This window comes from Melanerpes formicivorus, unplaced genomic scaffold (assembly GCF_026170545.1).
Source record: "Melanerpes formicivorus ecotype bairdi unplaced genomic scaffold, bMelFor1.0.p_v2 SCAF_8, whole genome shotgun sequence".
Lineage (NCBI taxonomy): Eukaryota > Metazoa > Chordata > Aves > Piciformes > Picidae > Melanerpes > Melanerpes formicivorus.
The window spans coordinates 9,104,043-9,176,131 of record NW_027142360.1 but is presented as its reverse complement, the minus strand read 5'-3'; the positions used below and the strand labels follow the sequence as shown (position 1 = coordinate 9,176,131).

The window sequence follows — 72,089 nt, the reverse complement described above, 5'->3', positions numbered from 1 at the left end:
AGTGAGGCTGGCCAGGGGTTACATCAGGTGTGTGCCTACAGGTGCGAGTCTGGGAATAGGAAACCAGGTTGGATGAGAATTTGGGGGTCACGGGTTGTACTGCTGGCATGGTTGTGAAGGGAAATATAAAGGAACCCTTGTTTTGATTAAGCGGTCCCCAGGTGTTGAGCCAAATAGTAGATCTGGTTAGATTAATTTCCCTTCTTTCTAATCTTACAAAAAGACTAAATAATGTTAGGGGCTGGAATGTGATACTGCAAGCACAAACCATATGAATGAAATACAGTAGTGTGGGGGACAACAATGCAGTGTTAGGAAGAGCTTTGGCTATCTGTCCTCCAGCTGGCTGCATTTGCCCTTGCTAGCATAGGTCTTCATCTCATTCACTTGTTCTGAAGTTATCTTTGAAATAATTCATGCTGTTGCTAGTATGCATGATCAGTAAAATAGAAACAGTCTAGGTGTTTCTTCCTCATTCATTTGTGTTGAGTGGAGTACTGGACTGTATCCTGCTTCTCAGGCAGTATAGCTGTAGACCAAAGAGCTAGTAAAGGAATCAAAATCAGAAATCACGCTGCTAATGTGAGAGTTTTAGTTTCGACCAGAAACATGCTTTTTGGATGAAATAGGACCTCACTTGATTAAATGTTGTTTTGGCTCACATAATCAAGGAGTTACAGAGCCATTTCACTTGGGTAAGACTGAACTAGCAACCCACCATCTATATTCTAGATGAGCATCTGGGCTATGGCATCTAGCTAAAACTTGTAATAAATTAAACCCTTTGAACTTCATATGGTGTGAGTGCCAGGTCCTCAGCACTGTTTCACCTTAAAGATGGGCCATTGACCCATTATATTACTCATATGGCCAAGGGCTCAGGTCCAGCCAACATGGATTTAGGAAGGGCAGGTCCTGCCTCTCCAACCTGATCTCCTTCTATGATCAGGTGACCCGTCTGGTGGACGTGGGGAGGCCTGTGGATGTGGTCTACCTGGACTTCAGCAAGGCCTTTGACACTGTCCCCCACAGCAAACTGCTGGCTAAGTTGTCAGCTCGTGGCTTGGACCACTACACTCTGTGCTGGGTTAGGAACTGGCTGGAAGGCCGGGCCCAGAGAGTGGTAGTGAACAGTGCTACATCCAGCTGGCGGCCAGTCACTAGTGGTGTGCCCCAGGGATCAGTGCTGGGCCCCGTTCTCTTTAACATCTTCATTGATGATCTGGATGAGGGGGTCGAGTCAGTCATCAGCAAGTTTGCAGATGACACCAAGTTAGGGGCAGATGTTAGTCAGTTAGAGGGTAGAAAGGCTCTGCAGAGGGACCTCAACCGACTGGACACATGGGCAGAGTCCAATGGGATGGCATTCAACAAGTCCAAGTGCCAGGTGCTGCACTTTGGCTACAGCAATCCCATGCAGAGCTACAGGCTGGGGTCGGAGTGGCTGGAGAGCTCCCAAACAGAGAGAGACCTGGGGGTGCTGATTGACAGCCACCTGAATATGAGCCAGCAGTGTGCCCAGGTGGCCAGGAGGGCCAATGGCATCCTGGCCTGCATTAGGAATAGTGTGGCCAGCAGGAGCAGGGAGGTCATAGTGCCCCTGTACTCTGCTTTGGTTAGGCCGCACCTTGAGTACTGTGTCCAGTTTTGGGCCCCTCAGTTTAAGAAGGACATCGAAATACTTGAACGTGTCCAGAGAAGGGCAACGAGGCTGGGGAGAGGCCTTGAGCACAAGCACTATGAGGAGAGGCTGAGGGAGCTGGGATTGTTTAGCCTGGAGAAGAGGAGGCTCAGGGGTGACCTCATTGCCCTCTACAACTACTTGAAGGGTGGTTGTAGCCAGGAAGGGGTTGGTCTCTTCTCCCAGGCACCCAGCACCAGAACAAGGGGACACAGTCTCAGGTTGCGCCAGGGGAGGTTTAGACTCAAGGTGAGGAGGAAGTTCTTCACCGAGCGAGTCATTCGTCATTGGAACAGGTTGCCCAGGGAGGTGGTGGAGTCACCGTCCCTGGAGGTGTTCAAGAGGAGATTGGACGTGGCACTTGGTGCCATGGTCTAGTTATGAGGTCTGTGTTGATAGGTTGGACTCGATGATCCTCGAGGTCCTTTCCAACCTATGTTATACTGTGTGATACTGTGATTAACATAGCCATTCCTGTGTCTTAATTTTCCTATTAGTATAAAGCTACCCAGCAGAAGATGGGACTACAAAAAAAAAAAAACATGTTCTTTGTTGCCCTTGATAGATAGAGCATTGTTTGGCTTTTGTGAATTTATGGTGTACTGCTTTATAGCCCAAGTTTTAGGGAGTGTTAAGATTGTGTTCTTGACCACAAATAAGTAAAAACAATGTTAAAGCAAACTTTGTATTCATTTTTCTATCAAAACACGTGCCTTTGCTTCTTTTGCTAGGTAAGTTGTGATTGGATGGAGAGACATGTCTTTTCAAATAAAGATAATAGAATATGCGGTCTGAAATAACAAAGAGAGAACTAGGAATCAGGAGCACAAAAGGGGAGGTTGTCAGAAAATGTTTCCAATTTGTTGGAAAACGTTTCCAAATTTTGCTTGGCTGGGGCAGCTTGTGCCATCTCAGCAATTTGACCTCACCCTTACTGCCTGTAACTAGCAAAGAGTCTTGGCATCTGTGTCACCGAAGCCCCCCGCATAGATGGTATATGCCCTGTGGACTCTTCCTTGATGCAAATAAAGTTTTGCAGGACTCCTCTGCCTCCTTTGTGAACATTGACCTCTAGCGATGCAAGTTTTCTGAACAAATTAGAATTAACCAGGTTGAAAAAGACCTTTGAGATCAAGTCCAACGTATCATCCAACACTGTATAATCAACTAAACCATGGCACCAAACGCCTCATCTAGTCTCCTCCTAAACACCTCCAATGATGGTGTCTCCACCACCTCCCTGAACAGCCCATTCCAATGGCCAATCACTCTTTCTGTGAAGAACTTCTTCCTAACATTCAGCCTAAACCTCCCCTGGTGCAGCTTGAGACTGTGTCCTCGTCTGGTGCTGGTTGCCTGGGAGAAGAGACCAACCCCCTCCTGGCTACAGCCTCCCTTCAGGTAGTTGTAGACAGCAATAAGGTCTCACCTGAGCCTTCTCTTCTCCAGGCTAAGCAATCCCAGCTCCCCCAGCCTCTCCTCATAGGCTTGTGCTCCAAGCCCCTCACCAGTTTTGTTGCCCTTCTCTAGACTCGTTCCAGTAACTCAACATCCTTCCTAAACTGAGGGGCCCAGAACTGGACACAGTACTCAAGGTGTGGCCTAAGCAGTGCTGAGTACAGGGGCAGAATGACCTCCCTGCTCCTGCTGGCCACACTGTTCCTGATACAGGCCAGGATGCCATTGGCCTTTTTGTCCACCTGGGCACACTGCTGGCTCATGTTCAGCCTACTATCAACTAGTTCTCCCAGGTCCCTTTCTGCCTGGCCACTCTCCAGCTACTCTGACTCCAGCCTGTAGCTGGCCAATGTGTAGAACTCGGCACTTAGATGTGTTAAATCTCATGCCCTTGGACACTGCCCAGCTGTCCAGCCTGTCAAGGTCACCCTGCAGAGCTCTCCTACCCTATAACAGATCAACACCTGCCCCCAGCTTGGTGTCATCTGCAAACTTACTGATGAATGCCACAGCTGGGGAACACTGTGTGGCTCCTGCAATTTTACAGCATGTCTTGTGATGTGTAGGAAATTCTTTGTTTCTGAGGACATGAATCCTTGTAAAATAAATTCTTCAATTTGGAAGAGGAATTTCCAGCCCATTGAACAAGAGATTGAAACTGCCTTGTACACTATAAGCAAAAAGACACAAGTGTAGTTCAGTTCTGTTTCTTTAAAGATGAAGAAGTCGCTCTACCAAACATGTTTGTGATGCCAAGGTCTTCCTAACCCCTTCTGTATTCTCTGAACACACCAAACAAAAATCTGGAGTTCTTTATTTTTCACAGAAGATTACACAACTTGCCTGAGTAAGTAAGGGCTTGTTAATTCAGCCAATACCTGGCTAAATGAACTACAACAGCAACAGTCTGGGACAATCCTTAAGCAACTCAAGCATTGTTCTACCAGATGCTTGCTGAAAGGGAAACATTTAAGACAACATCTAGTATGGTAAACTCTTACAGGCAGGTTCTTGTAAACCAGCAGCACTCTTAAAGACCTGTCTAATCTTCCCAGGCAATGCTCCTCAATATTTATTCTCAGACTTTTCAAAAAGATTTGTCTAGAGTTAAAATGGTGAGGATTTCCTTTTTGTGATGAAATACATATGAGTTCTTGTCTTACCCACTCAATCTAGAGAACAAATTACTCTTTTAGAAAGAGATAGAAGGGTTACTGGATTAGACTTGTAATAACTGATACATATTACTTTAGGGGATGTTTTTGTTGTTGTTTCATTTATAGCATCTGGGCCGACAGAATCCACAGGTTAATTACCTGCTTGGGGAAAAATATCTGCTTTTTATTAAGTTATAAACTGATTTTGCTTGTGTACTCCTGTGTCTTACAAGAAAGGAGGAAGAATTGTTCCCTTTACTCCTGCAAAGTTTTTAATGGATATTTTTTACAGTGTTCTTCCTGTGTTGAGGGCTCCAGGGCTGGATCCTGTACTCCAGGTGAGGCCTGTCCATCTGCTGGTCACACTCCTTTTGATGCAGCTTGGGATACCATTGGTCTTATGGGCTGCAAGTGCATATTGTTGGCTCATGTCCAGCTTCTCATCCTCCAGCACCCCCAGTCCTTTTCTGCAGGGCTGCTGTCACTTTCATCATGCCTCAGCTTGTATTGATATTGAGGATTATCCCAACCTGGGTGCAGGACCAAAGATGTGGTGGGTTGTGTCTTAAGCATGGGAGGGAATGCTTTTTGATTATGTTACATTGAATTGATGTAGGCAAAATTGAATTTAAAAGTGTTTTGGGTTTTGCTTGGTTTGGACTCTTTTTTAGAGAGTTGAAACACACCAGAGAGACTTTCTATCTGCTTCTGCTTGTTAGCGTTCACAGAACATACATACCAGCTCCATTTCTGCAGCAGTTACTGTGATAAGTGCTCTTTGAAACAGGAGTCTTTGTCAACTCCTATCAACAATGAAAACTCTGCAGTGCCAGTTTTTGGTTTCCAGAAAAATCCTCGTGATTCATTGTAAAACTACACCTCTCAAAGCTATCTGGCTGCAATCTAAAGGGCACAAAGCTAAAAATATTTCTAATGATGCTCAGAAAGGTCCTATATCCAGAGTGATATATGTATGTCCTTAGTAAAAGATCCCTGCATCCCACAAAAAACAAAAGAGCCCCAAAGCCCTAACTGTGTGTGCTATGCTGTGTGCCCGCTCCAAGGATTTAGACAGGGGCAAAATCTTGATAGCTATTTTTTTATTGCCTGTATATATTTGTTGTGGCATTGCAACCTCGAATCTCTCTCATTAGATAGAGGATATGGAGTGAAATTGTGTCTCATTAAGATTCATAGATTGTTAGAATGGTTTAGGTTGGAAGGGACCATAAAGATCACCTAGTTCCAACTTCCCCGCCGTGGGCAGGGACACCTTCCACTAGACTGTTCAAGGCCTTGTGGCCTTGAATGCCTCCATTTATCTTTTTTACAGTTCTGTAAGGGAAATAACACTGTGTGTGACTTTGTGGATTTTATGATCAATGATTGGCAATGGTGTAACTGGAAAGAAAGAAAGCAGAGAAAAGGGCTTGGCAGTTCTAGTGGATGAGAAGCTGGACATGGGCCCACAGAGTGCACCTGCAGCCCAGAAAGCCAATGGCATCCTGGGCTGCATCAAAAGCAGTGTGGCCAGCAGTTTGAGAGAGGTGATTCTGCCACTTTACTCTAGTGAGGCCTCACCTGGACTGCTGTGTCCAGCTCTGCAGCCCTCAACACAGGAAAGACATGGACCTGAGAGAGCAGGTCTGGAGGAAGGCCATGAAGGTGACCAGGGGGGTGGAGCACCTCTCCTGTGAGGACAGGATGAGGGAGCTGGGGTTGTTCAGTCTGGAGAAGAGAAGGCTCCAGGGAGACCTAACAGCAGCCTTCCCGTACCTGAAGGAGGCTGCAAGAAGGCTGCAGAGGAGCTGTTTGCAAAGGCCTGCAGTGATAGGACAAGGGGCAATGGTTTGAAATGAGAGAAGAGCAGATTTGGATTGGATGTTAGGAACAGGTTCTTTACCATGAGGGTGTTGGAACACTGCAACAGGTTGCCCAGGGAGGTAGTTGAGGCCCCATCCCTGGAGGTATTCAAGGTCAAGCTAAACAAGGCTCTGAGCAAGCTGATCTAGTGGAGGATGTCCCTGCTAACTGCAGGAGGGTTTGACCTTTGGAGGTCCCTTCCAACCCAACCATTCTATGATTCTCTGATACCAGTTCACAGATATTGCAGCAGAATCCTGTGTGCACAGGCTCTAGCAAAAATATTTAGTTACAAGCAATACAATAATACAATAAATACAATAATAATAGCAAAATACAATAATAATAGCTATTCAGAGTGAACATAATGATAGAATAGGATAGAATAAACCAGGTTGGAAGAGACCTTCAAGATCATCGCATCCAACCTGTCATCCAACACCACCTAATCAACTAACCCATGCAACCAAGCACCCTATCAAGTCTCCTCCTGAACACCTCCAGTGATGGCGATTCCACCACCTCCCCAGGCAGTCCATTCCAATGGGCAATCACTCTCTCTGTATAGAACTTCTTCCTAATATCCAACCTGAACCTCCCCTGGTGCAGCCTGAGACTGTGTCCTCTTGTTCTGGTGCTGGCTGCCTGCGAGAAGAGACCAACATCTGCCTGTCTACAACCTCCCTTCAGGTAGTTGTAGACAGCAGTAAGGTCACCCCTGAGTCTCCTCCTTTCCAGGCTAAGCAGCCCCAGCTCCCTCAGCCTCTCCTCATAGGGCTTGTGTTCTAAGCCCCTCACCAACTTCGTTGCCCTTCTCTGGACTCGTTCCAGCAAGTCAACATCCTTCCTAAACTGAGGGGCCCAGAACTGGACACTCAAGGTGTGGCCTAACCAGTGCAGTGTATAGGGGCAGAGTGACCTCCCTGCTCCTGCTGGCCACACTGTTCTTAATACAGGCCAGGATGCCATTTGCCTTTTTGTCCACCTGGGCACACTGCTGGCTTATGTTCATCCTACCATCAACCAGCAACCCCAGGTCCCTTTCTGCCTGGCTGCTCTCCAGCTAATCTGACTCCAGCCTGTAGCTCTGCATGGGGTTGTTGTGGCCAATGTGCAGTGCTTCACCCTTACAAAGCCCTAGTTAATTAGTCAACACCTAGTAAATAATTTAATTAAATGTAATTGTCAGTGGCAGGATTTATAACATTAGAAGCCAATTAGTCCTTCTGTGATGCAACATTTCTGCCCTGTCTGTTTGAAAGGGTTGAGACAAACATTTAAGTGTGATTTTAAGATGTATCAGACTCTACACAGCTACTAAAATGGTTATATTTGGTAGGGTTTTTTTAATCTGCTTATCATCACTGCTAGTTTATCTTCCTTCTTCATGTGTAAATATAATAATAGCTCATTTATTCAGGTCCTATCCCAAAACAGGAAAGTGTTAATCAATGTGTATATTTGTATATTGAAACTGCTGTTAGGATCAAGAATTATGATCCTGAAGCTATGGTGCTTGCATGTATCTTGTCAACAGCTATGGCATAGGCAGCAACATACATACATGCTGCCCAGCAGGTTGGTCTGTGTCTCTATTTTGAGTACAGCAACACTACATAAACTATCTATAGAGCAGTCTTCAAGATCCTTCACAGGGTATGCAAGTTACCTCCTGGTGCATTAAAGAAATTAAACTGGATTGCAATAAATACAATAAATCTTTGTATTCTAAAACATGGAGTGAATGCAGTCTTACTAACTGTGTGAGGCTTTTGCTTCACTTGTGACATTTGGAGTGGATGTGCTGTGACTTATTAAACATCAAAGTTTTTAATGTATAAACAATAAAAACATTCATTAAAAAAATGAGTTTTGCTTTTCAGCAGCATCTAATCCCTTATATTAAGCTTCTATCAAAAGTGAAGTGCATGCTTCTGTCTACACTGTGATCCTCATTTGTTGTCTAAGTATCTGATACAGGGGCATCCACATTGTTTATTTTAAGAGTTTAACTCTCACACCAAGCCTAAGGAGACAGAAGAGCCTCATACTCTGAATTCTGTCTCCTCCCTAAGTATATAGGCAGCAGAACTAGGCTGCTACTCAGGCTGGTAAAAATAGAAATTTAAACAATAAACCAAGTGTATCACAGAATCACAGAACGTTAGGGGATGGAAGGGACCTTCAAAGGTCATCCAGTCCAACCCCCCTGCCAGAGCAGCATCACCTAGAGTAGGTCACACGTGAACACATCTAGGTGGGTTTGGAATATCTCCAGAGAAGGAGACTCCACAACCTCTCTGGGCAGCCTGCTCCAGGGCTCTGGCACACTCACAATCAAAAAGGTTTTCCTTATGTTCACATGGAACCTCTTCTGTTCCAGCTTGCACCTATTGCCCCGTGTCCTGTCACTGGACATCACTGAGCAGAGCCTGGCTCCATCTTCCTGACACTGCCCTTCATATCTTTATCTCTCCTCTGCTCCAAGCTAAAGAGCCCCAGCTCCCTCAGGTTTTCCTCACCAGGGAGATGTTCCACTGCCTTCATCATCTTTGTGGCTCTGTGCTGGACTCTCTAAAGTGCCCTGAGTGGCCCAGAGCTGGGCATGTTATTCCAGATGTAATGTCTTTAACATTCTACTTGTTGTGAAATGTTCTACTGCTGCAGAAAATGTCAGTCAAGCTCATCTTAGTGAAGTGGTCATGGCATGTCATGTGAGTAAAGTAGGGGGAACTGTGGTTGCTATGAGATGAAGCCCTTCTCAAGCTGAATCAGAAAAACTCTCCCTCCAGGCACAGAGTGATGGGAGAAGAGGTGAACAAACAGAAGAACCTGCCCTCTTAGGCAGAACTCTCAGGGGAAGAAAGCCTGGGCAGGGAGCCCCAAGCAGAAGTCCAAAGTTCCTTTTGTGTTTTCTGCTGAGAATGTGCATTGTCTGGTATAGCAAGAGAAGGGTGCTGCTGCTGCTGCTGCTGCTGCTGCTGCAGGATTTGAGGCTCTGTAGCAAGGAGTTTTAGTAATATTATCTTCTGCTGGGTAAGAAGCCACACAGAAGACTGGAGTGAAAAAGAGCCTTATCCATGGCTGATGAGTTATTGCAGCAATCAAAATGGCTACTTCTAACAGAGGAATCATTATTTGTTTTTAGCCCTGAATGCATTCTTGAGGCCAGAAGGAAGTATCCATTCACAGGGAAATCACAGAAGTTCAAGACCTGCAAGATAACTGAAGTTCCACAAAGCACACTTCTAAAAAAATTAAAATAATACTGATTTCTATATAGCCATGGATTCATGTGACTGAATTCTGTACAGTATAAAGGAGAGAAGGTGGATGGTCTTGGCACTGGCCTGTTCTTTGCGATCCAACTGGAATTAATTCAGTTGACTCTCTTTGATTACTAACCATTGGAACAAACTCTTTATATTCACTACTTAGCACCTTAAATCTTAAGTAAAAACTCTTGTAGAGTAAAACCTGGCTAACTAAAGTGGAATCCTGTCATCTGTGCTTGTTCTTTGAGTAGTATCTTAATTCATTCCTGACAAGGTTGTGTTCAGTGCTGCATTTGACCCTGTTAGTGGCAATTTATAGGGCTTTTGAAATATGAGGACACTCACTTCAAACTGCCTTCAAAGTACAAAAATTCTCATTCATCAGGCTTGTCCTGCCTCTCTCTGCTTTTCTGTACAGGAGAATTATGATCATCACCTTGGACTGCCTTGATAACAGCTGAGGGAGGGAGTGCTTTGATTTTATTAGCAAGTATTATTCTGAACAGCACAACTTGAGAAATACATGCTAATTACATTGCTTAATTATACACAATAATTCTGTAAAATGACTGAGCATCTTCCAGTGCATGAAAGTTAAATACAGACTTTCATTAGGCAAGGTAGGGGCAATGACATCACCCACCAGAATGCCATCCCACAGCACCCAAACAAGAGGTGAGGGAGTGTGGTGATGGTAAGAGTTCAGTTAACAGACCAGTAAGTAGCAATAAGATCCATAGCAAAGAGGCAGGGTAAAAGTCAAAACAAGGCAGCAAGGTGAGGGCTGTGCTCTGAAAGACTGAGTGCAGCCAGCCCATCAGAACTTGCAGGTGAGCACTAAGGAAGGAGCAAGGGCAGGGACTTGAGCCTATAGGAAATGACCTGAAATTGTGCCAGAAGAGGATTAGATTAGATATTAGGAAAAATCTCTTTATGGAAAGAGTGATCAGGCCTTGGAATAAGTTGCCCAGGGAGGTGGTGGAGTTAGGGTCCCTGGAGGTGTTTAAGAAATGTGTGGACATGACACTTCAGGACATGGCTTAATAGCCATGGTGGTGTTAGATCAATGGTTGGACTCGATCTTAAAGGGCTTTTCCAACCAAAACAATTCTATGATTCTATACCCAGTTCCTTGCCTGGGGTAGGGGCAGAAGCTGCTGAGGCCACTGAGGAGATTTTTTCCCCCATTTATCTGTTTGCACAAAAGCTGTGTTTATCTTGAACACTGACAGCTAAAGGCTGAGGAGAGAGGTGGGATGGAATGCAAAGGAGAATTATGGAGAAAGGAGGGTACAGATTGTTGAGAGCAATTGGACTTGGTCTAACAGTGTTGGTGTGTTCAGTGCTCTGAGGAAGCAACACTGTTAAAGTCAGAAGTTAAAGTAAGCAGGCTGCTAGCTAGCACCAAAGCATCTAGCAGCTGGGGGTAAAGAAAAACTATGAACATTAAAAATAAATTCATGTTTAAAAGAAAATAAGCAGGCACACTACTGTGAGTTTAAGGAACAACAAAGAATTCCTCTCCACAGCAACCCAGAAGAGGAAAGAGTAAAGGAAGCGCTGTATAATCCCATAAGAGCTGTATAATAAGAGCAAGAACACTGGAGGTGTTTAAGACCAGGCTGGACGAGGCTCTGGCCTCTGTGAGGTATCCCTGCCCATGGCAGGGGGGTTGGAACTAGATGATCCTTGTGGTCCCTTCCAACCCTGACTAAGAAGGATCTCTGTTGTCTTGACATTACTAAATGTAAGGGTTAAGAATAGGCCTCCTTTGGCTAATTTTAACAGTCTGAAAGAGGCGAGGAGAAATATGAATATTCCAGTACATCCATCCTTATTTATAGGCCTGTTCACTAATTTTGTGTTGTCATTTTACCCCCACATTCTTGAGATGCTTCACAAATGACTTTCAATAGTATGGAAACCTGCAGGCTTTCCTGATTTTATTGCTGTGACTCCCAAAAACTGCACCAAAGACAGACCAGTAAGATTGAAATAATCAAGAACAAGCAGTTGAAATCATCAAGAACAAGGAGGTGGTGGAGTCGCCGTCATTGGAGGTGTTCAGGAGGAGACTTGATGGGGTACTTTGTGCCATGGGTTAGTTGTTTGGGTGAGTTGGATTGGTTGATGGGTTGGATGCGATGATCTTGAAGGTCTCTTCCAACCTGGTTTGGTTTATTCTAAATAAAGAAATCGGCAAGAACGAGCCTCCAGGGAATTTTTGCAAAGGTCAACCAATTCAAAAATTCCTTGCAAAGCATAGCTGTGATCCATCTGTATGAAGCCAAACCCTTGAATTTTTGAAGGACTAGTTCTCACACAGCTTCTGAATGCAAAGAGTTAACTGCCAGCACCTGCAGTATCATATTTTATCCATGGCCTTCCTTTCCAGTGATTTTCCATTTGTGCCAGAGATTATCTCAATGCACTTCAGTACTTTAAGAAAACAGATTAATCACTCATCAGCCTTCATCTCATCTGGGAGGATTGTTTTGAAATGAGGATGGACCTAATGTTGTTTTAACCTTGTTGTTGTTTGCATGTGTTGGAGGCAGCCTGATCGCATTGATCTTCAAGTCCCCAAAAGCACAGGCTGTCTCAGATAACATTTTAAACATTCTTCCTGTGATACCAGCCATGTAAGATCTTGCATTATAAAACCATGCATGTAGCATTTGGGTTGGATTTTTAGGTGTCACTCAGACAAGAAAACACCTGTCTTACCACAACAGATGAGTTACTCAATGGAGTAAGTGGAGTTCCTCAGGGGTCTGTCCTGGGTCCAGTGCTATTTAATGTCTTTGTCAGTGACTTGGATAGTGGCACTGAGTGCAGCCTCAGCAAGTTTGCTGATAATACCAAGCTGTGTGGTGCACTGGACTCACTTGAGGGAAAGGATGGCATCCCAAAGGATCTTGACAGGCTTCAGAAGTGGGCCAGTGCAAACTGCATGAGGTCCAACAAATCAAAGTGCAAGGTCCTGCACCTAGGGTGGGCAAGCCCCAGGCACAAATCCAGGACAGGTGCAGAGTAGGTTGAAGAAAAAGTCTTGGGGGTGTTGGCTGATGAGAGGCTCAACATGAGCTGTCAGTGTAGTCATGCATCTTAGAAGGGAACTGTGTCCTGGGCTGCATCAAGAGTGTGGCTAGCAGGTTATGGGAGATAATTCTTCCCCTTTGCTCTTGTGAGACCTTGCCTCGAATACTGCATCCAGTTCTGGCATCCCCATCATAAGAAGGACATAGAACTGTTGGAGTGAGTCCAGAGGAGAACCACAAGGATGATGCAAGGGCTGGAACACCTCTGCTGTGAGTATAGGCTGAGGGAGTTGGGGTTGTTCAGCCTGGAGAAGACTGGAGCACCTTATAGCTGCCTTCCAGTATCTGAAGGAACCCTACAGGAAATCTGGAGAGGGACTTTTCAACAGGACAAGGGGAAATGGTTTTAAGCTGAGGGAGAGTAGGTTTAGACTGTGTCTTAGGAAGAAGTTCTTCAGTATGAGGTAGTGAGACTCTGGAGTAGGTTGCCCAGAGTAGTTGTGGATGCCCCCTCCCTGGAGGTGTTTAAGGCCAGACTGGATGAGGCCTTGGGCAATTGAGTCAGGTTGAGAGGCATCCCTGTCCATGGCAGGGGGCTTGAAGTAGATGATCTCCAGGTCTCTTCCAACCTAAGCCACTCTGTGATTCCATGATACTCTGCAGATCTCCTATTCCAATTAATCTGTAGACCCTGATAAGGGGAGTGGTAGGCTACTCGCATTCCAAAACCAGAGGCAGTGGTCTATGGGGAAGCTCTGCTAGAAATGCACTGCATATTCTCCAGGGGCAGTAACTGTAATGCACATTGAGTGTTTGAGGTGCACGGGTATGACCTGTTTCTGTGTCTGATATGCCTCTGGACCAGGAATTCTTAGCTTGATGCCTTAGACAGACCAAAGCATGAGTGGGAACTAAAAGGGGGAGGCAAAATCTCTTCAGGAGTGATGCTACCAAGGCTAGGAGAACCAAGAGAAAAGTGTAGAGAGGATGATGACTCCCCCTGTAATTTTTAGTATTTGCCTGTCCTTTGTAGTTCACAGTGGTTTTGCTCATCAGTGGTTGTTAGATAAGCAGACAAAACTGTGACCATGGACACTTTTGTTATCTGCATGCAGCAAAGAAGTAACAGCTTGGTCTTTCAGATGCAGCCTTTGCAGTGGTGATCTTTTTCAGTCTCAGACTGAGGCTTTGTTATCAGAGCACACTGTTACAGAAGTTGTATTTCTAATCTATTTGTGATATTGAATTGCTCCCAGAGGAAACAGAACCTTCTGCTCGTAAACCAGATCTGTGTGATGGTTTCATTTTCTGTTCTTGAGGGCTGTATGCATTTTTTCCACACAGTTACTGAGAAGTACTTTGGTACATGGTAAAATGCAGTCCACACTCAGCTTTGTGAACTGATAATCCCCAAATTCTGGTGAACAAAATCAGGTAGTTGAAGTTGATGCAGCTGAAAACTAATCTGGAGAAAGAATAATTCTTCCCTCTCTGATGTGAATGAACACATGGGTATTTCTTAGAAATAATACACTGCCCAGCATTCAGAAGCCCATTACTTTGGGCTCAATATCCAAGAAGACAGAATCACTGAGTTTCCTGTGATTTAACTATGCTTCTTGATTTGGGGTTTTCTTACTTAAAATACATTACCTGTCCCCATTACTTATATTTGAAGGCTGTTTCACAACCTTCATGCATGATTACAAACTTCAAACTAGAACTGCAGTATCAGTTAATGCCCATTTTGTGCACACCAGTGCTGGCTCTTGGGCTAAATGGATCTCTTTCCCTTTAACATAGATCTGTCCAGGAACTTCAGTGATGGATATCCACACAGCTTTTCTTGTACTGGATGGAACTAGCTGAGCTCCACACTTCTCTTACAAGAGAATGAAGGCTTCCATTTACCTGATCATGTTAACATTCTTTATCCTTACTTGTTTCATTTTTTTTAACATATGGAAACAGCAATAGTTTGAAACTGGAGGTTGGACATCAGGAAGAAGGTCTTTACCATGAGGGTGGTGAAATACTGGAACAGGCTGCCCAGGGATGGGTTGCCCTGACCCTGGAGACATTCAAGATCAGACTCAGTGTGGCCCTGAGCAGCCTGACCTAGTTGGAGGCGTCAGGGGATTGGACAAGATGACCTTTGAGGATCCCTTCCAACCCACTGCAATCTCTGAATCTGTGAATATGTGATAGTACTTCAGATGAAGCCTCAAGAGTGCTTTGCACTATAATCCTCCTACTTCTGTGTCTCATGTAGTTCTGTATTTGTAGGTGGGATCTGCTGGGACTATCTTGCCTGATACATCCTAGATTTCCTTCAACATGGTTTTTGTAAGCATATAATTTTTATGTGACAGGCAAGTTCATGAAAACAGAGTAATGCCCTATTAGGGTACAGTTACAAACACAGAGGTATAAAACCAAAAAGCTAATCTATGTATGTGCTACACATGCAGCACCAGTCAATATGCAGCTGGACTTTTATATGAAAAAATGAGAGTTATGCAGAGCCCTCTGAGGACCTGGATTTCTTCAGCAGTCCGTGAAGGGCTGGGGAGCTCATTAAGGAGCAGAAAGGCTCAGTGGCAGAACTCCCTCTCTCTCTCAGATCTCCACGCTGACATGCAGCAGCATGTGTTCTGAATACTCAACGCAGAAAGAGGTTCTAATTGTTATGGAGCACCAAGCTGAGAAATGAGAAACGTACCACAGATGGCTGCATGCATGTTTTAATATAGTTTTGAATATATACACAATACAATGCATTGTCCTGGCTATGAATTTCTGCTTGTGTATTTGCAGCCCTTGCGGATTTCTTTTGAGAACACCAAAAATAAGCTGATGCCAGATGATATCAGCAATCCATTCTTTTAATATCAGCAGTATCCAAGAACCAGAGGCTTCCAAAAATAGGTGAAGATACTCTGATATTCCCTTAAAATATACAGAGTGCAGTAATAAATAAAGTTTGGAAGGAAAAAAAACATCCTTCCTGACTTTTGCCAATTTAGCTCATACCTCACAAGAATAAGATTTAATGACCCTTATCTTAATTATCCTTAGCTTGGTATGTGCAGTAACAGCAGGTATTATTATCAGCCATAAAATTATTCAGCCACAAAATTTACCTAAACTGCCCAAAGCACTGCTTTCCATACACCTATCTCAGTTAAAAATGCTTTTCTTTAATCTACTCTGAGTTCATTGGAAATACATTTTATTGTAGTGAATTCCATGTTTTGCTGATAAGGGACATAAAAGTAGTGATTAATTGTTGGAAAAGGTTACCATAGGCTATGTCTATGGAAGTAGCTTATCTTGTTATTTAAATACCTGTACTGCTTTCACTTACTTTGTGTCCACATGGAAGCATCTTTTGCTCACATAAAACTGGAATTAACTTTGGGGTTTTGCAAAGACATCAGAAGTGCATCTCCACAGATACTTCTGTGTCTGTTTCTGCTTTTTGAACTTCAAGCCCAGCCTACTCTACCATGCACTTTTCCTATTTCTTTTAATTCCCCTAAAATTAAGATTTCCTGATGCAATATTCAAAAAAATCAAATCCTGTACTAGATGCATTTCATTTTCTAACCTTTTTCTGATTTTGTTTACACATTCAGCAACTGCATCAAAAGTGTGCTTTGTTCTTGCATGTGTTCTGCCCTGTGATCTGTCCCATGTGAAATTCAGATTTTGCCAGACTCTGTTGGCCAGGTGAAACCTCTCATTTGTGATATTTTCTTTCTAAGAGAAGCCTCACTTTTAAAATTAACATATCTAGTGATTTGTGAGGATCAAATCTGAACAGCTAGCTGAAGCAAGAATGCTGGAAAGCCCCGCAAAAACTAAAAAGAGGAAAGTTGAAGTACACCAGAGAAGAGCAGAAACCCGGCATATTTCCATAAACAAATGCTTTATAAAAGAGTAAGCAAGGGAGGTGATGTTGTAGGATGAAGTATTTTCTGCTAGTGATTTGGTTTCTGGCATCAACATTCATGTATTCACATGGTTAAGGAGAACTTTTTTTGATGGAGAGGGAACTGTAAAATTATATTTTTGCTTGCCTTTATTTTAGAGGGTTCAGAAGGTTGAGGCATTAGGGTATATTTGAGGCTGAGGGAGCTGGGATTGAGGCTGAGGGAGCTGGGATTGTTTAGTCTGGAGAAGAGGAGGCTCAGGGAAGACCTTATTGCTCTCTACAACTACCTGTGCCAGGGGAAGTTTAGACTCGAGGTGAGGAGGAAGTTCTTCACCGAGCGAGTCATTCATCATTGGAACGGGTTGCCCAGGGAGGTGGTTGAGTCATCGTCCCTGGAGGCGTTCAGGAGGAGATTGGACGTGGCACTTGGTGCCATGGTCTAGTCATGGGGTCTGTGTTGATAGGTTGGACTCGATGATCCTCAAGGTCCTTTCCAACCTAAGTTATACTGTGATACTGTGATACTGAAGGGAGGTTGTAGCCAGGTGAGGGTGGGTCTGTTCTCCCAGGCAACCAGCACCAGAACAAGAGGACACAGTCTCAAACTGCACCAGGGGAAGTTTAGGCTGGAGGTGAGGAAAAGGATCTTCACAGAGAGAGTTGTTAGCCATTGGAATGTGCTGCCCAGGGAGGTGGTGGAGTCGCCATCCCTGGAGGTGTTCAAAAAGGGATTGGACGTGGCACTTGGTGCCATGGTTTAGTAGTCATGAGGTCTTCGGTGACAGGTTGGACTTGATGATCTTTGAGGTCTTTTCCAACCTCATTGATTCTATGAATCTATTTTTTCTTCATCCCAGGTCCATGTGTGGTACTAGCTTGTAAAATAGGAACTGATTGAGGCTTGGGACACTTTAGGCATCGCATAGAAATTGCCCTTGAGCCAATGGCTTTATACAACTTAGCAAAGTAAGGCAATGATTTATTGAAGCACAAGCAACCGTCACAGAAGAATTATCTCATGAGTTCCACTTGTCTACCACTAAGAATCTATAAATGGTATCACATATGCTTTTATAAATGCATAATGGTTGGGAATTCATCCATGCACTGTAGGATTGGTCAATCTAGCTTTCAAACATTCCTTCAGTATTTCTGCTTTTGTGTACTTGGGTTTTTTTCTACCACTTAAAGCTTGCCAAAGGGGCTGAGACACAAATATTTGTAAAGATAAGTAGGGAGTTCAGTGGTCAATTAACAAAGTTTTGGAAACATTTTTGTCTTTTACTCACTATAAAAAGTCCAGTGGCCAGCTTTCATCATGGCTCTTAGCAGTGCATTTGATTACATGATCAACAATTGCATAGTAATGGCTTCCCACTGTCATTCCACTCATAGAATCATAGAATGGTTTGGGTTAGAAGGGACATCCAAAGGTCCAACCCCCCTGCAGTCAGCAGGGACATCCTCCACAAGGTCAACTTGCTCAGAGCCTTGTCCAGCCTGACTTGAATATCTCCAGGGACAGGGTCTCAACTACCTCTCCAGGCAACCTGTTGCAGTAAAGAACTTGTTCCTAATATTCAGTGTAAACCTCCTTTCATTTCAAACCATTGCCCCTTTTCCTATCACTGCAGACCTTGGTAGATAGTCGCTCTGCAGCCTTCTTGTAGGCCCTCTTCAGATACTGGAAGGCTATTAAGGTCTCCCAAGAGCTTTCTTTTCATCAAGCTCAGTAACCCCAGCTGCCCCAGCCTGTCCTCACAGGAGAGGTGTTCCGGCCCCCTGATCATTTTTCTGGCCCTCTCCTGTAGATATTTGCTGGTGGTGCCAGAAAGGTTATTTCTGGTTAAAAAAAGGATGAAATTTGATTACCAGGAAAACCTATGAGAATATAAAACACTTCAAAAGAAACTTAAGAAATCTATCAAGTTCCCTACTACTTCTTTTATTTATTTTTTTCCCATGACAACATTCTTTGTAACAGACACTGAGAAAAGTTGCTGACTGGCTGCTTTGCTTTGAGCATTCCTTTATGTTGTCACAAACCATGATTTTTCCAACTATTATTTCAGAAGAGGGAGTTGGAGTAGAAATAGTCATTGCTTTGGGAAGTAACTCCTCCAAAATAATCATGCAATACAAAAACCCAAAAACCCCAAAAACAAAACCAAAAACAACCCCAAAACCAACCCAACCAAACCCCCAGATGAACAAACAAACAAACAAACTCCAAAATACACACACACACTCCAAAACCCCCCAGATGATTGATAACAATGTTTTTCAGTCCAGGCTAGATGTGGCTCTGGACCACCGGATCTAGTGGAGGGTGTCTCTGCCCATGGCAGGGGGGTTGGAACTAGATAGTCCTTGGGGTCCCTTCCAGCCCTGACAATTCTGTGATTCAGTGCTAATTAACAGAGCTAGTTAACATGCTGTCCTTTAAAAGTAAAAAATGTACATCAGTTGGAGCCGGGGTATCAAGTATCAGTAGAGAGAACAGCAGGAAACTTTTTCCACTGGATGAAAGGGATAAAAAGAAGAAAAACAAGTCTCGGCTGCACTAACAGCTGACTAAGCTCCTGACATACTCGAAGTGCAGCCAATTGTAATGAATACCAGGGAAGACTGTATCTTCTAAATAAAAAATGCTGCTTACTTAGAAGCTTAAAGTCAAGATAAAATAGTACATTTCAGAATAACATTGAGTCAGGTGATACACAGATCACAGTGAAACAAAATGTCGCAGTTACAGCCTGCTTGCAAAAGGTTTTTCCCCTGTACCCTGGGAGAACCTCAGATTGCTGGTAGGGAGGCCCAGCTGACATAGAAATGCAAAATTCCAGTGGTTGAGAAAGAACCAGAGGCATTACTCTGGTGCTTTGGAGAGAAGGGAATGAAGCCGGATTGAATATTCTTTCTTTTTCACATGTTAAAAGCTTTGCATATTCAAACAAAACTAGAAACCCTGTGGCATCTCCAAATGTAAAGGCTGCAGAGCTGACTCTGCTGCACAAATCAAAATTCTTTCAAGAGAATAAAGAAACTGAATTTAGGAAAGCTGGTAATGATTAAGAATATGTGTTTGCTTACGCTGCGGTGAGGCTTCCAGTTCTCTTTCAAAGTGTTTTGATGAAACTTGAACTCTGAATTCCACTTGCACTTGGGATCAAGCATAGTAAGACACTATGTTCTTGTAGTAGCAACTCTTGCTACCTTTCTCCTTGATTACCCTCCTGTTTGCTTACTGCCTGTTATCCAAGCTGGCAGCAGCTGGGGAAGCGATTCTCCTTCCCCAAAGTCTTCTGTGCGTCAGTGGTTGTTATGGAAGGAAAGACAGAAACTCAAGTTTAGCCCTTTATCCTTGGTATATATATTTGCTGTCACTTTATTACATTGTATTTTTTTAATTGTATTATCACTTTACTTTTCCAGCAGTAATATATAGCTTTATTATCCCTAAACTTGAACTGTAATTTAATTACTGTTCCAAGCTCTCCCTTAACAAAAATGCAAATGAAGCTGACTAATTCAGTAATTTCCTATGCTTAGCAACAGTTGCAAACAGAGAAGTCTGTAAAAGATATTTACAGCCTATGATTAAATATCAGGCTGTTCTGAGTCGGTTTTCTCTTATGCCCACTGTACTTCTTTGGCAAGCACCCTAAAATTCAGTGCCCCAGGAGTAAATAATATCTGTAGGATAAATAATGAAATAAACAACACTGAGAACAATAAAATATGTAGGACTTGAAAAAGCAGCCTGAGATGGTGACCTACTGCTTGCAGATTCCAGGTGGAAAAATGAGACCGCCCCTCTGAAAGTCAGATTTCCTTCTCCCCTGCCCCTCTTGACCTCAGGTTGTTTTGCTCCGAGTGGAACCAGAGCCGGGAGCTGCCAGACCCCGGGACACTCATGGGCTCGCATGGCTCTGCCCAGCCTCCCCAGGACATCGTTTCAGTCCTTTTTACCCAGCTCCTTGGCTGGGATGCTGGGATAAGCCCTGCCCCCGCAGGGGAGCCCTCATAACTCGCGGCCCCCAGGGCACTGCTGGGTGCTGCACCCCATGACACAGGTGGAATTCACAGCATCACAGGGTGCGGGATGACGACAGCAAGGGACAGCAGGGCTGTGCTCTGAACTTTAATCCAAGCTCACACAGAGCCTGTTTCACTTCATTCGGTTCCTAATGAAGTCACTTGGTGACGGCAATGGAAACTGAACAGGCTGCTCAAAGGTCTGCTCCCCTGGCATAACTGATATTAACCAGGCTGGTACACCACAAAACAAGCTAACAAGGACACATGAATCAGCTAAAACCAAAACAGACAAACCCCACCAAAACAAAGCAAAATACCAAAGCCCAACAACCAACCAAAAACAATGCTAAAAGATTCATGTCTATTATGGGACAAAAAGAAGAGCTCTGGAGAAGGAAAATTACTGCAGAGCAGTGGACTAATTTGGGGTACCATTGCTTGTTCCTTGGATGCACTGTAAGTCCTTCATTAAGGAGCTACATACTTAGGAGTTACATACTCTACCAGAATAAGACCAAAGAAGGAGAACCAGCAGCATGAAGGAGGTGAGACCCCACCTGCAGTATTGTGTCCAGTTCTGGTGCCTCCAGCATGAAAGGGACATGAAGCTTCTGGAGCTGGTCCAGAGAAGGGCCACAAAGATGGTCAGAGGGCTGGAGCACCTCCTCAAATGGGACAGGCTGTGAGAGCTGGGGCTGTGCAGCCTGGAGGAGAGGAACGCTCCAGGGAGACTTTATAGTGGCCTTCCAGTACCTGAAGGGGGCCTACAAGAAAGCCAGGAAGAGGTTTTCTGCAAGGTCTTGTAGTGATAGGATGAGAGGGAATAGATTGAAGCTTTAGGAAGGCAGATTGAGACTGGAGATTAGGAAGAAATTCTTGACAGTGAGGGTGGTGAGACACTGGAACAGGTTGCTCAGGGAGGTCATGGATGACCCTCCCTGTGAGTGTTTAAGGCCAGGTTGGATGAGGCCTTGAGCAACCTGGTCTAGTGGAAGGTGTCCCTGGCCATGGCAAGGGGGTGGGAACTGGATGATCTTTTAGGTGCCTTCCAACCTAAACCATTCTATGATTCCTAATCTGTGAATACTACATGAGAAACAAGGCAGAGGGATCAAAAGAAATAAAAAAAGAGGCAGTCTGAGCATGGGATATTAAACTAGGTTATACTAGTCAGTTTTAATCCAGATAAAGTAGGATTAAACACCTTTCAAAACTGAAGGGACCTCTCAGCTCTACACAGCTTAAAACTGGCAAATATAGAGACGAAAGCCAAGCAAATTAATTCAGCAGCAGCAAGAGAATAGAGAAAAGCTTAGCTTGATGATCCTTTCAGTGAGAAATAACAGCAAGTCTTTCCACCTGCTCAGGAATTCCCAGTTACAGGACTTTAAACTATCTTCAGGATTTAAAATCTCAGTGAAATTCTGAAGTCTCTCCTGAAGTTATTAAAGGAGAACAGACCACAAACTCAGGTCACATTAACCTTAATTCTGTAGGGAATAAACCATAAACAGGGATGGAAGTAAGGCTTAGAGAAAAGATGAACACAGGAGCACCAAAAGAGCATCCAGCTCTGAAGCCTACTGGGCACAACAGGCCTCAGCTCACAAGCTCAAATCCTTAGGAAAAGGATGCAGTGGTGTTGCTCCAGAGCCCTCCTGGTTATGTGTAAATGTGATGTAAAGAAAATGGATATAAGCATGAGAAGGAAGCATGATTTCTGCATGATTTTCATGGTTTTCCCAGCCCTTGACTTCTTGAAACAGTTAAGAAAGTTGCTGGGAAAGTTTAGTTGGTTGGTTGGGCTTTTTTGTAAGGAAGACACTTAAGCCACTTTAGTGATTTCATAGATTGACAGCATGGTTTAGGTTGGAAATGACCTCAAAGATCATCTAGGTGATGACACTGAGCTGCTGACCAGAAGTCTCTGAATGTGACCATCCAGGTAATTCCTCATCCAGTGGGTGGTCCAACTCTCAAGTCCATGCTTTTCTGATTTGGTGACCAGGATTTCATGTGGGACAATGTCAAACATTTCTTTTTTGTCTTCCCTCACTGACACAGAATCACAACAATTTCCTGATCTTTCCCCTTTTCCTTCTCCCTCTCATCTCCCCTCTTTACCACCCATTTTGCCTTTCTTTCTTCTTTGTTATTGATTCAGGTGAAATGTGAATTTGGAGTCATTTCCATGTGATAACCATACTGTCAGTCTCTCAAGATAAATCTCTATGAATTTTTTAATTGTTTTAATTTAGTTCAGCTAACTCCCCACACACTTTTTATGCTATGAAGTTGATTAGAGATTTCACTAGAGAATATAGAATGGCATTCTGATAATACCTCAATATAGGAAAATCTATTCTAGGCTTCTTTTACAAGCTTGCATAAAATTTAAATGCACATTTGATATTGTCTTTGTTCACAGAGGGTGTTTCAAAGTGCTGAGGTTTCTAACTTTTCTTCATGGAGGGACATTTGATTAGTCAATAAAATGTCAGAAAAGCTTAAATTTCTAGAAGATACAAAAGCCATTCAACTCCTCCCCTTGTGCTGCTGCAGGTGAATTTATCTTTGCATGCCAGGCATCCCAAATCTGCCGAAGTAGACTCTTTTTTAGTACTTACACAGTATGTATATTTGTTGCCCTGGAGAAAAACACCAGGGTATGGTAAATCCTTGGACACGAATACAGTTCAGGTTTGACCAAGGATCAGTCAACTTGTAATTACTCTTCATATTTTAAAATACAGATATATCTATTAAAATGAATGCAGACACTGGCCTTCATTATGCTTATGTGTTGCTTGCTTAACCTGGATTTTTTGAGTAGTGTGATTAGTACAAGGGTTTGCTCTTCTTCCTTTATACCCAGTGCTTTATTAATAGCCCTAAACAAATATACAGTTTTGCCCCACCAGCATGTAGAAATTACAGAATTCCTTGCTAAGCTACTCATTTTGAGTTAGCACCTGCTTAAGTGTAAGCCTGTATTTGATCCCACTGATTTAAGCAGATTTTGTCAGGTTTTGTCTCTCACTGTGCTGAGCTTAATTAACATGCATGTTTAAGCATTTTACTTGGTTTGCCTAGGTTTCCTGCAGGATGTGTAACTGGGTAACTACTCATGGCAGTTCAGCCTGCAGTTCAGTGGACTTTGAGGCAGGGATAGCGTTCATCCACTATGCATTCATCTGAAGGTGCCTCGGAGGTAATCAAGTCTATTGGCACAGATCACAGAATCATAAAATCGCTGAATCATTCAGGTTGAAAAGACCCTTGAAATCATCAGGTCCAACCATTAACCCTACTCTACCAAGTTCATCACTGAACCATACTGCTAAGCACCATATCTAAATGACCTTTAAACACCTTCAGGGATGGTGACTTAACCACCCCCCTTGGCAGTCTGTTCCAATGCTTGGCCACTCTTTCAGTGAATTTTTTTTTTCCCTCGTGTCCACCCTAAACCTACTCTGTTGCATCTTGAGGCTGTTCCCTCTTGTTGTCATTAATTACCTGTGAGAAGAGACCAGCACCTTCCTCTCTCTATTGTTCTTTCAGGTAGTTGTAGAGGGCAATAAGGTCTCCCCTCAGCCTCCTCTTGCACAAACTAAACAGTCCCAGTTCCCTCAGCTGCTCTTCATCAGACTCATTCTCTAGGCCCTTCACCAGCTTCATTGCTCTGTGCACCCACTCCAGTGCCTCAATGTCTTTCTTGTATTGAGATACCCAAAACTGAACACACACTGGTGTCCATATTTCCTCTAGAAATATCTGAGGTTACCAGATGAAACGCTGAAAAGCTGAAAGAGCTGAAAACCACTAAGCTGTTTCACATCCAGTGACGTCTGTGGTCTGTTATCACAGTACATTATGCACCACACCACTCCCGAGTTGGAAAAAATAGGGGTTAGATAGTCAGGAAGAAGGTTATCATATGGAATGTGTCAAATGAGTGTCACTAATTGGTAGCCCACTAAAAAGTTAAGCCATGAAACCTCAGTGAGCTTTAAGGCTTCTATTCTGCTATCATACGTAGCTTTCAAAATATACTTGAAAAAGCTGTAACCTATTCTGTCAAGCAACTTGCACAAGAGAAGGGTTTTTACCATTTCAACAACATGCCAAGTAGTATCCTTCTTAGAGAGATCTGTAAGCTGTCAAGATTTTAATAAAATAATCTATTTCAAGCTAGTCTTCAGCAAGATTAAGATGAGGTCTGTTTATAGAGCACAATAAACATACGACAGAACTGTCACATTTGTGTGTTGAGAGCTGGGTTTGATGCTAGGGCACTGGGCACTTCAGAAACTGATCTACTAAATACAATAAAAAAAATAACAAAATTAGTTGAATTACAGTTTACCACTGTGTGAACAGCAATGTAATTCATCCTGACACAAGTAATACATGCTGGATAGTTAACAGAGATGGCATTCTTTAAAACACTGAAGAAAGCCTGTGACCAAAGGACTGGAGAGGAAGTCAAAAATTACCCCCAGGCCTTGCTGACCAACTGGTCTGATGGCAGGTTTAACCTTCTGATGACTCAGGTTTTGTATTTGTGAGATTAGGGCTATAGAAAGTATGTTGAGACTCTCTGCTATGCAGAATGTTATTAACAGTAGTTGTGGCTAGAAGGAGGTACATTTATAGTCACATTTGTGCACTGAGTTCTTTTGAAGTGATTACTGAGTTTGGAAAGCAGCCAGGAGAACTGCACCTGGGAAGTGAAATCTGTTTCTGAGTCTGATAATGCTCTTTCCTTTGAGTCTGAGGGTTTTGTTGGGTTTTTTGTTTGGGTGTTTTTGGGGGTGTGGGAGCTTTGTTTGTTGGGTTTTTTTTACAGAGCTTATAATGCATCCATCACTGACCTAAAAGCAAGGTGAAAAGATTATTAGGCTGCTAGAACATGATCAATCAAGGGGCTAGAATACCTCTGCTACAAGTACAGGCTGAAGGAGCTGGGGTGGTTCAGCCTAGGGAACAGAAGGCCCCAGGTGACCTAATAGCAAACTTCCAGTATGTGAAGTGGGCTACAAGAAGGCTGCAGGCTCCAGAGGCCTGTAGTAATAGGAAGAGGGGCGATGGTTTGAAAGGAGGGGAGATTTCGATTGGATGTTAGGAACAAGTTCTTTATCATGAGGGCGGTGAAACACTGCAACAGGTTGCCCAGGGTGGTAGTTGAGGCCCCATGGCTAGAGATATTCAAGATCAGGCTGGACAAGGCTCTGAGCAAGCTGCTCTAGTGGAGGATGTCCCTGCTGACTCAGGGAGGCTAGACTGGATGACCTTTGGAGGTCCCTTCCAACCCAAACCATTCTATGATTCTATGAAAAATATAGGAATAAATGAAATGGCACAACCTGGTTTGTGACTAGCAGAAAGAGGAAAAGAAAATGGTGGAAGGGCAAGGATAAGCAGGTCATACAGGTTGTATGTAGTCAGCACTCAGACCACTTGGTAGACCAACAGGCCTGTGAGAGAGACTATTTCCTTCAGTTCCATGTTGTGTACATCTATGGTCTGCCTTAGAATGACTTAAATTTATTATAGTGAACCTATGATGATATCAGTCATCAAGAGAAAGCACATTCTCTTTCTTCCTGAGTTCTGTTTCTAAGAAAAAGTCCTGAATGCTTTGTAGCCTTTGAGAAACCCACTAAAGTTCTTATCAAAGAGTTTCACAGTTTGTAGGATACAGGTATCAAGAACAGGGAAAAGAAAATGGACATAATTTTTTTCAAAAATTAAAAAACAACCAACCAACCAAGCCCAACCCAAAACTATTATTGAAAAAGAGTTCCAGTAGTCTGAAGATATTTCCTGGGATTTGACTTGGACACAGAAAATATTTGCAGGAGATGAAAGGTCAAAAGGAAATATGGTGAAGTAGCTAGCCATGATTTTTATTTAACTGTCTTAATGCAGGAATTAAGAATTCCCTATGCACCATGAGGACAAGAAAGAAGGATGTGTCTTTATACCATGGTACTTCTGCCTAAGTGTTCTTGGTTTTCACCTATTTGATGGCAGAAGTTCAGTTCCCTCAATTCCCAAACTATCTAGGCATGATGACTGCTCCAACTTCCCCTCTTTATGTTTAAAATTTACTTACAGCCAACCTCTGGAAATTTAGCCAGGTTTGGATAAGCTAGCAAGGCTTCTCAGATTTAACAACTGAAAGCTTCTGGTACACATATTATGGGCAGCAGTAGCAAGATGGAACCTGTTTAGACCAGTTCTTTTTAAAATTAACGTACATATGCTGGAACATTCAACCTTTGATCTTTTATTTCAGCAAAAATGTCACTTTGCCCTTTATCCATAAATGCCTTAGTTTACCATCTACCAAATTACCTTACCAGAAGCAGAGGGCACCATGTATCACATACTTGATCAGATAGAGCGATATCATGCTACTACAGTAATAACTGACTTATAGGACTGAGCAATGTATAAAGGTGAGTGTATTTAAAGAACTTTTTTTCTCCCAAATAATTTAAAGAAAGAACTTTTCAAACTTTACCTTTCAAATGTCCTCACTTTTAAAGAACAAAAAGTGCAGAAGGCTAACGGAAGAAATGAGTACAACCAGGTCAGATGGAGAAAAGATTTTAAGTGGTGAGTCAGTGTATATAAAAGATGCAAAAGGCTTATAAAACTTGAAACTTTTTTTGTTTTTAGGGAATAAAGGGAAATCAAAAGCATATTTCACTAGAAAAATACTCAAGCTAGGAAATTTAGATCTGGAAATTTTATGACATTTGAATGATTCAGGCCCCTGTGCTCTTACTCTTTTAATCTCTGACAGAACAAGGCTGTTAGTAGAGAATAGTACATATAGAATAGAATAGAATAGAATAGAATAGAATAGAATAGAATAGAATAGAATAGAATAGAATAGAATAGAATAGACCAGGTTGGAAGAGACCTTCAAGATCATCACATCCAACCCATCATCGAACACCACCTAATCAACTAAACCATGCAACCAAGCACCCTATCAAGTCTCCTCCTAAACACCTCCAATGATGGTGACTCCACCACCTCCCTGGGCAGCGCATTCCAAGGGGCAATCTCTCTCTCTCTGCAGAATTTCTTCCTAGCATCCAGTCTGAACCTCCCCTGGTGCAGCTTGAGACTGTGTCCTCTTGTTCTGGTGCCGGTTGCCTGGGAGAAGAGACCAGCCCCTGCCTGTCTACAACCTCCCTTCAGGTAGTTGTAGAGAGCAATAAGGTCTCCCCTGAGCCTCCTCTTCTCCAGGTTAATCAACCCCAGCTCCCTCATCCTCTCTTTATACGTCTACACACTCATATCATCTACCCATAAACCCATTGAATTTTTGTTATAATACAACAGAAGGAAATTTTGGTCCTTGAAGCATCCCAAAGATAGATTCCTGGCTCAGGAATTTTTTTAACACTTGGTCTGAACCAAAGTTTAGATGGATGAGAATGCTAAGATCATGAGGAATGCATGAAAAAGTATTTAAGAAGAAAATTACTTGAAAAATTGACAGACTATTCCAAGTGTGTGATCCTGAGGGGAAAGGCATACAGATGACTGAAGAAATACTGGGATAAGGTGAGGTGTTCAGAAATAATAGGAATAGAAGTGGTGGTGCATTTACATAAGTGAGGTAATGCAAAACTCGTCAGTGACAACAGCAGTTCTTGATAAAAGACAAAACATATTCATAACTAGACAGTTGTAGATGACACAGTGGACAGGTTCCTAATGTACTGCACTTTTGGAGAGGAGTCCATATGAAATTAGTAAGAACTAAACCTACAGAACTAGTTGCTTCCCTCGTGGCATTGTTAATTTTGAGTGTAAATTATGCCCCTTTCTCCTAACCTGAGTCTCCTTAGAGTAATAACTCTCCAGGGAAGAGACTAACTGTTATCTTGTTTGTATAGTTCTGGTGTTTTAGGCTAACCTAATAAACCTCCTTTATAGCAGAGAAACTTCTGGACTCTTCGCTATCTCCTACTTGAGCAGATCAGATTACATGACAGGAGGCAGGTACTTGTAGGAGTATTAGGGTTAGACTTAATCATCTCCCCTATGAAGAGAGACTGAGAGACCTGGGGTTGTTCAGTATGGAGAAGACTGAGAGGGGATCTGACCAATGTCTATAAATATCTGAGGGGTGGCTGTCAAGTGGAGGGGGCCAATCTCTTTTTGGTGGGGTGCAGTAATAAAACAAGGAACAACGGATACAAACTTAAACATAGAAGATTTCACCCCAACATGAGGACAAACTTTTTTACAGTGAGGGTGATGGAGCACTGGAACAGGCTACCCAGAGAGGCTGTGAAGTCTCCTCTGGAGACTTTCACAACTCGCTTGGATGCATTCTTGTGCGGACTACCTTAGGTGATCCTGCTTTGGCAAGGGGGTTAGACTCGATGATCCCTAGAGATCTCTTTCAACCTCTAATATTCCATTCCTGATCCCGTGTCCAGTCCTAACTTCCCCCCGGCGTTTTTGGTTTTATTTGTCTGTCCTGTACTGCTCATGAAGAGGATGACCTTTATGAAGATATTTAAATCTTAATTAAGAAGGCAATACGTAGCGTGATACCTCCTAAAGCGCCCCGAGGACCGCAAATTGCATCTAACTGCAACTAGCTGGAACTGGGAAGCGGAGCAAGGTGATTAGAAGGTATACACCCTGCAGCGGAATGGAGGGCGTGTTACGAAGGCTGGCACAGAAACGAAAGGCAAAAATTAACCGCAGCAGATAACTCAAAGGCTGATTAAAATCAGTCATTTGCCCGGTGACTGCCTGGGCGGTCCCGCTCAGCCGCGGAGCGGGAGGCGATAGCTCTCCCACACGGCCACCTTCCCAGCTCCCGCTCCACCGCCGCCAGCAGCTTTTATTAACCGCCGCTCGGCTGCCTCACGGCCGCGGGCGCTAACGCTTGGCAGGGCAGGTGAGTGGCGCAGGGGCGGCAGCGGGCAGGGCGCCTCCAGACCCCGCCCGCTCTCCCAGGCTGCTTCGCGCCGCAGCTGGGGGAGGTGGAGCCGCTTTATCGAGAGCCTGACTGGAAATTTCCCCCTCAGTTGCCGGCTCCGCCGCGGAGGAGACGCTAGGGAGAAGTCACTCGTCCTTGTCACTTCGTGCTCTGTCCCGTCTGACCGACTGTCGTCATGGCCAACTACATCCACGTCCCGCCCGGTTCCCCAGAGGTGCCCAAGCTGGACATCACCGTCAGCGAGCAGGAGGGGCCCGGCTACCGCCACGGCGCCCTGCAGCTCCTGCGCCGCCTGCGGCCCCACTGGAGACCCGAGGAGGTGACGCTGCAGGTACGAGAAGGCCGGGCGCGTGGCGAGGCCTGTTCCCGGTCCCTGGCGGGGGATGCAGCAGTTCGAGGTTGGGAAGGGAGGAAAGGAAGAGGGGAGGGCGGGCGGCCATTGTGCGGGGGAGCTGCCGCCGCCTCGCTTCCTCCCCTCCCCCTCCTTCCTAGCTCTCCAAACGCAGCCCCCTGTGCTGAGCCCCATTTGCTAGGCAGCCTGGCGGCGGGGCGTGTCAGCACGGCAGCATCCCCTGCCCCCTTCCTTCCTTATCGCTCGCTTTCCTGTTCCTTCTTTCGTGCGATCCCCGATGGAACTTGGCTCTTCCCGTTCGCGGAGAGAAGAGCTCTGCTACCCGCTCTCGGGTGGCGTCCCTACCGCACGGTATCTGCCCGGGGAGCCGTGGGCTGCGCTGTGGGAGAGGGAGTGGAAAGGGAGGGCCCTGTGAGCTTCACCCTTGCCGGATCCGCGCCGAGCAGGGCGTGTTCGTAAAGCGGTGAGGCACGTCCCTCCTCCCCGGGTGAAGGAGGGGAAAGGCAGGAGGAGGAGGTGGAGGGGGTGGTTGGGTGGCTGCCGCCGCGCTGCAGTTGCCGGGGTGGGGGGGGTGGGGAGGCGGCCCCCGAGGTAACGGGCGCTGGGGCGCTCCCTCGGCGCCATCGGCGGCGGAGCCCTTAGCGGGCTCTTCCCACGCCGCTGTATGTCATAAATAAACATAAATACATGTCTTGGGTTCCCTACAGGATTGCTTTTTAGGCTGACGCTATCTCGAGAAGTGTCGTCCTTGCTTACATCTCTTAGTCTTGACCGTATGCCGAAGTGTCGCCGCTTAGCCTCTGGTGTCCTCTAGATGAGCAATCGTTCATATTTATGACGAGTCATCTGCTTGAGGATTGGCTGCTTTTGTGCTTCTAGAATATACTTAATCTGGCTCCATGCAAGTCTTCAGTCGATTTACCTGGCTAAAAAACCAGTTCAGTTGCAGCCTTTGTGTTTAGTTGAGCATTTAATTATAAGCTGTTAAACTGCAGTTACGCAGAAGTGTCTTTAGTGAAGTTCCTCTGAAGAGAGCTGCTGGAACTAATTTGGGGGGGGGGGGGAAGAGCACATTGATGGAACAAAAAAATGACTGAAATGTATCGCAGTTTCTTGATAAGAAAAGAAAATTGACATATGTCAGTCCAGTTAGTATGCAAACAAGGCTAGTGTGGTTTTTGATAAGTAATTTCTTTGAGAGTTGTAGCCGGAAGTTAAGCACAGTCCCAGTGTCTTGAGGTGCAGTGGAAATAGCTTTAGAGTGTGTTCACTCTAAAGCTATTTCATAGAACTATAGAATGTCTCTAGTTGGAAGGGACCCATGAGGATCATCCTGTCAAACTCTGCTTCTTGCAGGACTGCTTAAACATGGTTTTGTTCTCATAGCTCTCTGATGAGGATTCTTCTCAACGGAATATATTTCTTTCATTCATACGGGAGTGCTAAATTAAAGAGGGATGACTCTAACCTTTTGGGAAAATTCTAGTATGTTCAAGGAAATGAATGCTGCTTCTTTCCTCTGTCACACTCTTTGGAAGAAGCAATTAACAGGATAAAAACCACCCCTAACACTGTTGTGGAAAAGGGACTCATTTGACTAGTCATGCAATATTAAAGCAACGGGCTACTGTCTGTGGTTAGAAGTTTCTGTCTTAAATTGTCTGAGGTTTTGTTTCAACAAGTTGACACCAAAGCTTTTCAACTGGCTGTTTTTTTCCTAGTCAGGAAGGTCTTCAGTAGCCTTGTTACTTTTAACTCTCTAGACTGTTTAAACTGCTGTGCATAGGTGAGGAGCTATTAAGAATGCACATGGCATGAAACTAGTTGTATTACCATCATTGCTGCTGCAGTCTGTTACATGTGCATCACATACAGTAAGAAAGAAAGGAAAGATGACTCCTCTTGTCAAGAGGATGGGTTGAACAGAGTGTCTACCATGGAGTCATCTCGCTAGAGGGGCAAATACTTAGGAGAGAAGTGAAAATGAGAATTATGTGTTACATGGAAAACATGTTTGGCTAATCTGAAACAGCAGCATCATAGGAAAGCAGTCAGGGAATATCGATGAGTGGAAAAACTACTGCTTCCTCTGTTCAACTGTGCTGTTAGCTACCTTTGCTCTTGGTACTTCATGGGTGGTAACATTTAGGAAAGACTTGAAGAGTCTGGAGTTTGACATAAAGTTAATTAACTTCTCTTGCAAAAATTTCCTGTTGTGTCTCAAGTTGTTTAGTTAGCTAAATGATATTGAAACAGTGTAGTTTAAAATTGCAATGCATAATCCTTCTTTTCTGTAAGACTTTAAAGCTGTCTAAAATACATACACATTTTTAAAATTTTCTGCAACATTTCATAGATTGTAAGTTTAGGACACAGGATGAAAATAGTTTGTATCTTCAGTACTTTAATTATTCTTCTATTACATTATTTTATCAGAAAGTCTGTAGAATCCTAAAGCATTACCAATTATTTGCAACACTGCAACCAGCTCTACTGGAATATATTTCCTGTATCTCAAGCTATATGTGAATCTTATCACTACATAATAGCATAGATATTCAAGTTCTTTTACACTGGTAAGGACAAAAGTTTTCCATTCTGAACACTGATCTTCGTGTCGATGCTCTGTGCAGTTGTCATCAGAGGATGTACTGGAAACAGTGTAGAAGTCGGTGTTGTGTTTTCTAACTCTTCAATTATTGATTTGCTTTAGAGTAATACAAAGCAATATCATTAAAACAAATATCGGTGGCTTTTTTCCAGTAGTCATTTTTGATTCAGTAACTGGATGAAAACTAAATCAGTAGTTGATTTTAGTAATAGAATTGTAGAGTGGTTCAGACTGGAAGGAGTCTCTGGAGACCTCTCTTCTAACTTGAAAAGCTCGCTCCCTGCTAAGTTCAGAAATTGGCCTTAGTGAAGAGGAGAAACAGTTGTGGTTTCTTTTTATTTATTTATTTTTTAAATTTAATTAAAAAAAAGTGCTCCTTGTAACTGAGCCAAACTCTGTTTTGAGATGTAATAGTGGACATTCCAAATTTTATATTCTGGGTGGTTCTTTGGTAATGAAATATAAAAGCTCTTTTCCTGACTAAAAAGAGGTTGTATTGTCCTTCTTAATTAAAGTAACAGTTTTGAATCTGCTATCCACCTTAAAATGTTATTTTTCTCTTTTATGGAGATTAATTTGTTAGTATTTGAAGGAGGCCTCGAGCACAAGCCCTATGAGGAGAGGCTGAGGGAGCTGGGGTTGTTTAGCCTGGAGAAGAGGAGGCTCAGGGGAGACCTTATTGCTCTCTACAACTACCTGGAGGGAGGTTCTAGCTAGGAGGAGGTTGGTCTCTTTTCCCAGGCACCCAGCACCAGAACAAGAGGACACAGTCTCAAACTGCACGGGGGGAAGTTTAGGCTTGAGGTGAGGAGAAGGTTCTTCACAGAGAGAGTTGTTAGCTGTTAGAATGTGCTGCCTAGGGAGGTGGTGGAATCTCCATCCCTGGAGGTGTTCAAGAGGGGATTGGATATGGCACTTGGTGCCATGGTTTAGTAGTCATGAGGTCTTGGGTGACAGGTTGGACTTGATGATCTTTGAGGTCTTTTTCCAACCTTATTGAGTCTATGATTCTATGAAATGAATCTCTACAAAAGAGCAACAAAAATGATTAAGGGAATGGAAAGGCTGAGGGAGCTGGGTCTCCTTAGCTTGGAGGAGACTAAGGGTGCCCTCATTAATGTTTCTAAAGATCTGAAGGGTGAATTGTTGTGAGGATGGAGCCAGGCTCTGCTCACTAGTGTCCAGTGATGGGACATGGGAGCAATGGGTGCAAGCTGGAGTGTAGGAGCTTCCACAGGAACACCAGGAAAAACTCATTCACTGCATGGGTGCCAGAGCCCTGGAGCAGGCTGCTCAGAGAGGCTGTGGAGTTGTCTTCTTTGGAGACATCCCAAACCTGCCTGGATGTCTTCCTGGATGTGACCTACTCGAGGTGATCCTTCTCTGGCAGGGAGATTGGACTGGATGATCTTTGGAGGTGCTTTCCAACCCCTAACTTTCTGTGATTTCTGTGTATTTGAGGATCAGTGTTTGGTAAGCAGAGGAAGGTAATTGCAAATTCTGGATACTTTTGTCCCATGACCTATTCTAGGTCTTGTGCTAATAGTGAAGAATTTGGCAGGTTAATATGTAATTTTGTCTCTGCAGTGTAATATTATGGTGCAGGAAAAACTATTTTCCCCATTCTGAAATAAACTTTAACACTGAGAATAAAGACTGCTTGGTTTTGTTGGTGAATTTACACTGTCATTTGGACAGGAAGGACTGAGGTCACAGCTTAATATTCTGAAGTGCTGATCTCTCTAAATGGAGCAGTTGCGAGTGAGGGAAAGTGTAAGAGAAGTTAGGGGTGCAGAATGAACGGTGTTGCCACTGTGTGATGGAAGAACTGTAATCTGAGATGTGCCTTGAACACAATGTCACACTAAGTAGGACATGTAGGCAGTATTAGATGTCATTTGAGGGTGGGTTGGTTTCTCCATGTTTCTGAAGCTTCTGATGAAGTTTGATATTCCCTTGTAAAGAGGTTTGTTTTTTTTGTGGTATCAGTAGGTGAGGCAGCAATTGTGCATATGGTGATGTTGGAGGTCAGTGACGTGCCACGTCACAGTGCATGATGTAATCGAGTTGTGCATGATATAGGTGTGCTTGTATTGGTGACTGGTTCTAAGTACAGATGGATGTTTGCTTAGGCACAGCTTGGATCTGGCTATGTAATGGAATATTACTTATGCTAGAGTCCCTTAACATTAGAAAGGAAGTTAGCTATCTAAGATGGTTCCTGGGTTTCCTCTCCATTGTTGTCATGACCATTTAATGTCAGATTCTTCCAGTGGAAGGAGCAGCAAATGAATTGTTTGAGTTAGAATAAAATCTTAGATTGTCTTTCCATTAGCTTAGTGGTTTTTTTTTCTTTCCTTTTAATACATGTAATGTTTTCATCATATTGCAAAGGCTGTAAAAATACCTACAACAATTCACCACTTCAGAAGTCTTAACTAGATACCTGATTCTGTCTGTTTTGAAGTAGTAAAATATTCTTCAAAAACAGGTAGAAAAATGTGTAATTTCCCCGTGGAATTTTCTTCTGACATCAGCAAAAGAGGTTTCTCTTCTGAAGTGTTTAGATTGGAATGAGTTCTTGCAAGGAGTGACATTTGTAGCATTTATAGTATTTTCAGCACTCCCATAGTATGAAATGTAATTTTAGATGGTATTTATATTTAGATGGTATTTATAGTGAGAATATGAAGGGTGTGAAACTCATACCATGAAAGAACCCATCAGCTCTTCCTTGAAGCTGCAGTTAATAGTTTGCTAGCCAAAAAGATGCTTAAACTGTGCTATGTAGTGTAGGTAGTGATGGTGTTTCTCTCTGTGCTACTGTTATGTGAGAGCACCCCAAGGGTTCAGCAGAAAACTGAGAGTTCAGCTCAGCCAATGGCCCAACTTGCTGTGGAACGATGCTATTAACTTTACCAATTTCCTACTAGCCTTGGTATTTTTAACACCAAGTGATCTTGTTTGTCAGCTGACCACCACACAGACAATGGCTTTCACCTGCTAAATGTAATGATCTAGAGGATAGGCCTCCAGAACATTTGGGACCTTTAAGTGATGTCGATGTAAACTATGCTGAATATGAGTATTGACCTAAGGTCTACATCTTCCAGTAGTTCTCCTTTTATTAACAGCTACAGATAGAAGAGATGGAGAAAAACCTAGTCCTGTTGCAAGAAATTAAACTCTTGAGAGATGTATGCTTGCAAATGTGACTGTATGGATAGTACTTTTCCAGAAAATAAATTTTGTCTTTCAATATACGCTTCAATTCTCACAGAATTTCAAGTTTGTATTGCAAGTCTGTTCCTTTCAGAAGATTTCTGTTCATGATGAAACTTCACATCACTGTTACTATAGCAGTAGGGTAATGCTTTTTATATTTCTTTTTCTATGAATGCAGTAACAGTCTGGAGGAAAAAGATCTATTTGGTTTTACATCTCTTCTATAAGTGCTAAGTGCTTTCTACTTGGCTTTGTGATGCTTTGTACCTGCCTGCTCCTGCTTGTTACATGTGATCATAAATTTGTTCTCATTCTTGTTCTGAACACGTAGAACAATAGGATCATATACAAGCTCCTTGGTACCACCTGTCTATGAGATAGGAATATCTACATCACATGCCCTTTTCAGGAACCTAATCACCTGATCCTTGCTGTTATGAGTGTTTTTTGAGATTAGACTGTCTCAAAGATGCTTCATGTTATGGTTTTGTTTTTCACTTCTATTCCTGGGCTTACTTGGCCTGTCTTTTTTTCTGCCATGTGCTGCTTTCTGAGACTGCATTTGTGTGAATAAAGCTTATTTGTAGCTTTCTCACCTTCACTCTGTTTCAGTAAATGGTTTCTATTTGTTCCCAACAGCTAGAAAGTCTTGACTGGGTCGTGGGCTGATATAAATGCCATTGCCAGAAATGTTTACAGAATTTAGTTTTAGTTTTGCACCACTTCACCTGAAAGTACTTATTACAATGTTGTAAGTACATATCACAGTAATGAAATTTTTGCAGATTATAGGAGTACTAGAATCCTGCTTCTTCCCCCTCCCCAATGCATTGCATCAGGTTCCTGACTTGTCTTTGCTCACTGTGGTGTTGTGACATTGTGGTGGTTGTGTGTGTTGTGGTGTTTATTTTTTTTCTTTTCCTGAATTTGTTTCTTTCCAGGATTTTCTAACTGCTATTCATAACATTCAGTAGATTCTTCCATCTTCTTCCAAATGGCCTAAAGAGTTTACTGATCATCTTATCCATGTCATTGGAGTCCATTCCTTGTCTATGCTGTTTGACTGATGCTTTTGTTATAGAGCTCTTGCTTTGCTCTGCTGAATTTCAGGTGGTTTCAGGCAAGGCATTCTAAGATGATTCTTTAAATGCTCCAGTAAAGGTGTTCTGAATAAAATAGTTGAGTATTGAGTTCTCTTACTGGTAGAAAACATGAGATATTTTCTCACAGTGGAATATGGAAAGTGTCTACTCATAATAATTTTATTAGAAAAGTAAGCAGACTCCTTGCCTTTTTAACAAGCAATAACTAAAAATGCTCCTGGGTGTAAATAATTGCTTGTAGCAGCATGTTACAAATAGATGTTAATAATAAGTAGAGTTCCTAAATTATCAGTTGAAGGAGTCCAATTTCCTTGTTGTAGATTTCTTGTTGTTAACACTAATGAGATTTGTTTTATGGGGATAATAGACCTGTGTAGCATTGCAAAAGCTGTACAGTGGCCAGAAGTTTAACAGCATGAGTCAGTCAAATTCTGACTGCTGCTTTGCATCAGAGAATCATAGAATGTTACAGGTTGGATGGGACCTCCAGATATTGAGTCCACCCCTCCTTACCAAAGCAAGATCACCTAAGGCAGGCTGCACAGAAACATAACCAGGTGGGTTTTGAAAGTGTCCAGAGAAGGAGACTTGACTGCCTCTGGGCAGCCTGTTCCAGTGCTCTGCAACCCTTACTTTAAAGAACTGTCTCCTCATGTTGAGGTGTAACTTCCTGTGTTCCAGCTTGTACCCTGCCCTATCACCCCAAAAAGAGCCTGACCCCTTCATCTTGATACCCACCACTCATATTTGCAGACATTAATATGATCTACTCTTGGCCTTCTCAAGACTAAACAGCCCCAGGTGTCACAGCCTTTCTTCGTAGGAGAGATGTTCAACTTCTGCAGTCATCCTCTTAGCTCTCTGTTGGATGACTGAGGGACTGGAGCATCTTTCATATGATGAGAAACTGGGGCTGCTTGGGTCAGAAAAAAGATGACTTGTATGGATCTTAACAATACCTAATGGGAGAGAATGAAGAAGGAGCTAGAGTATTCTCAGTGGTCAGTGGCAGGCAAGGCAGTGGGCAAAAAACAAAACACATGGGAAATATGGGAAATTCCATCTGAACACAAGGTGACACTTTTTTAATGTGTGGTCAAACACTGGGACATGTTGCCCAGTCAAGCTGATTACTGGAGATTCCATGGGATGCAGTCCTAGTTGACTGTCTCTAGTCAGTCTTGCTTAAGCAGGGAGATTGAACTACTCCAGCTCAGAGCCACAAAGATGATGAAGGCAGTGGAATATCTCCCTGCTGAGGAAGCTGGGTCTCTCTGGCTTGGAGAAGAGGAAACTGAGAGGTGACCTCATTCATATTTGTAAAGACGTAAAGGGTGAGCGTTGGGATGACAGAGCCAGGCTCTGCTCAGTGATGTCCAGTGATAGGACAGGGGGCAGTGCATGCAAGCTGCAACAGAGGATGATCTGTGTGAACATCAGGAAGAATTCGTTCACTGTGAGGGTGCCAGAGCCATGGAGTAGGCAGTCCAGAGAGGTTGTGGAGTCTCCTCTGGAGACATTCCAAACGCACCTGGATGTGTCGCTGTGTGACCTGCTCTAGGTGATCCTGACCTGGCAGGAGGGTTGGACTGGATGATCTTTGGAGTTCTCTTCCAACCCCTGATGTTCTGTGATTCTGTGAACTAGACGATCAGAGGAGGTTCCCTCTGATCTAAATAGTTGTAACAGTACCCTTACAAGGGAGAAGGTAACGGATTAACACATAATAATGTAAAGGTGTAATTTGTGGTTTGCAAGCCATATTTGAAACATTTACTGCCTGTTGGAAATTTGGTAACATGTGTCAGTCAAAAGAACTGGCTAGTGTTAGAGCACAACTGTATTCTTTTCTGCTTGAAAAACAGGATCTGTGGTGCTAAATGGTATAGTTTTCTTAGTTGCTTACTGATGTTGTAATGTTTGCTTGCTACGAAGACAAGATTCTGGGTTATTAAAATAATAGCTAGTAATAAAATGTGGCCATATTTGTGAAGTCTTAATTTTGAGTCAGTCAGGGAGGCTCTGTAAGAAGGTTTATTTGAATTGATGATTACCTCATTTGGATGAAAAATATATTAACTTCCTGAACCACCTTCTGCGATTTTGAGTGTTTGTAAGAAAACCAACTACCTTTGTATCCTGTGCTATTCTGTATCTTTCCTCAGGAACCTGAGCTAATTGTTACTTGTGGTAACAACCGCAGCTTCGCTGGTCCTTTCCTGCATTTATTCATCATATGTGGATGCTGAGGAGAGAAAGCCATAATAGCTAAAACACAGCATCTTGCACTGTGAGAGTCTTGTCTTTTCCTCTATGGGAAACTTAAGATTTTTTTTCTTCAGCAACAACTCTTTTAGTTCCCAATGCTTCATTTCTCAAAGCCTCTGAGATGTGGAAATAAGCCTTCACACTTGTGTTTGAATGATACTATTTTACCTTTAAAGAGAGGAGGGGGAAAAAAAGTGTGACTTTTTGACTTGTTTTGCTTAAAAAGACTCCAACTGCTCCCTGCCCCAACAAATACAAAACAACCCCTAAACCTTTAGCAAAACAAAACCCCACCTGAACTGTCCAAGGTTCTTAGGAATGATTCATAAAATGGTTTAGGTTGGGAGGGACTTTGAAGATTTAGTTCCAACTCCCCTTCTAGGGACGCTTTCCACTAGATCAGGATGCATAAGGCCTCATTTAACCTGGCCTTGTACACCTTCAGAGAGGAGACATTCATGACCTCCTTGTGCAACTTGTCCCAGTGTCTCACTACCCTCACTGATGATTCCTGAAGCAAAGTTGCCTGCTGCTGACATGTGTTATTAATAAAAATGTGTTCATTAAATATTAGGGTTTGGTATAAGATCTGAAGTGCAACAGACTGCTCCATTTATCAACTTCTGTTGCAACTGGGAATTAAAAGGTGTATTCAGGGTCTTCAGGTTGCCTTTAAATAAAAGCCACTCGGAACCTTTTTTTTTTTTGTTTGTTTGCTGTGTTTTAATTAGGATTTTGGAGGCAGCAGTGTGGGAGAAGAGGCATGACTGTAAAGACTAAAAAAAACTGTACTCAAATATAAGTTACAGTTACTGTGAGAACTTTGACTTGAAAATGTTTGCTTCTGTTTAAGACTGCAGGAGATTGTTGAGTACTTAGGAAAATATATTTGTTCTTGTTTGTGGTGTTGCTTGTCACCTGAGAACGTTAATGGCTTGTCCTTTAGTCACTTACTAACAGATTGACTTAATATGTGTAGTTTAAATATTTAATCCAAATTGGCAAAGGGCAAATATTTTGAGAGTGTCAAGCATCTGTTTTCTGAGCTGTTAAACTGTCCTGGATTGTAGGAGACTGAGAACTGATGCGTTACTGTTGCAGGCGTGGAGTGGGATTTCAAATGCATAGCTACATGTGACTGGGGACATGCAGCCCAGTAGCTCAGAATCTAGTTGGCTTGTCAGGTAGCATCTGCAGGAGTTCAGCCTGTGTAGTAGCTAATTTAGGCCTTGTCATCAAATGTGAAATGAGAAGCAGCAGTTAAGGAGAGAGATTTGGGTGTGTTTGGTTTGGTGTTTTGGTTTTGTTTTTTTTGTTCTGCATTTCCTCTCCCTCCCCTGCTCAGGTGGGAACTTGTAGCATCTATACATCCATCATTATTTGAAAGACACTGAATAGGTTGTCATTAGATGTAAACATAATGCTGAAATAATGCTCTTACTATTTTAGAAAGTCAATTCCTTCATTTTCAGTATGTGTGACTAGGCTGGTCACAAAGTCCAGTAGATTGCAGGGCCTAAAAAAAATGCCTTTATCTTAATGATAAGGACTTAAAATGCTTCTAAAAGTCTTAAAATGGCATATACCAGTTAGAAAGTAAAAAAAAAAAAAAAAGTATGGTACTTGAAGCTAAAGGCTAGGGTCTTGAATTTTAAATACTGTCTCAAATCTGTAGGGGGCCAAAGTGACTTTAGGGATTGTTATCAATCAGTAAAATTTAGACCAAAGCTGGGGGAAGATAACCGTTGAACCTGGAATTGTTTCTGACCTGAAATTTGCCTTGAAAAGGTAGCTCTTTGAACTCTAGGAGTAACTTTTACTATTTCTGTGCTGATCAGCAAACAACTAAAATTCTGAAATGCATCAGAACTGCTTCTGGTTTTGTGCTGCCTGTACTCCTGACTTTGTACTGCTTTAGGATTGCTGCCTTGTTGGGGCGTTGATTTCAGCCACTCATCAGCTTCAGAGTAGTTACATGGAAACTCATTATACAATACTGAATTGGCAGTTACTGTCTTTTGCATGTAGTTTTTGTGTAGTTCACTATAGCATGTTTTCCTCTTCTCTTTTCATGTGTTAGTGGCAAAAAGTCCTTAAAACTTTCTTTGTAGTTTTCTGTATCTTACCAGTTTTTTTCCCCTAATGCTCAATTTAGTAAACCTCTGTGCTTTGTGAACTAAATAATAACTCTGTTCTTCTCCAGCATATCAAAAATGCCTTTTAAATCTGTTTTTTTACTTTTCAGCTGTTCACAGATGGAATCACCAATAAATTAATTGGCTGCTATGTGGGTGAGATAACAGACGACGTTGTTCTAGTTAGGATCTATGGAAATAAGACAGAGCTCCTAGTAGATCGAGATGAGGAAGTGAAGAGTTTCCGTGTGTTGCAGGCCCATGGCTGTGCACCTCAACTGTACTGTACTTTCAATAATGGCCTGTGCTATGAGTTCATGCAAGGAGAGGCACTGGATCCAGAGCATGTATGCAACCCAGATATTTTCAGGTAAGATTTTTTTCAATGATCTCATTAATTGATAGTGTTTAATTGTGCCCAGAGGATTTCAAGCATAGTAGAGCAGGTAGAAAAGAAGTATTTAAGCCCACAGTAAGTCAGTGTTCACATTCTTGACAGTGTGCTGTCCTCTTAGTTGTTATGGCCCTTCAGTGCTGAGCAAATGACCCTTGCTGCCTCCCCAGAAGAATGTTTTGGGTTGAAGAGCCCTCCAAAGGTCATCTAGTGAGCAGGGACAGCTTCCACTAGATCAGGTTACTCAGAGCCTTGTCCAGCCTGACCTTCAATATCTCCAGGGATGGGGACCTCAACTACCTCCCTTGGCAACCTGTTGCAGTATTCCACCACCTTCATGGTGCGGAACATGTTCCTAACATACAATCAAAATCTGCTCTTCTCTCATTTCAAACCGTTGCCCCTCATCCTATCCCTACAGGCCTTTGTAAACAGTCCCTCTGCAGCCTTCTTGTAGGCTCCCTTCAGGTATTAAAAAGTCACTATGAAGGGTCCTGGAGTCTTCTCCAGGCTGAGTAATCCCAGCTCCCTCAGCCTGTCCTTTAGAAGTTGTACATATTGTGAGTATTGAACATTTGCACATTACCACTAGGCAGATAACTGGTGTGGTGGAGTTGGCAGCTAATTTGAGTCAACTCTTCTGAAGGTAAGGAGGTTGAATTGTAGACTGCAAGTGTAAGTATTTACATGCTGCATGCTGTAACTGAACTCCATTCTCTCTGCCTACCCTCCTTGAAGTAGTAATGCTAGTAACCTTTTCAGTCTTAACAGATGCTACCTTACAGCTGTGTAGCTCTTGTTTAAGCCTTCTTTGGGCTCCTCTGCTGCATTTTTAAGAAAGTATGCTGCTGTTGTCATCTTTTGTTGCTAGCAAAATAGGATACTGTCAGATAGACATATTTATATAACATTAATGTGTGTGTGTTGTGTTGTTTTAGACTCATTGCCAGACAGCTTGCTAAAATCCATACTATTCATGCACACAATGGGTGGATTCCTAAATCTAACCTGTGGCTGAAGATGGGGAAATACTTCTCTCTCATACCCACAGAATTTGCAGATGAGGAAGTAAATAAAAGGTAGGTATTTCAGTATGTGCTTTACTGGCTTCCCATTCTTTCTGGTTGAAGAGTAGAAGTGTTTTAAAAAATAGTTTGTTACCATATACTGTTAAGTTGGAAAAAGCTTGAGATTTGTCTTGCTTGTGTATACTGGAGTAGCTGCATGTATGTTAAATGGGATGGAGTAATTCATCCAGTATGATGTGTGTGTATACACACATACAGCTCTTCGTTTGACTGGATGTTTAAACAATGGTAGTTTTCTTTAATCTTTAAAAAGAACTGTGGACAAGTCTTCACATAGTTGTCTCAACAGTTTTTATGAGAACTGTTCTTGTAAAATTGAGATCTGTATTCTGGGGTGAGATACTGAAAGCACATTTCCCAGGCTTCCAAGACTACTGCTTGGTGTTCATTCTAACCTGCATTTCCTAGCTGTCTTGTTCACTTGATAAATGTGTCCAAAATTGTGTGATGTGAAAGTAAAATTAATGATAGGCTCTTTTCTGGGTGGTGGGGTGAACTCCCAAGAGTGGCTTCCTCTTCAGAGGAGGTTGTTTTTGACTAGTCATTCTCGACCTGTGCTATCATGGAGTATGAATAATGGTCTCACCTAGGCTCAAGGATTTAATTACAATTTGTTTTTAGCATCCCAGCTACCTTTTGATGTGCAAATCAAACTGGGGTGTGTTTTCATAGCATCTAACAAAATACCCAAAGGCTTTTAGCATCAGTAACTGGAAGATTAGGATGAGAGGCACAGCAAAACTACATGAAATATTTAATCTAAATATAATTTCTGTATTACAATCTAAAGCTTGTGTTGAACACAATGTTTCTTGGGGAGCAGGGTCTTCTAAGATGAAACTGTAATTTGGAATTGCTTGCAAAATATCATCAAACCTGATACCACTCAGAAAGCAGATTGCATCTTAAACATTAATGGAACTTTTTTGATATATCACTGGTGCCAACTGCCCTTGTTGCATTGTAACTAAAGAATGCTCTAACAAAGTTGTTTGAATTGTTTTTCTTGTGCAACATAACATTCTTGCAAAAATGTGAGTAGTTAACAAAGTGGGTGGAAAAAATGGCTACTTAAGCATATTTACTGGGACTAAAGATGAAAGTTCCCTGTATGCAGATACATACAGTACTTAGTACTTACTGTTGTGCATTCTTCCTGAAGGAAGTCATGTGAGCAAAAAGTGAAAGAAACTCATGCCACAACCCTATTAGTTTCTATTCCTTTAAAATTATGCAGGATTGTATTTGATTCAGAAACCAATATCCTGATCTCTGGACTGCTGCACAGATTCTTCACAGAGTTGGTGTTTTTTTGGGGGAGGAGGGAGGCAAATTGTCATAATTTGCTGTTGTACCAGGGGACAGGGTTTGCAAGAAGGTCTGTTTGCGGAAAGAATGTAGAGGGAAAAAATAAGCTACTTAATTTCAAATGCTGGTATGGAACTCACTGTACTAAAAACTAACTCTTAAACTTCTTATACTTGAAAAGGTTTTTAAGTGACATTCCAAGTCCTCAAGTTCTTCAGGAAGAGATGACTTGGATGAAGGAGAGACTGTCAAATCTAGGCTCACCAGTGGTACTCTGTCACAATGACCTGTTGTGTAAGAATATTATTTACAACAAGAAACGAGGTAGGTATTGAACTAAGCAGTAAGTAGTGAGTGGCTGTGTCTGTGTTGTAATTGCATTTGCTGCCTCATTTGCTGCGTTTACTGACTTAGTTAACTGACCTCAGCTTTTTAAGACCTCAAGTAATGGCAACAATATCTGTGCAAGTAAGTTTCTTCATTAGGTAATTCTCATCTGTAGGTTACTGTACAGAAGAATAACATTGGTGCTCTTTGCCTTCTTTTTTAATGAATTTGTTAATTCCTAGGCTGCTCATGTGACTACATTTCAAAGTATATAATTGTTCATGTTAATTCTGTTTCAGTCATATAAACCTTTTAGGATGACAAAAAGCCTAACAAAAGCTAAGCACAGAAAATAGCTTGGAGATATTAGTTGCTATAATGTGTGTGTGTTCTGGTTTGTGATTGTGGGAAGACACTTTGATAATGAAGTACCTTAGTTCCAGTTAATACTGTGATCAGTGACTCAGTGTTTACTGTGTGAGGTACATAGGCAACTCAAAGATTTCTTGTGTAAATACATACTGTAAATACAAATACAGTCAAACAGTTGTAGGCAGTACACATCTTAACTGTTTTTGTTATAATACTCAGGTTAATAAGGAATGCCTTTTAGAGTTTCTGTGTAAACTTGCAGTTCCTTCTGTGGCTTGATTTTTAGTTGTTTGAGGTTTGGTTACTAAACACATCAAACAAAAGGCAAAGTAGTGACGCTAAAAGGGTCATTGTGCAGTAAAAATGCACAGCTTTCCTCCCGTTTTGAATATCTGAGTTTAGCTGAGTGCAATAAATTTATCATATTGGATGAGGATTTTCTTTTGAAGGGAGGATGCCACACATTCTAGTAGTTGTGGGAAGTTAAGATTGGCATGTAAATCAAAATGTGAAACTGTGAGTGGAATGGCAGTCTTTTCCACTGGTCTTTGGTCCCTTAAGCTCTAAATAAAAGCATACAAACAAGCTGCAGTTGGTTCTAATATGAAAATTGCCTGTGTGTATGTAAACATAAGTTCACTGGATGGATGCATGTGAATTGAGAAAATAAAGTCTTTTGGTTTGTATGCAGGTTTCCCTCTGAGTTAATAGCACTTTGGAATGGAATTGCTCCCAATTCTAGTTACAGAAGTGTGTGTGTGTGTGTGTGTATATATATATATGTTTATATACCTGTACAATCCTGTTAATTCATTTGTTAGTACATTTTAAATTGTAATGTAAATGCACTTTAAGAATTCAGTAGCTGAAGTGGTTTTATTTAGTTTCACTGATGTGTTCTGGTTTCACTTAAAATGCAGGGGGGAGTAAGGCATGGAAGGTATTAAAAAAAACACAAACCAAACAAAAAAAACCCAAACCAAAAAACTCAGCTTGTGCTCTTATATACACAACTCCAATGTGTATACCAGAAAACATCTGTTTTTATTGTGTTTTTTTCCCAACGCTGAAACTGCCTTGAGTTGTAGCATTCCAGAACAGACCCCATGAGGTAAAAGTAATTTTTATAGTCACTTTTCATAGTAGAACCATGCTGCAAAAAAACCCAAACATTTGAGGCATTCCTTTAGAGGGTTCACTCTCACACTCAATAGGTTTGAAGTTCCTACTTTTAAAACAAATGCTATATGCTTTTGTCTTTGTAAACAGAATGGAGGAATAAACAATGCCAGCAGTGCCTCACTTAAGAGCAATCCTACCATAACGAGTGTGTGAGTGCTTAGTGTTTGGGGGCAAGGTGGGGAGGAGGGAGGTATGTCAAGTACATTGGCTTCAAGGTAGATGTAAACAGCTGGGGGAAAAAAGAAGACTTGGAAACATGAAAAATGTATTTATTAAGCTTACATTTGGATATTGCACTTGTACTGTATTTTGAAACCTATGCAGTGTGGGTACAGCAGGCACTGTTTGTGGTAACCATACCTCAATGCCATCTGTAGAAGGGTCATTTGTAGTTTGAAAGCTGTTCTCATAGTTTACTTTCTACTGAGCAAAATGTATTAATCTGAGTACAACTTCTAAGATGAGGAATGTGATTTTTTTAGAAGTATTGCTGGAACTCTGTTTAGCAGAGCAAAAGCTTTTATTGGGATACAAATAATTTTTCAAGAGCACAAAATAGAATCTTCGAAGATGTGCTTTAATAGCAATGGCATTGAACTGTGTGAAGGCAGTTAACAGCTTTGATGTGCTTTTACTTTGCTTTTCCATGTAGAAACACTTCTAAGTCCTTGGTGACTGGAATTAGGAGAGAATTAATTTTCTAGATTACTGAAAGAAAGGGGAAAAAAGTTAAAGTTTATGCAAATCTATTAATGTTTATCTGACTTATCAGAAGTTGGCTCAAACTGTTTTAGCAACACTGTATTTGTGGTATTTGTGAATGCTTAATTTTGGGAGGAGGTGTGGGCACATACGTTTAAGTTACATAGTTTCTAGGACTCTTGTGCAATGCCATTACAATGGTTATGGCTTGTCCCAGTGCTTGCTTTAGACTTGTCTGCATTACAGCAATCTTAAATGTTCAGATTTGAAAGAAAGATCATAGTTGTGCCACAGACTACTTTTTAAGGCCACAGGATTTGGTGGCTCTTAATTTGAGACTGGAATAGCACGTTGAGTGCTAGCTTCATTTAATGGAGTTTCACTCATCCAAAGTTCACGCTGTGGCTGAGAGAACTGTGCCTCTTGCTGTTTTGCTAATGTCCCTTTGCAGTCACTCAGGATATGGAAATTTGCAAGTGTTACTTTTACGTAACTTTTAATTATCAGTGTCATCTGCTCTTTAAAGGATATAATTCAGAGCTTCATGTTGCTTTTAATTACAATTTGGACATCAAGATAGTCAAAATATCATTGAAGCTTAGTATTGCTTCTTTATAGACCTTGTATTCTGATGCTCTTCAAGTCTTGGGGTTTTTTGGTTTTGGTGGGGGGTATTGGTTGGTTTTTATTTGTTTGGCGTTATTGTGGTTGATTTGCCTTTTTTTGTTTGTTTTGTGGGGTTTTGTGTGTGTGTTTGGTTGGGTTTTTTGTTTTGCCTTTGGTTTTGCTTGTTTGGGGTATTTTTAGTTGTGGGGTCTTGGTTTGTTTTTCCCCCAGCATGACCTGGAAGTTTGCAAAAAATTCTTGATGTTTTAAGAATACTCAATGCTATTCAGTAAGACCAAGTATCAGTATTCTTTTGTTTGTGTATATGATCTCTTTGAATGTATTAAAATCACCTGCCAGGAAGTTGAGTGTGTGGTTAGATGGCTAGTTTTGTTCTGTTTATTCCCTCTGCCTACCCAATGTTTTCTATGATCTTTGGTAGGAGTCTGTGGGTGCTCAGTGCTTCTGAAGACTGAGGTATGTTTAAGGCTTCTGGTTTTGATCTGAAAACCTTTTTGTTTTGCAGGGCTACACTGAATAAATTTATAGCTACATTTGTTCTTTGGGTTTATGACCCCTTTGTGAATTTTCAAGTATATTAGTAGCATAGATCATTATTTTTAATGAAGCTGTCATCTATGGCCTCAATGGCTCACCTGATGAGTAGGATGGGATGGAGCACAGGCTCATCATTGTGCTGTAGTAACTACAACTAGGATTGCCCATTGAAACTTATTAAATCATTAGAAATGAAGAGCAGCTGGAAGGAGAGCTGTCATCACCCTCCTATCTTTCTGTGAGATCTAGCAGATGCTCTGACTGCTATGTGATCTGTTAAAAAACCCCTAATTTCTGATATGTGGAACACAGCACATATTTTGTGCCTTCATGTGGTTTTCATGGATTACCTTGCCTGTGAGATTACTAGGAGACCCCACAAATAATGCAATGTTTTGACTTGAAACACTCAATCTTCTTGATGTTTGTATTCCTGTCGATAACAGTAGCTTCTCCAGGGAGATGAGGGAGCTTAGTTTTAAATCATACCTCACTTCCAATACAATAGCAATGTGCTTAGACTAGTGTCTCTTGTTCATCTGCTTATATCCACTGATATCAGAGACACAAATTCTTTGTACTTCCAGAAACTTCAAAACAAAAAGCCAGCTGTTTATTAATGTAAGCCATAGCTTTTGGAATTGGACTTCCTGTAGGAATGGTATTAAAAGTAACTTCTAATTATAGTGTTATTTAAACAATTGATACAAAATTTCTTCTGCTTCCTCTAAAAGGACATGTTTACATTATGCAATTATAAAGTGGAAAAACAAAGTTTTAGCTTTATTTCACAGAACTCTGCATCTTTACTTTGAGCCCTCATGCAGAAATGGAGTTCTACAGTAGCCTGAGTCTGAAAGAGCTCAGTGAAAATGCAGGACTTCTTCACTTGGAACTTTTGTCTTAACAAATTTGAGTTTGTCAAATTTTCTTCATCTGCTGCAGATTAGATATGCTAATGATGCTGCCTTGTGGTGCCCTGCACCATGCTCCTTGTGCAATGAGAGGAGGTTTGTGCCATCACTTATTCTCATGCATTTCACCCCTAGAGTGCCTAGTACCAGTTGTCCTAATGAGAGAGTGGGAAGCACAAGCATTATTACCAGTTTTCCATTCAAGCAGTGACAGAGGTAATCTGTGACAATATTAAAAGATTTTAGTTGCAGATACTCTAAAATTTCTTGTCCCCTCAGGATTCTAGAGAATGTCAAATTTTGCATTGCCAACAAGATTTTCCTTGGAGGAGCTGGCCACTTTGCAAGCCATTTTCATTTTTGGTTTGTTAGATTCTAAAAGATTTAATCTTACAACCATGGTAATTAATCCTCTCTTTTTGTGAAAATAAAGGCAAACTCTGCCTTGGAGGATTGTCACTTAGTGATTTTTTTTGAGTTGTGGAATTTAACTTTGCTTGTAAGTGCTTAGACAAGATTTATATGTTTGAAAAACATTTAATGTTTTAGAATTTCAACTTCAATGAAGATGAACTGCATAGGAAGGAACATGTCTAATAAAGTGTTGTGATAACTTGGCCAGGACACTTACCTAGCAAAACTGTTATTTGATAATCACAGAATGGTTTGGGCTGTAAGGGGCCTTCAAAGGTCATCCAATCCAACCCTCTCTGCAGTGAGCAGGGACATCCTCCACTGGATCAGCTTGCTCAGAGCCTTGTCCAGCCTGACCTTGAGTATCTCCAGGGATGGGGCAACTACCTCCCTGGGTAGCCACCCTCATGGTGCAGAACTTATTCCTGGCATCCAATCTAAATATCTTTTCTCATCCCAAACCATTGCCCCTGCTCTTACTACTGCAGGCCTTTGCAAATGGTCCCTCTGCAGCCGCCTTGTAGCCCCCTTCAGGTACTGGAAGGCCTCTATTAGAATAGTCTCCCCAGAGCCTTCTCTTCTCCAGGCTGAACAACCGCAGCTCCCTCAGCTTGTCCTCGTAGCAGAGGTGCTTCAGCCCACTGTGTTCATCACCCTCCTCTGGACCTGCTCTATCAGGTCCATGTTCCTCCTATGTTGAGGGCTCCAGAGCAGGACTCAGTACTCCAGGTGAGGTCTTACCAGAGCACAGTAAAGCATCAGAGTCAGTTCACTTATCTATTGGTCATGCTTCTTATGATGTATCCACAATTAAGGAGACTGTATATTAGACCCTCTGAATCCTTAGTCTAGGAAACATGTAGCATACTTAACTTTAACATGATTATTGATTTGTTTTTCTTTTAATTAACACCAAGTTCTGATAGTTAGCATTAGTATGTATAAGATGTTTTAAGTCATGCTAAGAAGATTGTTCATTGTATTCTAATATAAGTATGCAGCCAACCATCAAAGAATGGGTATAGAAAGGGAGAAGGCTGCAACTATTGTAGTTGCCCATTTCAGCACAGCAGTTTTGCATTTTAATGTTGTAGTTCAAAAGCTGTTAAGTGAACCCATTGCTTTATTTTCTGATTTTTATTTTTGTTAATCTTCTTGGTTTCCCTTGAAGCAGAGGAGCTGGTTGCATCTAGTCCATCTTGTTAATGGTTTGGCTGATGGGCTGTAGACATTCTTGAGCAGCTTCTATCTGCGTTACCTTGAGTGAAGCATTTTTCCCAGCTTCCCTCTTGGTTACTAAATAAAAGGCAACAATAAGTAAGTCTTGCTTTGTTTAAGTGTGGCTAGAGGAGGCAGGAAACATCAAGATGTTCAAGGAAATACCTACATGTTGCAATGTCTTAGTCCACTGTGATTGTACACTTGTGAGAATAAACAGGACTGTTCTATTTTAAGTCGGGGAAGAAAGTGGTCTGGTATGTCTATGTAAAGCTTCAATAAAGGATCTTCTACTGTATTTCTTACTTGGAAGGTAAGGGATGCCCTCATGTGGTAGAACTGAAAATTGAAGCTCTGCCATTCAGGGTTTAAATAATTGTAAGCTCTAAGTAATTGTTTAAGAACTTTCTTGAATTAATATTCAAGGGGATTTCATGTAATAAAAATCACAGCCTTGCCCTGGAATGTCTGAGTGGACTCAGCTGAGCACAAGTCAGACAGGTGTGTGGTTTTGTTTTGTGATTCCCCAAAACTTCAAAGGACATCAAAGGATTGGGGATGTGATCTCATTTGATATGGGCTCTGATGTTGCTGCTGTTGTCTCTCACATAGGTGATGTGCAGTTCATAGACTATGAATACTCTGGATACAACTACTTGGCTTATGACATTGGAAATCACTTCAACGAGTTTGCAGGTAAAAATTGGATTTTGGAGGTAAAGATGCAATGGTTTTATAAAAACCTCTTATTCTTGCACATTCTTTTTCTGTCTGTGTATTTAGATAGATTTTAATCAGATTAGCAGCTATATATATGTAGCTGTTTCATTATACAGGCTTCCTTTGCAGCTTTGCTGACCCAGAATTGCACCCAGCAACGAAGTGTGGCTCAGTTGGTAGCGCATAAGACCTTTAATGGGAAGGTTATGAGTTCAAGCCTGCAGTGGGCAGTAGTGTCCTCCCTACTCTAGTCATGAGGTCTGCGGTGACAGATTGGACTCGATGACCTTTGAGGTCTCTTCCAACCTTAGTGATACTGAAATGGGGTTATGAGGTCCTAAGCTTTACTAGAGATAAATGCAGAACTTGCATTAACCAGTTCAATTTCCTTTCAGTGGATGCCAATTCCATTTACTCCATAGTAGAGCAATAACCTTGAGTGTATATTGTATAATTTCAGAAGCTGGGGCAACAGGAAAAATTTACATAGTGATTAGTACAGAAAGAGTACAGCTTGGTATGAGATTAGATTGCTTCACACTGAAGCAAGTTCAGATAACTTTATAACATTCCAGGTATATATTTAGTAATTTAAGTTGTAAATTTGGTGATTTAAGCATTTGGCAATCACAAATATTTATTTACAAGATATATTGGAGATCTTTGATTATTATCATCTTTTTAATCTAGAATTTCTCATGGTATGACTACATTTTTAAGGACCTAAGCTCAGTAAGAAGATTAAATGCACAATTACTACTTAATGTTTTTTTTCTTAGGAGAACAATTTTTTCCCATCTCTGCTATTTGATACCTATTTAATATTATTTTTCTAAGATAAATTTGAGTGGATCCGACACAGAAAAGAGGAGGTGCTAAGCGATAATCTTAAAAGACTTAATGAGAATTCCTAAGTCCTTTGAGAACTGGTAGCTAGTCAGAATGAGCTGTGATCCAGGTTTGGGATTTCTGGCAGATTCCTTGCATCCTATCGCTAAGCAGCTCCAGTATAGCAAGAAAAACAGGACAAAAAGAATAGCTGTGGATGTAAGACTCGAAATTCTGCCAATACCCTGTGGGGGAAAGAGGTAGACTTCTGATTTTTCTCTCAAATTTGAGCTTAGTTGGTGACAGTGTACATGCACCTGGAGTCAGCCTTGGATATTGTTGCATGCAAGGCCTTTTTGTTATAAATTATGAAGCACTTAATTCATATGTTTGTGAGATTTTTTTGTTTCACAATGCAAGTACTTTCTCTTAAGGCTTCTCTCAAAGCCAGACTTGTATTTTGAGATTCAACAAGTAGAATGTGTCCATGGTTGCAAAGAAACAACATAAATCTTACTGCTATGTTGAATGCTCTGTGTGTGAGAAATCCTCGTCAACATGTAACTGATAGAATAGAATAGACCAAACCAGGTTGGAAGAGACCTTCAAGATCATTGTGTCCAACCCTCCTAAACAACTAAACCATAGCACCAAGCACCCCATCAAGTCTCCTCCTGAACACCTCCAATGATGGTGACTCCACCACCTCCACAGGCAGCCTATTCCAATGGGCAATCACTCTCTCTGTATAGAACTTTTCTAACATCCAGCCTAAACCTCCCCTGGCGCAGCCTGAGACTGTGTCCTCTTGTTCTGGTGCTGGCTGCCTGGGAGAAGAGACCAACATCCGCCTGTCTACAACCTCCCTTCAGGTAGTTGTAGAGAGCAATAAAGTCACCCCTGAGTCTCCTCCTCTCCAGGCTAAGCAACCCCAGCTCCCTCAGCCTCTCTTCATAGGGCTTGTGTTCCAAACCCCTCACCAACTTTGTTACATGCTAACAAGTCAGGTCAAAACAAAAAACACCAATGTTTGTACACACGGATTTTTGTGGGTGGGTGGGGAGAAAGGAACATGATAAGGTTCTAATATGTACTTTTTCTGTTTTCTAGGAGTAAATGAGGTAGACTACAGCCTTTACCCTAACAGAAAATTACAGGAACAATGGCTGAGATCTTACCTTGAGGCCTACAAAGAGTACAAAGGATTTGGCACAGAAGTCAGTGAAAAAGAAGTTGAAGTACTGTATGTCCAAGTCAATCAGTTTGCACTGGTAAGACACTTAAAAATGCAACCAAACCAACCAACAACCACAAACAAACATAGCAAAACTGAAAACCACAAGCAAACAGAAACCCCAAACCCAACTTACATAGCCTGTTCTGTGGAATCTTTCTGGTATGTTGTGTGTTTAAGATCTCAGTAGAATATTCTGACTTTAGAAGTCTTACAGTGAAATAAAAGGATAATGTTTTCTTACATTAGAATATTTATTATTATTGTTCTACAATTATTAGAAAAGAGATAATTAGATTATTCTGGAGTCTTTCAGTACTGCTGTAGCCCTTTCCTTGCAGTCTCTTGGCAAGCAGGGAGTTGCTTTCAGATTTGGATTTGGTTATCTTGGTTTAAATTGTAGGAATTTCATATCTTTTTCTAGAGTTGAATACATGTAGAATACTACAGATTTATTTAGCAGCAGTAGCAATGTGTTGTTTCACCTACAACAGTCGATGCAAAAGATGACCTATTTCATCAATGCAGCATTATTTTTCTTGAAAATGTGTGGAGGGTTGGGAGTCCAATGGATTTACTCTACCAGCAATTAATTCCGTCATATTTGTTTACCACTCTTTGGTAAAGAGATCAAATGACTTGACAAAAAGCTTGAGTCTTGGGAGTTCTCTTCTAGGCAGCTTCTTGTTTCAATGTGAGAATTCTGTTTACAGGTTGGATTTATAATGTTAATTTTTCACTATTTTTTTTTTCCCCCCTTTTCAGGCTTCCCACTTCTTCTGGGGATTGTGGGCTCTAATTCAAGCCAAATATTCCACCATTGACTTTGATTTTCTAGGGTAAGTGTGCTTGATACAATCTTCTTTAAAGAGATTTTGTGATGACAATGCATGTTCTGTTGCCTGAGAAGCTAGCCTGTGATGTTCTTTCAGAGAGATGTATCTCTCTGACATTTGTTTTTTCATGGCAAGAGGCAGAGGATTTAATCTCTCCATTGGCCACAATGTGCCCAGGGCATCCTGGGGTGTATTGGAAAGGGTGTGGAGAGTAGGTTGAAGGAGGTTCTCCTTCCCCTCCACCCTGCCCTAGTGAGGCTGTGTCTGGAATATTGTGCCCAGTTGTGGGCACCTTGGTTCAATAAGAACCTCAGGGAACTGCTTGAAGGAGTCTAGCACAGAGCTGCAATGATGCTGAAGGCAGTGGAACATCTCTCTGCTGAGGAAAGGCTTGAGGGAGCTGGGGCTCTTGCGCTTGGAGCAGAGGAGCCTGAGGGGTGACCTCATTCATGTTTAGAAAGATGTGAAGGGCAGTGTCAGGAGGATGGACCCAGGCTCTGCTTGGGGATGTCTGACAGGACAAGGGGTAGTGGGTGCAAGCTGGAGCAGAGGAGGTTCCATGTGAACATAAGAAAAACTTTTTTCCCTGTGAGGGTGCCAGAACCCTGGAGCAGGCTGCCCGGAGAGGCTGTGGAGTCTCCTTCTCTGGAGATATTCCAAATCTGCCTGGATGTGTTTGTTCCTGTGTAGCCTACTCTAGTTGTTACTGCTCTGGTAGGGGAGTTGGACTCGATGATCATTGGAGGTCCTTCTGACCCCTAACATTCTGTGATACTGTGACTGGTCCAGGTAATAAAATTAATTTTGCGTGGCAAAAGATCCCACTTTAGAGATTTTTGCATTAAGTTGATCTGGGCTTAGTTGTGTAAACACTTAGATTTCTAAAGGAGACAAAACATGAATTTCTTCACAGAATATTCTCAAGTCGAAGTACTGGTAGTGACCACTAGATGGCAAACTTAAAAAAAGTTAAAGCACAGGTGGTAGGTAGGACTCTAAAACGTGTCCATTTTCAATAAAATCTCATTCTTGCAATGATCAAGATCAAATTTCCCTGCACCTGTATTTGTCAGTTGTTGCACAGTCTATTAAGAACTATTAATGTCTATAAATATGAGGGCTGGGTGTCAGGGTGAAGGTGCTGGTCTCTTTTTGGTGGTCCCCAGGAATAGGAGAAAGACCAATGGGTGCAAACTGGAGCAGAGCAGGTTCCATCTCAGCATGAGGAGAATCTTCTTTACTGTGGGTGTGATGGAGTTCTGGAACAGGCTGCCCAGAGAGGTTGTCAAGTCTCCTTCTCAGGAGGCTTTCAAACCCCTCTTGGATGAATTCCTGTGTGGCCTGCCCTAGGTGATCCTGCTTTGGCAGGGGGCTCGGACTCAGTCTTTCGAGGTCCCTTCCAACCACTAACATTATATGGTTAAACACAAAAACACCACCTTTGATGCTCTCAGAACAGCATCTCTTTTAGAAACTGTAGTAAGCTGGGATTGGAAGGGTAGTGACAGTATCACAGTATAGCTTAGGTTGGAGAGGACCTAGAGGATCATTGAGTCCAACCTATCAACACTGACCCCATAACTAGACCATGGCACCAAGTGCCACGTCCAATCTCATCTTGAACGCCTCCAGGGTCGATGACTCAACCACCTCCCTGGGCAACCCGTTCCAATGACGAATGACTCGCTCGGTGAAGAACTTCCTCCTCACCTCGAGTCTAAACCTCCCCTGGCGCAGTTTGAGAGCACAACAGGGTTGCTTGGTTGTTTATTTTTCCTTTGGCAGCTGCTAAGGGTCATTGTTGGAAACGGATACTGTGGTAGGTGGACTTTTGCCTAGCCCTGCCTAGCATCATGGCTGTTTCTTAGAATCATTGTCAGGGCTGGAAGACACCTCAAGGATCCAATCCCCCTGCTATGGGCAGGGACACCTCACACTGTCAGCTTGCTCAGAGCCCCTGTTTGCATGTGAGGAGCTACCTGCTCTTAACATCCAGTCTCTCTTTCCCTTTGAACAGGTATGCAATTGTTCGGTTTAACCAGTATTTCAAAATGAAGCTGGAGGTCATGACATTGACTCTTCCTGAGTAATGAGGAGGAAGAAACTTACCAAGTGGATAGACAACCCCTGAATCCTGAATCTTTTTCTGAGAACAGATACTGGAAAAAAAAACCTAAACATTTGCTGAAGTTCTGTAATGCTCACTTGGTGGTTCTTGCTTTATAAATAATGCCTCTAAACAGTCCTTCAATGTTAAATTTACTATGAAGAACATACGTACTGCTGTTGATATCAGATGGATTAGAAACTTGCTAAATCTATGAAAAGTTGTAGAAAAGGCAATTTAATCCTTCTTTGTAATTTAACATATGCTGTATGTGAATTATTTATTCTAAGTTTAACATAACATGATTCCATTGCTGCTTCCATCAGTTTCTGTAAAAGTTTGGTGCAGTTCCAAAGGATTTGTTGAACAGCTTATTTTATTGAAGTTGCATTAACTTATATTCAAGAAAACATGGTCAGAGAATATTAACCTGTTAGATGTACACAAGCAAAAAGAAGTGATGAGAGACTTGTCAGATCACCAGTGTGGTGTAACTAGGGAGAAAGGTTAGGACCATCTTTCTTTTTGTTTTCAACAAGAAAATGGTAGCTTTCTGTCTGATGGCATTGTTCTTTTGTAACAGTCAACTAGCTTGCTGAAATGATAAATAATGTTCTGAGTTTTTCCTTCTTGATGTGTTAAAACTGTAGAAACTTAAAGGTTCTGTGACGATCAGATTCTCTGAGGATATGAACTGTCCTGGTGTTAGATGGACAGCATACAATCTCATGACTTCTGTGGGAAAGCTGCTTGTTCATTCAGTGTACTTGTAAAGCAAAAACCCCCATTATTCCAAATTCTAGTCTTTTTTTGAAGACTGATTCTAAATTCAAACACTTTTCTGGTGTCTATTTGATGTGCTTCAGCAGTGGACTGTTGAACTGAAGAGGATGAGTGAACAGGTCCTGTTGCACTGGGGAGCAAGACACTTAGGTTTACAGTTCATCTATCGTTGACATCTCTCTGCTTTGTCGTCTTCTAACCTTGGGTTCTGGTCTTTAATGCTTGGTCCTGTAGTTGGAAATTGTCTTACTTTTTTTTCCTGTTGCAGCAAATGACTTTTCAAAGTCTCTAGTTCGAAGGATGGTATGGAAATGTACCTGACTTGAACGATGGGGCTTTGATCATCACACCCATTTTCTTATTTCTTAAAGCTATTATACCAAGAATGGTCTGGATTAACAAAATGTGAATTTGAAAAGGAAATGTTTACTTCAAACAATGTATAAGTTTGCATGGAAAAGAGGCTTTAAATTTGAAAGGGGGTGGCGGGGGTGGGAGGGGAAGAAATCCACAACAGAAAGAAAACAAACCAGTGTTGGGGTTGGTTAAGCATATATCCAACTCTGATTTAAACTCTGAGAAACTTTGCACTTTGGTCACATAAGTGCCCACATGTACAAAGTCTGTGTGTGTGCATATACACGGCAAACACAAACTTAGCTGAAGAGTAAATATTAGGGGGAGTCTGTTGTACAGACTCCAGCAAAGATATTTATTCAGAATTGCTTTATGGTACACCATGCACAGAGATGTGTGTGTGCTTTACTACAATAGCTTGGATCAATTCAGGACAAAGACAATTTATGTGAATGAAAAAAATCTCACCTGTAAAGACCATTTTGAATGGCATTCTGTTCTTTTACAAAAGCAAAGTTTTTAATTCCTTTTCTTGTCTCTTTTTTTATTCATCTCTGGAGGTTTCTGGCTTTTTGTTTTCCTTCAGTCAAAACCTTGATGCAAATAGAAGAACTGGGATTTTTATTTTAAGTTTTTCTTCCTTTTTCACTTGAAATAAGTAACGATTTGGTTAGCATTTGTTAGCTGGAGGCTCCTTTACTGGACAGGTTTATTTCTAGTTTTTCCTTTTTTTTAGTAGCTAAATATACACAAGAAGTTACCAAGGATGTTGCTAGAGCTCATGAAAGTACTGAAGGCTTTAATTTTCTATACTTTCTCCCTGTTGACATTATTGACAGACATTGAACAATACCCATGGTAGTCCCTTGTAAGTTCACCAAGATCTACTTTGAAGTAAGATTGATAGAGATTTATTTCTTTTTTGAACTCTTACTACTATTGTCTTGAAGTGGTGGATTTATTTCTGGCAGTGCTGCTTTCTGTTTGTGAAACGTTTGTAAAAGGCCTTGAAGTTCACTCCGTCTTGGGAAATCCAACACTTGACAGCCCCTGACTTCCCCAGCAGTTGGCAAAACACGTTCCCTTTTCAGGTACCAGTACTATTTATGTTTGGAGTTAGTGTAAATGTTTGGGTTTTGGTTTTTTTTTTTTTTAGCACTATTTTTGTTTGTATAGCTCAAGTAGCAATAACTGTAGGAGTGGAAGCTTGCTTCTGCAGAACCAAAGCTCTTCATGAGTGCAGCTCAATCTCATTTCTGTGCAGTTCCACTGAATCCCATAAAAGCACTTTGAAGTAGATAGTAAATACTGCAAGCTTTTCCTGAGCCACTTCGAAGAAGCACAATGATTATCACAGGTCACAGTGGTTGACTTTGCAGTACTGGTAGAGGCTTTCATTTTGCATGTTGAAATTCATTTTACACACTTAAATGCTGCTTTGCATCAGCTGTCAAGACAAGTGCAGATTAAAACGATCTCTGAGGAAATACTGTAAAACATTTTTCAGACTGAAATGCCAGGGACCTTGAGTCTCCTTTCCCCATCCGTGTGAGCTGGTAGCACTCGGATGCACTCTCACTTGCTAAGGAATATCTGCAGATGTGTCAAGTTTGAAGCAGTAGTTTGCAAAGGCGTTGCAGATTATCAAGTAGCTTGAAACTGTGAATACAGGACGTTCTGAATGTAAGTTAGGTACTAGAGAACATGTACTTATTGCAATTAATTTGTCTCAGTCTCTTTAATAGCAACATTAAAGGTATTTGAAGGAATAAAAAAAAAAAAACCCTGACTGAGCTCTAGAAACATCCTGTAGTAGTTTTGACTGTGACTTGCCAAGAAGTTACTCTGTTGCCTTTATGTTACGCTAAGGGCACGAATGCCAACATTAATAATTCTTCCTGTAGTTAAACCCAAATTGTAAATATCAACAGGATTATTAGTAATGGCATTCTTGCAGAAATAGCATCAAGTCAATAGACCATAGTGGCCTGGTTGCTTTTGTAAAGCAGAATAGTGTGAATTTTTTTCTTCTCATTTCTGCAGCCAGATCTGGCTAATCCATGTATGATTTCTTAGGTCACTGGACTCTCACATAATGCTCAACTCCTTCATTTCTACTTCTCGATTCGCGTTTTAAAAGGACTTACCAAATCTGCATTAACCAGATCTGACTGTGTGTGTATATACAACAGTGTAAATAACCATTTGTAAATTAGTGTGAATTGTACTGTACCTTGCATTTATGGACTTGTGTATTGCATTGTATTCTCTCCTCTTTTGTAGAAATTTTGATGTAAAGGAGAAGTCTAACTGTGAGGATTTGTTTTTGTTAAAATGACCTGTAACAGAGCATAACAGTTTTATGTTAAGATACCCATTTATAGCCTTGGGCATCCAGTGTCTTACCCTCTTCTCCCTCTCCTGCCCCTCCCCCTTAGTTTTTTTGACATCTTGCTCTTGGGAATGATTCTTGGAATAAAGCAATTTATACAGCACGAAGATGGAGCGTGTCTGTTCGAACAATAGGGCAGACTGGGAGAGGTAAATTTGCAGTACCTGTGGTATAGGGAAAGCTGTTAAAGATGTGCTCACTTGCCCAAATTTCCGATGTGGTGTTGAATGCTGGTGACTTCTTAAGTGTGGTAGCATACTCTTGATGTGTGTGCTCCCATGGTGACAGCAGTTGAGCTAGGTGTGATAGAAGTTCCCCAGCTGAAGTGGTTTTGCTGGATATAGCAAACTTGTAAATGCTTATAGTAAATGCCCAAATCACCAAAATAGTTCTGCCAGTCATTCCCCTCAATACTAGAACTGCCTAGTGGCAGTTATAGACTATTTGAAACTTGCCAGATGTATTTTTCCCTGTGTGCCATGCCCTTTCCCTCCCTGTGCCCCAAACCACTACTTCACTAGGGGAAACATGAATATTTAAGATTCCTTTCCATACTTAACCATGGCTGTTTCCTTTGTGACTAAAATTGTCTTCTCTTTTGTCAGTACACATCAGAATTTTTTTTATGTGTAGGAAGACCCTTTCTGAAGAGACCTTTAATCTTGGCAGCACAGACAGTTTTCCGCAAAGGCTGCCTTTCCCTGGCTGTCCTAAACTCCATAGTGTCCTTCCAGCAGTTAGTTTATTCTTGTCACAGCTGTGGTTAATAACTCTGCTGGAAAATGCCAGTGTGCAAATCTCATTGTCCATCTGACACGCTGATCTTGATCCACTGTGTGCATCCTGTGAGGCTGATCTGCACTGGCTGGTACGTGCAGGCATGCTTAGCAGCGTTGACACTTTCAGTTACTAGAGTCCTGGGAAGTGAGTTCATCAAAAAAGTATTAGTCAAAAGGAGGAATGGGCTCAGTAAGTACAAGTAAATGGAAATACTTCACCTGTAAACTTGAGCTTAAGCTTTTGATGTAGCAAGGTATTGAATAAGCTTGCTTACTTGCATGGTTTAAGGACAAGAGCAAATTGTAAAGTTTGTTGCAGAATGACGTTCAGATTTTCTTTCTTTTAAGCATTTTCTAGCTAAGAAAAGCTTAAATAGTTTGTTACACCTAATGAAAGATGTTAACTTTGGGTAACTTTCTGATTAAACAGAATTTTGTTCCATAACCCAATGAAATGTAATCTCTTGCTTGGGATAATCCTTCATGTAGTTTGTAGAGGAGGCTGCCCACATCATACCTGTCTGCATTTGAGCTATATGGTCTTGAGTTTATTTTAACTTCTGTTGTTTACTGTGCCCTTGGATGCCTTCTAAAGTGTGCTAGATTACTGAACTACTGGAATTTAGCTGCTGTCTTCTATCATCTCTTCCACACCATGCAGGTTGTAATTGTGGCAGTAGAACAGAAAGTGAATGGCCAAACCTTGGAGTAATGGAAGGCTGATGCTGAGCAGTCTTGCAGCTGATTCTTCCCCCCCCTCCACCCCTTTTTATTATGAAAGACTGCAAATTGCTTGTTTCCATTAGTTGTGAAAAATAGGCAAAGCCTTTGGTCTTGTGCAAGGTAGATGTTGTGTTGGCCAACCATGAGGCTTTTAAGAGGAGGACTCTCCACAGTGAGAAATGACACAAGTCCAGATGGGGCTAGACTTTGGTTTATAGATGTCTGGAGTGGAAAGGAAAATGTATGAAACAGTTGCATGTGGCAGTTAAGTGGGAATGTGCCATCAAATGGGTGTGGGCAGACTGGAAAAAGCATTGTTTGATTTTTATTTGTAGGTGACTTTTCCAATTGGTGTCATCTGTTGCTATTAAGTTCTTGTTATTGGGAAACCAGTTATCTTAGGGTGGGGGAGAGGAAAGAAAGGTTCCAGAAGATGATTAAAAGTACCCTAGCTGATAAATTTGGAACATTTTAAATGTGCATTGGGCTTTTCAGTGTATTTAATAGTACAGGTAGTGGTCTGCACCAGATTTTTAATTAAGGGGGTGGGGGGTGGGGTTTACTACTGTGAAATGTCAGGAAACTGCCTGCAGTGGCTGATTGTGATCTTAGAACAAGTGTCCAGACTGCCACATTGACATTTCAAGATCTTACATCAGCTGTTTCTGTAGCCTCCTGAAATTGTTGAGCTGCTGCCTCAGGTTCCCTGTGGTGTGGAACTTAATTCACAGACGTTCCAAATATGTTTGATTTGATGTTTATGGAGAGATGACACAGAATACTTAGTGGATGTTTCAAAGTTGAGTGAAGACGTAGAAAGCCAAGGAGTTACTTGAAATCTAAGACATTCTGGAAAGCGATGCTGAAATAACTTCAGGTACTGCACCAGCCTATTTTTGTGGCATTCTGGCTTTATGTTAGTGCTTTGTTGTTGTTGTTTTTTGTTTTCCCATAGAGATACCCATGCAAAACAGACAATGAAAAAGACTGTGGAAGAGAAACATGAAAAATACTGTAAGCAGTGCTGTAAAAGGCAGTGTGAATTGGAGGGGGGGAGGAAAAGTGTTTCCTAACATTTGGTAACAGTAATTTTTAAGTGGTATCCAAAAAGGAGAGGTTTCAAGTCTTTAGCATGTGAAAGATTTTGTTTAAGTGTTCCTTTTATCATTCTGTGTACCTCATGCAGTCTGTGGTATTTTGATGCTGCTGCTTTGTACACAAGTGCTTTCAATAGTCTCAGCACCTAGAATGTATCCAGTCTTTCATAAATGTGACTTAAATCAGATTCATTGGTTCTGGCTGAAGCCTCTTAATCCAGCTACCTAAACCCCTTTAACTACTTGCAGGAATAGGGCCACTATAGCATCTTAGGGATATATTCCATTTGTGTTGCTTTTTTTGTCACTGCACATTGGTCAATGTTCTTTTACCATGAGCCCACTTATGTCCTGTGAATAAAATAAGCTCAAGCCTGTGTCATCTTCCAGCACTTGTCATCTCTCCAACAAGTTCCCATGACCCTTCTTGTGTGTTGTGGAGTGTAGATGCATCATTTATCCTTTGGGGTTAATTGTTTCTTTTTGAACTAAATGTTATTGAAGCTATTATAAGGCCTTCTACCACTGGTTAAACAGTCATGTACCTTGCAAAGAGATTTATATTGTGTAAATACTTTCAAATTGCAACAATAAAGTTTGTTTCTAACTGCATGGTTAGTATTTGTTGTGTTGATTTCTTGCTTTCCCCAGGTTTGAAAGTGCTTGAGATGGAATACTTAAGAGTTCATAGATTGCCTTGTGTTGGAAGGGACCCTCAAAGGTCATCTTGTCCAACCCTTCTGCAGTCAACAGGGATATCTCCAACTAGATCAGGTTGCCCAGGGCCACATCCAATCTAATCTTGAATGTCTCCAGGGATGATGCCTCAACCACATCCCTGGGCAGTCTCTATTTCACCACTCATTCCACAGAATTTCTTCCTGGTGCCCAACCTAAATCTACCCTGCTCCAGCTTTAAACCATTGCCCCTTGTCCTGTTACTCCAAGCCCTTGTAAGCAGTTCATCACCAGCTTTCCTGTAGGTGCCCTTAAGTTGTTGAAATGTAGCTCTTAATAGCTGATTTGGGTTACATGGGATGTTGAGAGGTGTTTGCATTTATCCCAGATCTGGAGCTAAACTACAGCAGCTGCTCTCTCACCTGAGCACCCTTCCCCAGCTAGGAAGAAGAAAAAGAGAGGCAACCTGTGGGATGAAATAAAATGGATTTAATGAAACTATTAATGCAACTACCAAGAAAATGACACAAAGTTAACTCAGCCCTGTGAGTGTACCGCAGTAACAGTAAGGGGGAAGGCAGCCCCCAGAGGGAGAATGCTGAATGAGCCTCAAGGGATGAGAAGGAGCTGCCCATTATAATTTATGGTATGAGATACACCTATAAGCCAACCTGGGTCAGCTGTCCTGGCTTTTGAGGCTCCCAGCATAAGCTCCTAGCTGACTCAAACTGCCTGTGATTCCACTCCAGCAGAACAGGGACAGTAGGTTAATAGAGGTATTAAACAGAAGGCTTTATTCCTGCTAGCACTGCAGAGACAAGCTGCATGAGAATGCACTGGAATCTGGCACACCCCCCCAGGGGTGTAAACTGCTGACAGCCCCCTTTCAGAAGTAGTACTTGCTACTAAACAGGTAAAGAAGTGGGGTTTGTTTGGTTGGGTTTTTTTAAAGCCCTGTGCTGTAAGAAAAGCTGCATGGCCCTGCTGCTGTGCAGCATTTCTTTCATCAGGAGCTGGCTTTGAGTCAAGAGTGTAAAACTTTTGTTGCGCACTGCTCCAGTAGCCTGCCTTGAACCTCCAGGCTGAAGTTGCTAAGTATGACTTACAATCATAGAATCAATAAGGTTGGAAGAGACCTCAAAGATCATCAAGTCCAACCTGTCATCCAAGATCTCATGACTACTAAACCATGGCACCAAATGCCACGTCCAATCTCCTCTTGAACATCTCCAGGGACGGTGACTCCACCACCTCCCTGGGCAGCACATTCCAATGAATACTGACTCTCTTGGTGAGGAACTTTCTCCTCACCTTGAGACTAAACTTCCCCTGGCACAGCTTGAGACTATGTCCTCTTGTTCTGGCACTGTTTGCTTGGGAGAGGAGACCAACCCCTACCTGGCTACAACCTCCCTTCAGGTAGTTGTAGAGAGCACTAAGGTCTCCTCCAGGCTAAACAACCCCAGCTCCCTCAGCCTCTCCTTATAGGGCTGTGCTCAAGGCCTCTCCCCAGCCTTGTTGCCCTTCTCTGGACACATTCAAGTGTCTCAATGTCCTTCTTAAATTGAGGGGCCCAGAACTGGACACAAGACTCAAGGTGTGGCTTAACCAGTGCTGAGTACAGGAGGCACAATGGCTTCCCTGTTCCTGCTGGCTACACTATTCACTTGTTTTCCATCCTATTCTGTATTAGTATTCCCTACAATTACTCTGCAGTTCATCCTCATCCCAGTCTTTTCCTGTGCTATTTAGACTGAAACTGCTCAACTCTTTTTTTACATTTTTAAGAGTATGAGAGGAGAAAGAACATAGAATTGTTCAAATAATAGCAGTAACCTGGGAAACCAAAGGTGGTGTCTGCTTCAAACAATTTTGTGACTGTCTGGGCCAAGTCAGAAGCGTGGCACTTCATTGTATTCAATTTCTGTTGCTACCTTTATTTCTCTGTGCCCTGGGAAACAGAGTGAGTTGACAGACTCCAGTGCTTACCCGCAGGTGGCAATGGAGCTGCAGACTGTCATTTCTGAAGAAGCTTTTTCAAGGCAGCTTATTTTTGTAGTGCAGCATGTCATACATCGAGTTAAACAGGAAGAAGGGTATTCTTTTATCTCTCAGTGAGTTGCAGCCAAGATCTGTAATTGCCTTGCTCTTAATGTTGCGTAACTGTTAGCAAGATTCAAGCCAAGCATTAATGAATTTCATCAGAACTTCATTTTTTAATGAGCATCATTAATCGTTAGTCATGCGTGCTACGAGCTACACTTCTCTAAAGTGGGGCTCTGCCAATTGTGTTGCACTATAAAAACAGCAGCATATTTTCTCCAGATTTTATCAGCAAAATAACAAGGAAAGCCTCATGAAGGGAGTGAGACCAAAAACCCTCTCGTTTCTTTGACCTTTTAAATACTTGCGGTGCTCTCTGAAAGTTGATCTGAAGCTTCAGCTTGTGAGCAGCTGCAGTCCCTCTTTTCTCTGGGCTGTGGTAATCCTGTGGGAGCTCTTCTGAGAGCAAATTGGGACTGAAATGGGTCTTTTCTATCAACCTCAGATTGCCCCCAGCTAGGGTTGATCTGGATTCATTTGGCTTTCTCTGGCTCCTGTTTCAAAACTCAGTTAAGCATTTAAGTTAAAATTAGTTTTCAGGCTTGGAAAAACAGTGAGTAGTGATCTACTGGCTAGTCTTTGGTCCTTTGGATTATGAAGTGGATGCATCTAGACACTAGAGAAGGAGTGCTGGGTTCCTTACTGTCCCAGCACACTTGATCAGATTTAGCAATTCCAGTAACTGGTCAGTGGTGATGTTTTATCTGCACTGAACTGTCTTGGGGCTTGTTTTTATATGTCCGGGGAGAGCTTTACAGGAAAAGCTTATCCCTGTTGTGTGTATTTGAGATGCATGACTGCTTGTAACTCTGGCCCATACAGTGGAGTCTCTCCCTGCAGATGCTGATTAGTGCCAGGATTTCAAAAGTAGGTTAAACCAATTAAAACTGCTCAAATTATGTCTAATAATATTGCACAATAATGGGCAAGTATTTTCTGTATCTTATATACTAGAGCAAGAAAATGATTTACCCTGTGTGCATACTAATGGTTGTGATTAAACCACAGGTGTTTAAGGTAGTGCTGTATGGAGGGAAAAACTAAAAGTCAGGTTCTGCATTTGCAGGGATCAGAAAGAAGAGTATGGCCCTGATGAGAGGAAGAGAAGGAGCTGGCACTATGGTGGAAAAAGATAAGGAAAGGATTATGGGAAAAAGAAATTATAGGGTCATAGAATGGTTTGGGCTGGAAGCTACTTCCAAACGTCATCTAGTGCAACCTCCCTGCAGTCAGCAGGGACAGCCTCCACACGGTCAGCTTGCTCAGCTTTGTTGAGCCACACCTTTAATATGACCAGGGATGGGGCCTTGATTAGCTTCCTGGGCAACCTTTTGCAGTGTTCTACCACCTTGATGGTGCAGAATTTGTTCTTAACATCCAATCTAAATCTTCTCTCATTTCAAACCATTGTCCCTCATCATATCACTGCAGGCCTTTGTAAACAGTCCCTTTGCAGTCTTCTTGTAGCCTCCTTCTGTTATTGGAAGGCCACTATTAGGTCTCCCCAGGGCCACCTTTTCTCCAGGCTGAACAGCCCCAGCTCCCTCAGCCTGTCCTCACAGGGATAGGAGAAATCACAAAGACTGACTAATGAAAAAGTTTGCTGATATGGGGAATAGTAGAGGATTAAAAACTGGGAGCACCCTAGATGAGGTGAAGACATTGAATAGAGTGGCAAGAATAATTGAGAGGTTTGCTGCAAATATTCAAGGTCAGGCTCAGCAAGGCAATGAGCAACCTGGTCTAGGGGAGGCTGCCCCTGTTCACTGCAGAGGGGTTGGACTAGATGAGCTTTGGAGGTCCCTTGCAACCCAAACCTTTCTATGATTCTAGTAATATGAAGTTAAAAAATATCCTTAAAAACCTATTCTGGTGTAAAAGCAAATCAATCAAAGACTTCTAAAAGAAAGGAAAAAAATTCTCAAAGTGAAAAAAGCAAAGGTGATTGATTGCATTTGGAGTGCTGAAATTACCAGAAGCTGCTACACATTTTTGTATCATCGTATCAATTCCCAGGGCTTGGTTACAAACAACCTTCTACTAACAGCATCAGTCCTAACCGGTGCCTATTATGAGTACATTAAATGGAGCAAAAGAACCAGCTGGCTGGCAAATATGATTTCCTTGCCATGGGAAGTGATCTGAAATTGCAAAATGTTATCTCACTGTCATATTGTTCTGCAGAGAAACACATGGCATGAAATAGTTCCATTCCCTCAAACAATTCAGTGTTTTGTTTAAACATACACTATTCAAGTCATGGATGGCAGATAATACCTCGGAGTTGTGCTTCCTAGCTGGTGACTATACTTTTTAACTAGAGCAGTAGAGGGACAAACAATATCTTTGCTGCAAATGAGCTTAGATACCCAGAGTTGTCTTGCTTTTTGCTTTGTGTGTAAATAGACAGAGGCATGGAAAGAGATGGTTTTCTGCCCAAGAACCATGCAATCAAAATCAAGGCAGAAGAAGGTCACATCCCCATTTTACAAGTAGAGAAGAATATAATAGAAATATAAATTACAAGCCTGGCTTCAGACAGTGAGGCTTGTAGCCTGAGCAGGAATTAAACAGGGATATTGAACTGATGAAGCTTTCCAAATGCTTTTTTTCTTTTTCCCTTGAGAAAACAATCCTTGCTGAAACTGAAATGTTTCTATATGTAAGTTCACTGAACGTTTCCTCAGATGTGGCAGAGGGACCTCGACCGACTGGACAGATGGGCAGAGTCCAATGGGATGGCATTCAACAAGTCCAAGTGCCGGGTGCTGCACTTTGGCCACGGCAACCCCATGCAGAGCTACAGGCTGGGGTCAGAGTGGCTGGAGAGCTGCCAAACAGAGAGGGACCTGGGGGTGCTGATTGACAGCTGCCTAAACATGAGCCAGCAGTGTGCCCAGGTGGCCAAGAAGGCCAACGACATCCTGGCCTGCATTAGGAACAGTGTGGCCAGCAGGAGCAGGGAGGTCATAGTGCCCCTGTACTCTGCATTGGTTAGGCCACACCTCGAGTACTGTGCCCAGTTCTGGGCCCCTCAGTTTAGGAAGGACATTGAGACACTTGAATGTGACCAGAGAAGGGCAGTGAGGCTGGGGAGAGGCCTTGAGCACAGCCCTATGAGGAGAGGCTGAGGGAGCTGGGGTTGTTTAGCATGGAGAAGAGGAGGCTCAGGGGTGACCTCATTGCCCTCTACAACTACCTGAAAGGTGGTTGTAGCCAGGAAGGGGTTGGTCTCTTCTCTCTAGCAACCAGCACCAGAACAAGGGGACACAGTCTCAAGCTGTACCAGGGGAAGTTTAGGCTGGAGGTGAAGAGAAAGTTCTTCACTGAGAGAGTCATTCGTCATTGGAATGTGCTGCCCAGGGAGGTGGTTGAGTCACCATCCCTGGAGGTGTTCATGAGGGGATTGGATGTGGCACTTGGTGCCATGGTCTAGTCATGGGGTCTGTGGTGACAGGTTGGACTTGATGATCTTTGAGGTCTCTTCCAGCCTTAGTGATACTGTGATGTTGGGCAACATATGAGGCACTCATGAAGCTTTGAATTGGGAAGGGAAGTAAGTTTCTCTCTTGCATCCACGAGTCTTTCCACCATGAGGGTGGTGATTCTCGATTTGCTTTCTTCTTCTATCTCTAAAATGAAGGTTCAAAACTCAGTCACCTTAGAGTTAGGACCAACATTTTGAAAACTGGAAATGCTTTTGTGAAATTATATCCAGGAAAGTATTTTGCTCACCTGAAGTACTGTGTCTGGCTCTGGAACCCTCAACAGGAAGGACTCGAACCTGATGGAGCTCGTCTAGAGGAGGGCCACAGATGATCAGGGGACCGGAACACCTCTCCCGCAAGGACAGGCTGAGGCAGCTGGGGTTGTTAAGCCTGGAGACGAGAAGGCTCTAGGGAGACCTAATAGTGGCCTTCCATTATCTGAAGGGGTCTACAAGAAGGCTGCAGAGGGACTGTTTGCAAAGTCCAGTGACAGGACAAGGGGCAATGGTTTTGAATTAGAGAAGAGCAGATTTAGGTCAGATGTGAGGAACAAGTTCTGCACCATGAGAGTTCCAGGGAGGTAGTTGAGGTCACTTTTCTGGAGGTATTGAAGGTCAGGCTGGACAAGGCTCTGAACAACCTGATCTAGTGGAGTATGACCCTGCTGACTGCAGAGGAGGTTGGACAAGGTCTGTTCCAAACCATTCTATGACTGTATGGTTTTAAATCCAAACTCCTGCTTCCAACAGCCTTTGACAATGTTGATGATAAATTCATGATTTTCAGTATAAATTATGATTCACTGACAATTTCCTAATTATCTACCAGGAATCCTCCTTCAGATTATCTACTATGTGCAAATAATTAATATGTAGATGCACATCGGTTCTAAATGTAGTGGATATTAATAGAACACTGACTCTGATCTTTTCTGTAACTCAGGTCATGTAATTTCTTTTCCCCCTTACTGCTAGGCTGATCCAAAATAACTTGTGCCTTAGTGAACAAGACAGTCTTGGTTTAAAGAAACCCTGAAATGGCAAGTTCATTGCTTTAACAGGTACAGTGTTACTATGGTCAACCAGACTCACTCATAAAAAAATGTTGCTTTATTTTTCCTCTGAATTTCTCTCTCTTAAATTCCTTTTTATAACTCTTTGTTTTGTTTTGTTTTGTTTTGTTTTGTTTTGTTTTGTTTTGTTTTGTTTTGTTTTTAAAAGTGACCTAGTGTCATTAGAAGTGTTCAGGAGGAGACTTGATGGGGTGCTTGGTGCCATGGTTTAGTTGTTTAGGTGGGTTGGATTGGTTGATGGGTTGGACACGATGCTCTTGAAGGTCTCTTCCAACCTGGTCTGGTCTGGTCTGGTCTGGTCTGGTCTGGTCTATTCTATTCTATTCTATTCTATTCTATTCTATTCTATTCTATTCTATTCTATTCTATTCTTCCCATCGCCTTTCACTCTTCTGCCTGTCAGGCAAAACCAAATGAAGCACATTAGCTCAGCTAGCAAATACTTTCCTCACTGATCTTTCCCACGATGCTGACACCAGAGTGGGACACTGTATTCCACTCCTGGTCTCTCCTCAGTATCCTCCTTGTTTCTCCCCTCCTTTCACTTACTGCTTAGTAATTGATTGATAAAACCCCATTGATCCATTCCTGCCAGGGCAGAGGTGCCGTCAGGCAGCGGAGATAGCATCTTTCTACGTGGGGGCAAAGTCTGGATTTTCTTCATTTGAAGCACACAATGTTTAAGTCACCAGCTTCCCAAGGTGATCACCATCACACTACCATGGCCATGGCCACTCTGACCAGCTCCTTGTTACCTCAACATTTGTCAAAAGTGGTTTTATGTTCATTTCAGGATCACAGATGGCAATATTAAACATCCCTGGGCTGTGCACTGATCCTCTTCACCATATATCTGCTGCACAGTAATAATTCACCGCTGACAACGATTTCTTTTGAGATCTGCAAGTTAGCCAGTTTTTAATTAGAGCTCAGTGAAACAATTATTCTGTAAAAAAGAATTCTGTTTGTCAAACCCCAAATGTTTTGCAAGAATGTGTCAATTCTGACAAATATTTTTAACGAGAAAAAATCAAAACATTTCATTTTTACTTTCTTGATTTCGTTTAATAATATCAGAATGTTTTGTTTTGATGGGGGATAGAATTGTTTTGACTTTATCGTGCTTTCATTTAATTTTCTTTCTATATTAACATGCCTTTAACAGACTTCATATTAAATATACCAGCTTAGCACATCATATTTAGCATGAGAGGCTCAAATGAGATGGAGAAGCCTTCTCCAAATGAATTATTGGAGATATGTTGGCTGTTCCAAATCCAATAGGAGGCAATTTTAAATCTTCAGTCCATGTTGAAGTCACAGAACTTTGCTCTGATTTGGGAGCGTTTTCAGCCACTCTCCATAGCTCTGAATTTTCTTCAAGGTAAGTTTGCATTCTGGATCCATTTAGCAACCACAGAATCACACTTTAGAATAAACCAAACCAGGTTGGAAGAGACCTTCAAGATCATCGTGTCCAACCCATCAACCAATCCAACCCACCCAAACAGCTAATCCATGGCACCAAGCACCCCATCAAGTCTCCTCCTGAACACCTCCAATGACGGTGACTCCACCACCTCCTTGGGCAGCCCATTCCAATGGGCAATCACTCTCTCTGTATAGAACTTCTTCCTAACATCCAACCTGAACCTCCCCTGACGCAGCCTGAGACTGTGTCCTCTTGTTCTGGTACTGGCTGCCTGGGAGAAGAGACCAACATCTGCCTGTCTACAACCTCCCTTCAGGTAGTTGTAGAGAGTGATAAGGTCACCCCTGAGTCTCCTCTTCTCCAGGCTAAGCAACCCCAGCTCCCTCAGTCTCTCCTCATAGGGCTTGTGTTCCAAACCCCTCACCAACTTCATTGCCCTTCTCTGGACTCGTTCCAGCAAGTCAACATCCTTCCTAAACTGAGGGGCCCAGAACTGGACACAGTACTCGAGGTGTGGCCTAACCAGTGCAGTGTACAGGGGCAGAATGACCTCCCTGCTCCTGCTGGCCTCACTGTTCCTGATGCAGGCCAGGATGCCATTGGCCCTCTTGGCTTCCTGGGCACACTGCAGGCTCATGTTCAGCCTGCCATCGACCAGTACCCCCAGGTCCCGCTCTGCCTGGCTGCTCTCCAGCCACTCTGACCCCAGCCTGTAGCACTGCATGGGGCTGTTGTGGCCAATGTGCAGAACCCGGCACTTGGATGTGTTAAATCTCATGCCGTTGGACTCTATAAACTATAAGCAAAGGGTGTTTTGTTTTTTGTTTGTTTGGTTTTGTGTTTGTTTCATTGCTGTTTGCTTGTTTGTTTGTTGGTTTTGGCTATGTATCTGTTCTTGGTCTGGGCAAAGATGTTGGAGCTGGAACCACACACAGTAGTACCGCAGATAAAATGTAGAATTGGAGCCATTTCAGTGAAACACAGCAATAAGACTGGGAAGTTCTTTTCCAAATCTGATAAATGTATGAACAATATGCAGCACAGGCTAGAGCTGTGCTGCTCACAATTTCTTCACCAGCAAGAGTCCATCAGCAAAAAGCTGTTTGAGGGAAAAGAAGGGGTGACCCCATCTCAGTGCAGCCCCAACCATGGGTGCCTGAGGAAGGAACCTGGGCAGGAGCATCCAGACCCTTAAAAGCCCAGAAGTCAAGTTCCAGGAGCACTGAATTTTTAGCCTGGGCTTT

The 72,089-nt window shown here is 42.2% G+C and overlaps 1 protein-coding gene across 1 annotated transcript; it reads left to right on the top strand.

The window, feature by feature from the left end:
• Positions 1–29,489: 29,489 nt before the first annotated feature.
• Positions 29,490–61,525, top strand: ETNK1 (ethanolamine kinase 1). The gene is made up of 8 exons (XM_068141939.1): positions 29,490–29,770; positions 41,244–41,503; positions 42,466–42,606; positions 44,105–44,247; positions 50,829–50,912; positions 52,875–53,035; positions 53,764–53,837; positions 55,852–61,525. The coding sequence occupies exons 1-8, from the start codon at positions 29,615–29,617 to the stop codon at positions 55,922–55,924; spliced, it is 1,092 nt and encodes a 363-aa protein (XP_067998040.1). The 5' UTR covers positions 29,490–29,614; the 3' UTR covers positions 55,925–61,525.
• Positions 61,526–72,089: the final 10,564 nt, after the last annotated feature.

Excerpts from the sequence above, each read along its gene's own strand:
- ETNK1 (XM_068141939.1), top strand. The coding sequence starts at position 29,615 with ATGGCCAACTACATCCACGTCCCGCCCGGTTCCCCAGAGGTGCCCAAG. Across the intron at positions 53,036-53,763 it reads AAGTCAATCAGTTTGCACTG|GCTTCCCACTTCTTCTGGGG; the intron begins GTAAGACACTTA and ends CCCCCTTTTCAG. Across the intron at positions 53,838-55,851 it reads ATTGACTTTGATTTTCTAGG|GTATGCAATTGTTCGGTTTA; the intron begins GTAAGTGTGCTT and ends CCCTTTGAACAG.